General features: G+C 37.7%; 2 protein-coding genes and 1 long non-coding RNA gene across 3 annotated transcripts; 1 reads left to right on the plus strand and 2 right to left on the minus strand.

Annotated features, from left to right (window-relative positions):
- Positions 1 to 2,702: 2,702 nt before the first annotated feature.
- On the plus strand, positions 2,703 to 44,852 carry LOC134754411 (uncharacterized). The gene is made up of 8 exons (XM_063690728.1): positions 2,703 to 2,782; positions 2,879 to 2,954; positions 28,091 to 28,241; positions 29,022 to 29,167; positions 41,205 to 41,265; positions 41,347 to 41,449; positions 44,110 to 44,205; positions 44,694 to 44,852. The coding sequence occupies exons 2-8, from the start codon at positions 2,879 to 2,881 to the stop codon at positions 44,823 to 44,825; spliced, it is 765 nt and encodes a 254-aa protein (XP_063546798.1). The 5' UTR covers positions 2,703 to 2,782; the 3' UTR covers positions 44,826 to 44,852.
- Positions 6,212 to 6,726, minus strand: LOC134755087 (uncharacterized). The gene is made up of 2 exons (XR_010129007.1): positions 6,612 to 6,726; positions 6,212 to 6,574 (listed from the first exon to the last, which is right to left on the minus strand). It is a non-coding gene; the product is annotated as an uncharacterized LOC134755087 (long non-coding RNA).
- A 6,365-nt stretch (positions 44,853 to 51,217) lies between the features above and the next one.
- On the minus strand, positions 51,218 to 52,201 carry LOC134753747 (uncharacterized). The gene has a single exon (XM_063689684.1). It carries the CDS (start codon positions 52,199 to 52,201, stop codon positions 51,218 to 51,220), a length of 984 nt encoding a protein of 327 aa, XP_063545754.1.
- Between the last annotated feature and the right edge of the window lie 19,888 nt (positions 52,202 to 72,089).

Genomic DNA, 72,089 nt, shown 5'->3' on the forward strand with positions numbered 1-72,089 from the left:
TGAGAAGGCGAAGGATTTTTGCTGATGGAATTATTTCCCTAATCTTGTGTAAAAGGCCATCTGTCCAGACCGTGTCGTATGCCGCCCTCAGGTCCACGAACGCTGCGAGGGTTTAATTTTATTAATTATGAAAAATGCCCAATATAAAGAGGGGGCAAAAAATCAAAGTCTAGTTACTAGGTCGAGTGGGATATCATTTGAACGAGCTCGAATTGAACATTACAAAACAATTTTTTATTTGTTTTTCATATTAAATAAAAATTTACTAAATGAAGGAAAATGTGAAAAAAATACCACCCCCCCCCCCTTAGATGTTGACGGGAAATGGTGTCATATAAATTTATCGAGTTATCACCTGAAGTATCCACTTGTTTCATGTGTTCCTAAGATATTTTGGTCAAAATAAACGTCAGTATTTTGCTCTACGTGAACGTCGTTATCTTCCGCACAGTTGGTGTTTAAAGTTATCTTGGCCAGTGAATTTACGAGATTACGAGTTATCACCTGAAGTACCCACTTGTTTCTTGTGTTCCTAATATATTTTGGTCAAAATAAACGCCAGTATTTTGCTCTACGTGAACGTCGTTATCTTCCGCACAGTTGGTGTTTAAAGTTATCTTGGCCAGTGAATTTACGAGATTACTTAGAAAATTTCATCTTAACACAGTTGCACTCGGATTTCTATTCCAACATCCTTTAGATCGAAACACTGCGTACAAGTTTTCAATGTCGTCTTGATTAATTTTGTAAGTAAAAAAAAATCATTACTATTTCAGAATATTTAAAAATTCCATAAAACATTATTAGTACCATATCATTATAGCTAAGTAATAGTAAGTATTAAAAAAATAATTAAAGGTTCTTGGAGGTTTTTTCCGTCTATAATTGCCTGCCGAGCTAAAGTATTTTCCTTTGTGGGGGTACACCTGTTAACATTTGGTTCAAAAAAATTTCGGCTGTTTAGACCATCGAACATGTTATTAACATTTTCTATAAACTGCGAAGTGTTCTACGCGGTTTCGCTTTTAAGTTCACCTGTTTCTTTTGCTGTCTTGATTGCTGCCGCCATCGTGTGACTAAAAATTTGTGTTGCAAGCAAAATATTTATCTTCTGAAATGAATTTGGATTTAGATGTTTATCTATGATTTTTAATATACATCTACTTTTGTTCTACTTTTTGTTGATTTCAAAAGTCTGTTCAACATCTGTGAAGGACATTGTTGGACATTACTACAAAAATCGTTGTTATTAAAAAAAATGCCTATATTTTTGATAGCGTGGTATATGGTTTGATGTGGTATGTTAAAAATACCATAAATTTTGCTTCCACCACCAAAAAATAAGGTGTTTCAGAGGAAGTAAATAAACATTTGAATAATTTTTGGTTTGTAGTCACGTGATCACAAATAATGGCCTTTGTAATTAGACTGTGCGCAGATAATTTTGTAATGACTTTGATCATCCACTGTAAATCGTTTGTTATCATTGCTGTTACTCAAAAAATGCACTAAAGGTAACTTCCATTTAGAAAATAAGCAACGTACCAAAACACCAATGCATATTTTGCGACTTTAGGTGCACTACAATTACCACATATCTTCAAACACTTAATTTTTTTTTTATCTTTCCAAATTTTGCATTATGTACATAAAGCAGTTTTTTTGTTTTACTTGAAAAAGCCATTTCTTTTATCTGATAGAAAATTTCTGCTTGCAGACCTGGGAAGCAATTTGATTTATGTACTTAACCACTTTCTAATACATGATCGGCTCGGAAAGGCGAGACCTTAGTGTCTCAAAAACATCACTATATATTACGCCGCTGGCGACTTGTAGTAAAGTCAAGCAGGAGTTTTTTTCTTCTTTTGGCCACTTCATACCAAACATACGTTACATGCACTGATTCTGTACCTTTGTAAGGATTACTGTCAGTTGTATATTTATACGTGAAAAGTATAGGGACAAATAAATAAAAAACCGGCCAAGTGCGAGTCGGACTCGCGTTCCAAGGGTTCCGTACATTACACAATTTAAACAATGTATTTTTTATGTGAAACGTGAGTGAAATGTCTTTAAAAAATCTAGTTAATGGGCTCAGCATTGATCCCCTCCCCGTGCGATGGCCCCAACGGCGATCTTATCGTAAAATGATCTACAAACAGATTAGCAATTTTACTAGGCTCATTAATGCCCCCAATGCTCACCGGGACACCAGCTTTCAAATTTAATTTGTTTGTACTGGACCAGAAAGATCGAAAGTCGTTTCGGTAATGATGTGAGGCAAGTATGTGTATTTTTATTTGCTCCTCATGATTCTGGATCCACTTTAGCCGTAACTTAAAAATCTTTCTGGTCTCACACATCTCATCAAACAGACGGCCTGATCGCGGTCCACCATACGCAGACCAAATTAAGTATTTACGCCTGGCCTCCCTGTGCGCACTGGCTGCATGCACGGCCCTCCCTACCTAACAGCGCGGCATCACACAACGCGGACACAATATTGTTATACAAAGTATCTATAGCTTGTCGATGACTTATATCGATACAGGTACTATCACAACAGTGCCGAAGTGATTTTGGAACGTCAATTAGGCTCAATATCACATGACAATTTTCCGCATATCAAAGCAAAGCGTACAATGCTTTGTTATCGCATTGCATTAATCTTCCCACAAGTGTTCTTGATTACTAAACGAGCACTCGGATTTATCAAATACATGTCCACTACCTTTGCGACAACACCTGTGATTGATTGATCATTATAATTGTTAATTCAAAGGTGAAAATAAAATCTTCCATCCTACAAAACTGTGACAGTTTCTTTATATAACTTATTTTATTTCCTACACGTGCTTTATATTTTGTACTTTTTTAGATGAAAAAAATATGTTTAATTTTGTTGACGGCATTAATAGGCGTTTCAACAACATCCTTGGTGGATGATTTAGCGGGTAAGTAATCTTGATTCTAACTAAGTATGGAGATATTTCACGACAAGCCAATAACGAAAAAAGTTGACTTTCTAAAAACCGTTGTAATTTGTCTAAATATCTACGCGGCCGCAATTTGATTTGGTTAATCGAAATGAACCATTGTTTTCAACTTTCAAGTAATAGTAATGTTCATGTATATAAAATTTTGAATTTAAAAAATTACAATTAAAAAATCTATTTTTCACGAATGGTCTAAAACCAAGCTTGAAAGTAGGCAATAGCTGTAGCACCTGAACCACCACTACTACAACGTTTCATTGTTATCATCATCTGTCATTGGTGATGGTTCAGGTGCTACAGCAATAAGTATCATTTAAAACATAAAAATCAATAAAAAATGTATTTTCGCGCAATTTTTTCTTTCAAAAATAAAATTAGGTTATTTATAGGACCAATTACTTGTTAAAAAAAACCGGCCAAATGTGAGTCGGACTCGCGTTCCAAGGGTTCCGTACATTACACAATTTAAACAATGTATTTTTTATGTGAAATGTCTTTAAAAAACCCGTAGGGGTCGGATCAAAAACTAAGTAATTAAATCCGACTCACGCTTGACTGCACATTTCTAATAGGTTTTCCTGTAATCTATAGGTAAAGATCTATTTTGTGTATTTTTTTTTTAATTTTTGACCCAGTAGTTTTGTAAAATGGTTATTTTTTGCCTAATTTCTGGAATAACTTCTAAACTGTATCTTAAAATTATAAAAAAAATATATTTGAGATTATCACAATGAGCTATTTCATTTGATATGTAACACGAAAACTTTTTTTTCTCATTTAGCCCCCCCCCCCTAAAGTGGCCCCCGTGTTTATAATTCATTTGTTTACGTTACATGTCCGTCTTTGGGTCACAAACTTACATATGTATACCAAACTTCAACTTAATTGGTACACAAGTAGTTTACAAGTAGTTTCGGAGAAAATAGGCTGTGACCGAAGGACAGACAGACAGACAGACGCACGAGTGATCCTATAAGGGTTCCGTTTTTTCCTTTTGAGGGACGGAACCCTAAAAAAAGAAACGTCAAAACCATTCAGTTCACGCTTAAGGCATTTTTAATTTTGTAGCTGTTTGTGTTTGTTTTAGCAAAAACGCTTCTAAGTTTAGAGTCGGTTTGAAGCAAACAAGAGAAAAACGCCTCTTAAAGGTGATTAAAAAAAGTAATAAAGGCGGGATCGGAAAATACTTACTGAATTGGATAGTGTAAATTGTGCTTGACTAAAAAATACAAGAAACAAGTATCTACGCTATAAAAATAAGTTCTTCTAGTGAAGAAATATACATGTTCCTGGCAAAAATATGTACATCGCTTTCTTTCAACAATTGTCCTCACGCCAATATAAATATTAATTTTTATTAAAGTACTTATAGTTATGCAAATGTTTTCTTATTTCCTCGCAGTAGACGTGAAAAGCACTATGTAATGCCTCGGCCGGAAACGCTAAAGATGGACTCGTATTATTTGAGCAAACTCGCTCGTCCATCTTTGAGTGGTTTTCCGGCCTCTCCTACAATGTACTATACCAAAAAAATCTAAGTACTTCAAAAATGATAAAATCAAATAAATATTATCCCTTTTATATACGCTAGTAACAGATATGTTTGAACACTCTTAAAAATCTTAATCTTAAAAAAATAAACACAAAATACATCAATGTAATAGTAGGTACATTGTGATAGAAGTGTGCTACGTTGGTCATTCCACACGAGGCGCTATAGTGTAGTGTAAGCGACTAAGAAAGCCGATATGTGTAATGATCAATGTGTGCGTTTCATACGTCTCAATAGCAGTACACTTACGAGAAAGAAAAAAAAGAAACGTTTTCAACACACTAGCTCAAAACGACGTTTTTATTCCACCGATTTTTGGCTCATAATCCTAGATATTAAACGCGTGCTTTTTCAGTATATTATAACACTCTTGCTTTTTGATTATATTATCCGACTGAGTTAAGAAGGTAAGTGATCGCTTAATAATATGCATGGAAACGGAGCCTTCTTAATTTGGTCGAGTAATACATTTTTTTAACCAACTATTAGGTTTCAAATGTTAGTTCAAAGAGGTTTTATCTTACCAAACATAATTTATAGATTAAATGATCTCGTAAATTACATTAATGAATAAACATAACATTTTATCGATTTGATCTCCATCCGTCGGTTAGAAATACGAAAATATTATTAGCTTTTAAAAAAAATTGGCTGTTTGTCGATTTCGTTCGCGCCTTTGCCTTGCGCGCGCATTGGAATTTTTGCAATTACTCGATGTTAAAGATAAAGATAAAGATTCTTTATTTGCAAGAATACTTAATTCTAAAATACAGATGTTGTTTTGTTAAAATATGGTGTACAGTATTCAGTCGCATAACGACATGCAAAAAAAAAAAAAAAGTTATCTAATAGTATAATTAATAGATTAAAATTCCAATATTAAAATTCATAATAAGTAATTGATTGATTAATTAATAATAAGAACACTTAACTTAAATAAATACATTTTTCAATCATTAATTCTTAGGTACTACTGCAAATTACATTCCAAATATTCCTTAACGCTATAGAAACAGTGCTCTAACAGAAAACTAGTTAGTTTTTTCTTGTATTCCATAGCGTTTAGTTGTTTGTTGTATAGAACTATGCACATATTGTACGCATTCCTCTTATATATATCCAAGTTGCACCGGGGTTGATAAAGTAGATTTTGGTATTGAGCTCTCTGGCTTGAGAAGAATTCAGATCTCATTTTAGACAAATCTGGACGGTTTTTTACAAATAAACATGCATTTTTAATATACATGCATGGCAGCGGTAATATTTTTAATTTCTGAAATAGTGGACGGCAGCTATCAGTTACCCAGGCTCTCATTATTGCACGGACACATTTTTTCTGCAATAGAAATGCTCTTTCGACATCTACCGAATTTCCCCACAGTAATAGCCCATAATTTAGCACTGACGATACCACGCCGTGATAGGCTGTGATAGCTGCCTCAAAGTTGACAGTATATCTTGATTTTCTTAATGCAAAGACGAACCTATCTAATCTACTACACACCGCATTTACATGTTCTTTCCAGTTTAGATGCTGGTCAATTAATAATCCTAAAAATTTAATATTTTCACATTTTGATATAGATAAATTATTGTAATTGATATTTAATTGAATTGGAATACTATTATATGAGTAGAATTGAATAAAAATGTCTTTGCCATATTGATATTTAAATTATTTTTACATGTCCAATTGTTAATGTCAACCAATGCATTATTTACGATAGTCTCGTATGTATCAACTTTCTCACCCCATATTAATAAAGTTGTGTCATCTGCAAATAGTATACACTTATGCGAGATTGCCCGTGGTAGATCATTGATGTATACTAAAAACAATAGGGGACCTAAGTTGCTCCCTTGAGGAACACCTAGTTGTACCTCACGAAAATCTGAACGATATTTGGCTTTAACCAAAACTCTTACCTACTTTTTCTATTTTTACTACTTCAGTACATTGTTTTCTTTGTGACAAGTAGCTTTTTATCCAATCAAGTGCAACTCCTCTAATCCCATAGCATTCAAGCTTTGCAAGGAGTTTGTCGTGTTCAACACAGTCAAACGCCTTACTTAAGTCTAAAAATATTGACAATATTGGTATTTTGCTGTTCAGGCTTTCAGATACATATTTAACTAAATCAAAGCAAGCCAATTCAGTTGAATGTCCTCTTCTAAAGCCATGTTAAAACTGTAAGTCACCATTTAGAAAATTGAACTTTTACTGTTTTGACAAAAAAAAACTATTTAAAACTTTCGCGGTTTAAACACATATTAAATCACATTTAGAAACGGGTCTATCGCGAATTTATTTTGTTACCTTTATTTACCGACTCCATCCACTCAAGAGTGAAATTCACACATGAAATAGAATGTGACAGATCCTTACCTTTTCTGGATGTCAAACTGATGGTGAGATCGGACGGCACATTGGCACACTCTGTATACAGAAAACCTACGCATACCGACAGATACTTACAGGCATCCTCTCATCATCACCCAAGGCACCTACAATCCGTGATCACGTCCTTAGTGAACAGGGCACATGACTTATGTGACCCTGAGCACCTGGACGGTGAACTAGCGCATGTCAAAGCTGTACTGGAAAAGAATGGATACCGAGGGGGGATGAAACGCAAGCCGAAGAGAGCGGAAAGACATCCAGAGGTCAACAGACAACCAGCGTTCTTACCATATGTGAAAGGGATAACGGACAAAGTAGGAGCAGTACTTAAGAAATTCTCCATCAAGGCTGTACCTATATACAAGCCGTTATTCAAAGTAGCAGATCTTTTACGCAGTCCAAAATATGTCATTCCGTACCAAAATCCGGGCGTTTACAAAATAGAATGTAGTTGCGGAAGTGTGTACATTGGTCAAACCAAACGAAGTGTGCAAGAGAGAGTGAAAGAACACATAGCGGCAGTAAAAAATCGCCAAGTAAACAAGTCCGCGATCGCCGAACATCTACTTACATGCGGCGCAAATCACTGGATTGAGCTTCATAAACCAAAAGTTGTCTCCACTGAACGCCATTATTATCCTCGAGTTGTGCGAGAAGCGATTGAAATCAAGAAGCACCCCAGAAATTTTAATAGGGAAGATGGTTTTAACTTATCGGCAACTTGGGGACCAGTGATCCAGAAGTTAAAGCCGAGGGATCTATCTTCGGATGTGTGCGCGGATGTTGTGAGTGTTGTGTGTCGGACTATTGACAATAATTAACTTTTATGTGTAGTGGGTGGTTTGAAAATGTGATGTCTACCTCGAACTTTAAATGCACTTTTCGTGGGGTAGTCACACAAATCTCTGTTTTGACATTTTGCTGGGACGTCAGTTAGCCGCGACCACGACCAGTGAAACCTGTGTCGAAACGTCGGTAAATAAAGGTAACAAAATAAATTCGCGATAGACCCGTTTCTAAATGTGATTTAAAAAAAAACTAATTTATAAGTTTTGTTTTTTCCTCGCGAGTGTGTTGAAAAACGTCGTATGAAACGCGTGTGCATTGGTCATTACACACATCGGCTTTCTTATTGCGCGCTCGCTTGCAGCTCGCGCGCACAATATCGCCTCGTGTGTAATGACCAACTTAGCACACTTGTATCATAATGTACTATTACGACCAAACGACCAATTGAAGAAAGCTCCGTCTGCATGCATATTCTAAGCAATTAGCTGCAATCTTAACGATCGGATTATCATACATTACCGCACGAGTGCGATAATCTAGGATTAAAAGCGGTCCAATAAGTTCCACGTTACGAGCAAGTGTGTTAAAAAGTTAATTAAACGTACTTCAAATTAATAAAAATATCGATCAGATGGCGCACCTTTAAGAGGCATTACGCTAAGAGCTTGAATCACCTACCTCCGATTTTTTCCGACAGCGATTGTATGAGAATTGTAAAGAGTGATTCAAGGGGCCGGCTGGGCACCTTTATTCAGACTGACAACATCGGGTTTCTTGAAGCCTATACATACGTACACACCACTACAAGGATCTAAACTGCGGTCTGACAATATAATACATCCATATATAATATTGTTCCAATATCCATCCATATCTATATATAACTTGTTTGATAAAAAATAAATAAATAAAATATATTATATATGTATTAATATACGTCCTGACTGACTGAGTCACTGGCTGATTCATCAACGCAGAGCCGAAAGTACAAACGATAGAAGGTTGAAATTTGCACATCAGGTTGCATTTATAAAGTGTACAAGAGATAAGATGGTCTCGGGGTAGCCTCATTCCCTAGAGACCGCGTCCCCAGGCGGCGGATAGGGGAATGCCCTCCCGGGCGAGGCAACTCGCCCGGAAGGCAGGAGGGAAATAAAATACCTCCCGCGGACCACAAGGCCGGAGAAGGACACTCCGAAATAAAACCTCGACAGTAGGCTCCTCTGACATATTCGGAATCTAGGCTACTGGCGCACTGCGCGTCTAGGTTGGGGTGCGCAGAAGAGATGGCGGCGGAGGAACAAGTTGGTCAACGGCGGATCTCAGGTCTTCCAGGAAGGCTACAACCTTGGCGTCAGGTGGCAACCGGCCGTAAAACTCAAAGCCAACCTCAAAACTCCAAATATGGCAAGAACAAAAAAGAAAAGAGCGATAAATGCTAGGGCTTACCCCTTAGGCGACGATAAGGATCAAGGATGCAATAATAATGCTAGGGCGTTCCCCCAAAGCGACGGAGCCATCACTAGAGAGACCAGAAGACAGCCTAAAATGCTTTTGGCCAGCTGGAACGTGGGCTCTATGACGGGACGCAGCGCAGAACTGAGCGAAGTCTTGCACCGGAGACGCATCAACATTTGTTGCATCCAGGAGACGAAATGGAAAGGGTCGAAAGCGCGCAACATAGGCCATAATTATAAACTCATCTACCACGGAAATGGGCCACGGAACGGAGTAGGAATTGTGACCGATAAAGACCTCCAAGATCGCGTAGTGGATGTTACCCGGGTTAGCGATCGTATAATCGCTATCAAGTTTGCTCTGGATGATCAATCCTGTATGAACATCATAAGCGCATATGCGCCACAAGTTGGATGCTCAAATCATGAGAAACAAATATTCTGGGAAGAATTTAACGATCTTTTACAATCCATACCCCCGAACGAATCAAAATACATAGGAGGAGACCTGAATGGCCACGTTGGAAACACCTCAACTTCCTACCATAGAGTTCACGGCAACTTTGGGATAGGCCAGATGAATGCGGAAGGCGAGAGCATACTGCAATTTGCAATAACACATGACCTTGCTATTGTTAATACTTTTTTTGCCAAGCCACTTAAACATCTCATAACCTACAAAAGTGGAGGGGCTAGTACCCAAATAGATTACATCTTAGCAGACCGTCCCCGGCTGAAAACCTTCAAGGACTGCAAGGTGATCCCGGGCGAGCCACTAACCTCACAGCATCGTATTCTTGTTGCTGAGTTTACAATGCCAAAACCTGTTAAGGTTGTAAAAGATAAGGTCACTAATATACGTTGGCATAAACTGGACAGGCAGGAGGGTATTTATCTAACGGAAGACATAACTAACCATCTAAAAGAAGTGCAAAAGCTAGACTCGACGAATGCAAAGTGGGACCATTTTCAGAAGCTTTGCACGTCAAAAGCCATTCATCATCTAGGCATGTCAAAGGGACATCCGCGACAATAAAGACACTAAGTGGTGGCAAGGAGATGTCAACGAAAAAACCATCAAAAGAAAATCCTCTTCAAAACCTGGCAACATAGCAAGGACGATAAAGATCTTGACTTGTACAAAGTAGCAAAAAAGGAAGCAAAACGAGCAGTTGCGCAAGCCAGGGTATCATCAAGGGACGATTTCTATACCAAACTAGAAACCGCCATAACCGATAAAGAAATCTTCCAAATCGCTAAGCAAAGGCATAATAACTCAAAAGATACGAAAACCATCAAGTATATTAAAGACAAAAGTGGCCGACTACTAACTTCGAATAAGGAAATACAAGAGAGGTGGAAGGAGTATTACTCGAATTTACTCAACGAAACCTATCCCTGTAAAACACTATCTGAAATCCCTTGTGTACAAGGGCCGATACCGAACATCAGTAAAGAAGAAGTCGAGACCGCTATAAAAAAGATGGCCAATCACAAAGCTACTGGGCCTGACGAAATCCCAGCGGAACTGTTGAAAAGGCTTGGCGATGAAGGAGTTTCTTTTCTGACGGATTTGTTTAATGGTATTCTATTCGTATTCCGGACGAATGGAGACGTAGCTACTTGGTGCTTTTTTTCAAAAACAAAGGTGACCTGAGAGACTGTGGGAATTACAGAGCAATAAAGCTAATACCACACTCCTTCAAAATATGGGAACGCGTTATAAGCAAAAGACTCGGCCAGCTCACCAATATCAGTGAGAACCAATGTGGTTTTGTAGCCGAAAAATCCACTACTGATGCCCTCCACACACTCAAGACAAGAGATAAGAAGAGATTTTGGAAAATTCAAGTTAAAAAGGGGATGAAAGTTTGTATGGGGTTCAAGTTTTATTTTAAGCTAGTAATTTGAAACTCGGTAAAAAGATATATGTATTATTAGGATACGAGAAAACAAATTTCAGCGTTTTTGAAAATTCATCCCCTAAGGTGTTGAAATAAACATTTTTTTTAGTGCGGGACTTGAATCTTTGTATAAAGGCATATTATTAGAATACAAGAAAAGTAATTTCAACGTTTTTAAAAATTCATCCCCTAACACGGTTAATAAGGGGTTGAAAGTTTGAATCCATTACAAATGCTTTGAAACTTGTTAGAAAGGCATAATAGCCAATAACAAAAAAAAGTGATTTTGACGTTTTTGGAAATTAAACACCTAGGGGGGTTAAAAAGAGGTTTGAAAGTTTGTATGGAGGTCAAACATTGTTTTGAGTGCGGGACTTGAATCTTTGTATAAAGGCATAATAATATTATTAGATTACAAGAAAAGTAATTTCAGCGTTTTTAAAAATTCATCCCGTAAAGTGGTTAAAAAGGAATTGAAAATTTGTAGGGGTCCTAATTTGATTTTAAGCTAGGTACTTAAAACTTCGTAGAAAGATATTTAATTTAAAAAAAAAGAAAACTTATTTCAGCATTTTTGAATATTCATCCCCCAAGGTGATAAAAAAAGAGGTTGAAGGATGGATATCAAACCTTTTTTTTGAGAACGGGACTTCAGTCTTTGTATAAAGGCATATTATTAGAATACAAGAAAAGTAATTTAAGCGTTTTTAAATATTCATCCCCTAAAAGGCTTAAAAATGGGTTGAAAGTTTGAATCCATAACAAATGCTTTGAAACTTCTTAGAAAGGCATTGTATAATATTTAAAAAAAAGTTATTTCAACGTTCTTAATAATACAATCCCTAAGGGGGTTAAAAAGGGGTTGTAAGTTTATATGTGGGTACAAGGAAGCTAGGGACATGAAACTTGGTAAAAGGGCATTATATTAAAATAGACGAAAACTGATTGCATCTTGTTTGAAAAGTTTGCATTAATAAAGTTTCTATCGGGAGCGAACTTTTTTTTTTAATAGTGGACTTAAAAATCTTCTAAGAGGGTTGAGAACAATTTTTTTCAGTTAGGGGCTTGAAACTTCGTAGTTTGTGACAGACAAATTTCATGCGTTGTATAATTATTAACAAATGATTAACCGTCCCTACTGATATCTTTTGCTGCATAATGTTCTATATTATGCTCATGTAAAATATATAACCACCAACATACAAATCCACGCGTACGAAGGCGGGGGCAACAGCTATTATATTACATATATAAGTGCGTCCTGCCTCTGACTGACTAACTCATAAACGCAGAACTGAAACTACAAAAGCAAGGCATTACCAAGTTACATTTATAATGTATATTGTATACATACGAGAAATAAAAGAAGCGATTTTGAAAAAATCAACCTCTAAGGCCCACTTGCACCATTCCACTAACCCGGGTTAATCGGTTAAACCTGGAGTTACCATGGCTATCAGTTCAATTTGACACTGAGTTAACGGTTTAACCGCTTAACCCCGGGTTAGTGGGATGGTGCAAGTGGGCCTAAGCGCCACTTGCAACATGTTAACTCGGGATTAAACCCGTAATTCTTAGTTTACTTTAGTTATCTATAGATTTACCGATAATACTGTTTAACATACCTATAATTATTATCTAAAGATACGGTATGGTACGGTGGTGATCACTTGCTTTTTTAGGGTTCCGTACCCAAAGGGTAAAAACGGGACCCTATTACTAAGACTACGCTGTCCGTCTGTCCGTCTGTCACCAGGCTGTATCTCATGAACCGTGCGTGATAGCTAGAGAGTTGAAATTTTCACAGATGATGTATTTCTGTTGCCGCTATAACAACAAATACTAAAGTGCGGAACCCTCGGTGCGCGAGTCCGACTCGCACTTGGCCGGTTTTTTTTTTCAAGGTTAATTCAAATATACGAGTATCAGATTACGTAAATATTATTATTAAAATGATTACTGTTATCAGTGGTTAATGAATTGATTTGTGAATTTATTCCTATGTTACATTTGACCTATGCCTCTACAATGTAGAGGTATATCACTACATAGTATAAAATAAAACAAAGTCGCTTTCCGCTGTCTGTCTGTCCCTATGTATGCTTAGATCTTTAAAACTACGCAACGGATTTTGATGTGGTTTTCATGTATCAATAGAGTAATTCTTGAGGAAGGTTTTAGAGTCTAATTTGTAAAGGTTTTGTGTAACTCGTGCGAAGCCGAGGCGAGTCGCTAGTTAATACCCATCTAATTATTTAAAAGTCTACACTACATACATAGTAGAAATCAAAAGTCATAGTGATTAATTTATTATGGAATAATTTTTAAGAAAAAAAACCGACTTCAATGGGGGATGCCGCTGAAAGTTCACTTATTGTTGATGGTGCACTCTTAGATTCCAGACAATGAAATATAAAAGACAGCATCTTTTGCCTAATTATGTAGAAAAGGAGGTAAAACCACCCATTTTTCTAGCAGCATTTCGTTTTTGTAAGGGTCGCAGTTCTAACCAAACCTAACCTACTTTTCTGATAGCATTTCGTTTCTGTAATGGTCACAGCTCTAACCTAACCTACTTTTCTGATAGCAGTTCTGTTCTGTGAGAATCGCAGTTCAAAAACCACCCACCCACCTAACCCACTTTTCTAGTAGCATTTCCGGGTCCGTGTCCGGCTGTCCGGGTCCAAGTTTGGGTCAGAGTTCGGTCCGAGTCCGGGTCCGAGTTGGGGTCCATGTCCAGACCCCCGGGTCCGGGTCCGAGTCCGTGTCCAAGTTTGGGTCTGGGTCATAAGGAAGAGAACAAATCGCCAAACGTGAACTATGTGTCATTGAAGAGTTCCATTCTGATCATCATCAGCAGTTCCACTTCATCAAATGTCACTTTTTTTAATGTAAATGCTGGATTTGTTGATGAAAATACAAAAATCACTATATGTACGCCTTTCACATTTTATTTTATTTTATTTATTGGAGAAACAACAGAGGTATGCGACAGGATAATAGGTTACATTGTTAGGTACATATATGATTGAGATGACACTTACTTCCTTAAACGCTCTCACTAAAACATACTTAAAATAAACGGACTTAACTAAAAGGTATGTTTACATACAAGTTTACCAAGTGTTCCAGACCATGCGTACGTGTACTGTAATTAGGTACTCCAATTAAAATGAAAGAGAAAAGAAAAGAAAAATACCAAAAACTTGGACATACTGACAACCAATCAAATCAATATATGTAACATTAAGTACAATGACAGTAGCGATACTAATAAATAAGCGATGCTATAGCAATGATGACGACACATTACTGACGAACACTATGTTGGCCGTTGAGAATATTTGATTACGATATTTGGGCTTGGCGACATTGAATATATCGATGGAAGTAAATTCTTTATTGTAAGTGTTACAAATACGACGTAAGGGGGCTCGCAAACCGGCGTTACTAGAGGCGGTGGAAACCGAGAACAAAGCATTAGAGCGCGAGCCGCATCGAGCTGGGACTCTGAACCGTATGAGCTCCAGCAGGTCTATACTGTTAAAGTGACCTTTGCAGATATTAAAGAGAGTAATTGCGTCACAGCATTTGCGTCTGGTATACAATGACTGCAATTTATAATAGCGCAACAGATCAACGTACGGAAGACGTTTTCCTGTCAATCGTCTATGTAATGCCCGTAAGAACTTTTTTTGAACCATTTCTATAGCATTTGCATATTTCTTATACAGTGGATTCCAAATTACAGAACCATATTCTAAGTGGGGTCTAACCAGTGATTTATACAGCAGAAGATAACTTGAAGATTTTTTAAAAACCTTTGCAGTTCTCAGAACGAAACCTAGCATTTGATACGCTTTTGAAATGATACGCTCTATGTGCAATTGGAAGTCTAGTTTAACGTCGAATAGGATTCCTAGATCTCGTGCCGTTGACACTTTTTTGATATAATCATTAGCTATTTTATATTTCGAGTTGATAACTCTTTTTTATTTTTTGTAAAGGTCATCTGCAAGCATTTATCACTTGCCAATTGCAACTTATTTTTAGAACAGTATTCAAGAAAAGCATTTACATCATTTTGAAGCAAATTACTGTCGTCAATAGACTCCACGGTTTTAAATATTTTTAGATCGTCGGCGAACATAAGGAAATGGCTATTCGTGAAGCACTGTTTAATATCGTTAATGAACAGTGTATACAGGAGTGGGCCTAATATGGATCCCTGGATTACCCCTGATGTGACTAATTTGCGCTCTGAAGCAAAACCATTGACGACAACAATTTGAGACCTATTTGAGAGGTACGAGACGAACCATCGCAGAAAGTTACCGCGGATACCATTGAACGCGAGCTTTTTAAGAAGAAGCAGATGGTCGACCTTATCGAACGCTTTCCTAAAATCAGTAAATATTACATCTACCTTCTGTCTTTTATCCATAGACTCGAACAAAAAGTTAGTGTAGGGTAAAAGGTTTGTTATTGTTGATCTGTTTCTCATGAAACCGTGTTGCTCGGACAAGATGGACGTTTCAAGAGCAGCAAACATTTGATCATGAATAAGCGCCTCAAATATTTTTGGAATACATGACTGTACAGAAATCGGGCGGTAGTTGGTTATTTGGGAGCGCGAGCCAGATTTGTGAATCGGGGTGATATGTGATACTTTTCACTTCTCAGGAAAAGTTCCCGAATGCAAACATTTGTTATAGATAATATGTAGCGGAATCACTAGAGCGTTGGCAGTGTTTTTAATAAAAAATGGGCTCACCTTATCAGGACCAATTCCCTTATTAACATAAATATTTAAAATTTTCTTTAGAATATCTGATTTGCAAACGTATAAGTTAGAAATATTTGGAGCGCTTTCTGAAGTTGGAAGAGCTAAGAGGTCATTCAATTGTACATTCTCTTTATGGTCAAAAACTGAATAGAAAAACTTTGAGAAGGTATTGGCAATTTGTTCACCTCCAAAAAATGGCCTGTCTTCGTAGAACATTGTAGCTGGATAGCCCGAGGTCAAAAGAATTTTAACCTTTTGACCGCCAAAGACGGTAAATCACGTCGTCGACATTTTGTGCCACTCACGCCGCCGACGTCATTTGCCGTCCAAACTTAATTTATCAAAGACTCTTTAATAAATAACTATATTTCTTTGTTTGTATTAACATTATTTTATTTTGCCCTTCTACTTTATTGTATAACTTTATTACAATTCAACTATGAATAGAAGGTTAAAAAAAACAACATTATGTTATAATACGACTTACCCAGTAAATAGCATAGCTAGCCACGCCAAAAACGGCACTTGACGTCGCCTAGTGATGTGACCGAGTCATGGAGGAATAATATTATTATATAAAAGTAACAATCTCCTAATAGAAATCGTTTCGCGCAGTTCCGACAAACACGCTAGCGCCATCAATAATAGATATGGCTTAATCCCATACATTTTGTAATAGTTGTTTTTGCTAAAATAACTCTGCTATTTGTGCTGTTACGGTACTTGTTTTCGTGCTTAATTTAAACAACTTGGTTTGAAAGACGGTACTGACCTTTTGTGATAATGTAACCCCTTATGCATTTATTTTATTGTAACGATACTGCAGTTTGCTAATTAGTAGGTAATAATAATCGACAACGGGTTTGCACATCTCTGAGTAACGCGCGCTTATCAGTGTTCCGTGCGCCCATGACGGCACTTCACGTCCGATGCCTGACGTCACCACCAAGTAGTGATGTGGCATTATTGAGAGATTTGAGTGGAAGTTACAAGTACATTTTGATATTTAAATACGTTATTTAAAGGTTTTTAGTAGAGCTAAAAGTCAGAATTATCTAATATTATATTGTAAAACACCTGTGTAGTGGTTCTTCTAATCTAAGTATGTCAAAAACGAAACCAGTGAAAATATCGATATCCTGTTTTGTAATCACTATTGTTCTCTCAGGTTTTATTTTGCTTCATTGCGGTGTCACGTCGAGTTACGTCTATGCTTGGCGTTCAAAAGGTTAAGGGATGAGACGTATGACCAGAAAGATTTTATATTTTGTTTTAAGGATATCTCGGTATTATGAGTATAGTTGTTGAAACATTCTAAGAGGAGTACTTTGCAACGGGCGCGAAGAAATGCGAATTCACGATAGTCAGCTAAAGCTTTTTAGGTGTTCCACTTACGCCATACCTTCAATTTCCTTTTCAGGGTATTTATAAGCGCCGGGGAAAACCATTTGGGATATTTAGAAACTTTGACTTTTTTTAACGGTACTCCGTCATCAATATTAAAAATTAAGCAATAAAATCGTTCAACGGCCTCATTAGGTTGCAAGTTAATTAATTCTAATTCCCAGTTGATTTTATTTAACTCAGTGGAAATACGTGAGTAATCAGCTTTTCTGAAGTTATACGATTTGAGGAGTTCCCTCGGTTCCTCGTGGGTCTCATCATCAGAACTCGAGCTTGACGAAAATATGTCTTAAAAACTTAAGTTGCTTAACAAACATAAAGAAGAGGACAAATCGCCAAACGTAAACTATGGGTAATTAAAGAGTTCCATTCTGATCATCATCAGCAGTTCCACTTCATCAAATGTCACTTTTTAAAATGGAAATGCTGGATTTGTTGATAAAAATACAAAAATCACTATATGTATGCCTTTCACATTTGAGGAGTTCCCTCGATTCCTCATGGATCCCATCATTAGAACTCGAGCTTGACAAAAATGTTACTTGAAAACCTAACTTGCTTAACAAACATAACGAAGAGAACAAATCGCCAAACGTGAACTATGCGTCATTGAAGAGTTCCGTTCTGATCATCATCAGCAGTTCCACTTCATCAAATGTCACTTTTTTAAATGTAAGTGCTTGATTTGTTGATGAAAATACTAAAATCACTATATGTATGCCTTTAACATTTGAGGAGTTCCTTCGATTCCTCATGGATCCCATCATCATCAGAACTGCTTTTTGACAAAAACGGGACCAATCTGTATGTATATACTTACAATCAAAAAAAGAATTTTCAAAATCGGTCCAGAAATGACGGAGTTATAGAGTAAAAAAAAATTGCATTTTAATAGGGGCTCACGCAAAATTATAGGTTTGATATTGAGTTATTACACGAAGAAAATGCCACGAAAAACAATCACATGGAAACTAGACTAATCGTATAATCACAATGGCAGACTCCGACAGGTTAGTTAAGTTCGTATTCTTCTCTCACTGAGCGTAAGCGTGAGCGAGATGGAAGTGCGCACCCGGGGGCGCGGATATCATGTTTTTTGCCAAATTATAAAAATAGTAACAATTAATCTGCGCACAAACTACATTAAGAACATTATGATATTTATGATATTCCTTTACATTACAGCAATTCGATTACGTTAAGTACATTACACGAAACAACGGAAGGGTCGTCAGTCGTTTACAGTATTTACACAGACCACCACCCACTACCAGTTAGCCAACGAGTGAGGAAAAAAAATGTATAAAAACTGACTACCTCGTATTACAAATTACAAATAACTGCTGTGTCGAGTATCATTGTTACTCTTAAAATAAGTGCTTAACTATATGTGAACGTAAAAAAAGTGCTTAACTGTGGCCAACCCCACTGGTTCATACTGATGCACAGTTACCAAACTTCCATTTTTTTAAACTTCAATAATGCAAAAAATAGGTATATACGGTTATTTTCATTTCTAAGTCCCCGCCGCGAAAAGCGGGCTGTTATAAATTTGACCTCTATGTGTATGTGTGTGTGAACCGATATAAATGCGGTTTTTTTATTTGAAAGCAGTTTTTCTATCGAGTGATCTCAGACATGTTTTTTTTCTTATCAAAAGAATTTCAGCCGTTTCGGCAGTTTTCCTAAAATTTTAATTTATAATATTTTATAGACTTGACATGTAATGATGAATATTGAAACCTGGTTTTTGTAAAATAAATCAAATCTATGTAGTTAAAAAACTAGAAACTTTAAGAATAACATGAATATAAACAATTACGAATAGCTAAGTAATTTATCTCTCGGCTTGTGTTCGTATAGGTCGTAAATGTAGTAGTTACAAGATTATGCTAGTTTGAAAACGTCGAAAAAAGGGTTAAATCATGAACGGTCAGTCGGTCACCCTGCATGGTCCACTCACTTTATCCACTTCACCTTGTCTTGATGTCTATTCAATAGGCTATTTGACTAATTTTTGAAAATGGTTTTAATTTATTGTTTATGACTTAATAATTACACTACATTGATATTTCCGTGAAATTTCCTGTATTAAAAATAAAAAAACAATGTAAAAGTTTATTTATTTTGAACGCGCCTTAAACGCTGTTTTTGCAAAGGGGCTAATCACGTGACACGTGTGACGTCACGCGCAAGTAAACTCAGTCAATGACCTTAGTTAATCTTATGGTTTATGTGCATTGAATTAATTATTTTACTGTAAAATGGTATATAAATGGTGTATAGTGCCGCAATGTTCAAGTACGACTATAAAAAATCCAGACAAATCGTTTGCTTCCATTCCAACGAATCCCAAAAAAAGAAAAATGTGTTTAAAACTAGCGCGAAGAGACCCAAAGAGCATTTTAGCGCATATAAATGTTTTTATGTGTGAAGACCACTTCGATGTAAGTAATATTTAACTGTAAATAAATATGGTAATTAAAGCAGCGGATTTTGTTATTTACCGAAACAAGATCTAGGTATTTAATGTATTACTACATACATAACCTCATAACATAGCTCTTTCAGCATTAGTAGGTAGTTAGTAGAAGATTTATAAAAATACGATAAAATGTATTTAAATATGGATAAATGATTTTTTTTATTTGCATTAATTATTTTTATGATTTTGACCCATGTTCTTTCACTGATATGCGTTAAAATTATAAATAACAAATGAAACCATCAACGCCCTCTATACGAGAGTAGCCCAAAACTAGTGGCGCCATCTGATCGAGAATCAAATTTTTGTGATTTTCGAGGCACGTTTTTTCCTTAGACTGTATCCATCTATTACGGAGTTATATCTATCTTTGTTAGTAGCATACTTTTTCTTTCAAACTAAAGTGCAGTATATCATCATCATCGTCATGTCAGCCGATAGACGTCCACTGCTGGACATAGGCCTCCCCCAAGGCTCGCCAGCTCGCCACTCCGACTGATCCTGTGCCGCTCGCAACCACCGAATTCCCGCGACCTTCACCAGGTCGTCGCTCCATCTTGTTGGAGGCCTACCGGCAGTATATATGGAGATATTATTCTCGTCATCGTATTCTATATATATATATATATCGTCGTCGTATTCGTATCATCGAAATCGAAATGTTCGTAAATAAACAATTTCTACGTATACTCACACAGCTGTTTTTACATTTCTAAGTTCCGCAGCATAGTAATCCGGATTATCTTTAAAGAAAAGTGCAACCATTAATGCGTCTGTCTGGTAGGTTGCGCTATCAGCTTTCACATATTTCGGCTCCATTTTGAGATTCTTATGAATATTGTGCTACTAGATATACAGATAAATCGGAATATATAAGAAAACTTTGGAACAATAACTAAAATTAACTAAATACAAATAAAACAGTTAAAACACTCAAGGCAATCAAGAATTTTTACCCGCGTGTGACGTCATCCGAGCGTTGACCAATCACAGAGCGTTCACGTCCCTGATGAAATTTCAAAAAATATTAAATTTTCTTTCGTTTATTTTCCAAAAAATAAACATAATTTACATTCAAATATAGTGAAATATACTTTATTAGTTTATTATCTTTCAGGATGACAGCAATTCGTTATATATTTTTAATGTTGTCAAATACCCTATTCTATGTAACGTCGGCTGCGCGTATGTGGACTATATATACTATGTGTTTACTTTACTTTAGTAGTTGCTATGCAAGTGACTATAGCCTGCGGTGTCTGTTAGGCGGAAACACTTGCACATCCATACGTATCTTATGATAGTTATGCCAAAAATTAGCTGATATGGTTCCAAAAGTTATCAAAAACTTATATTAAACATTCAATCATCATCGTATTCTATGATCTCGAAGTCCGGAACTCCACCAAACCCATCAACATCATCAGTAGCATCTTCATAACATCAATATTATTAAAACCTGTAAAAAAGTTAAACCTCTTCAAGTTTACAAAATGACAAAGACTGATTTTTTTAGTTCAACTAAACTGGAAAAGAAGATTATCATTAGGAAGAAGTTTACAGACTCATCTAAAGTTAGTTGGCTACATACAAAAGAAATTAAGTTGGATAAAGATAAAATGTTTTCTATTTTTATGCGGTCTACGATGGATTTCATACATAAATACATACATACATACATATAATCACGCCTATTTCCCGGAGGGGTAGGCAGAGACCACGGATTTCCACTTGCTACGATCCTGACATACCTCTTTCGCTTCCTTCACTTTCATAACATTCCTCATGCACGCTCGCCGGTTTAGGGTGCTCTTGACCTGGCCTTTCTTCAGGATTTCCCCGATCTGATCAGAGAAAGTCCGCCGAGGTCTGCCCCTTCCAACTCCCATTTCTACCTCTCCCTTATACACTCTCTTTGTTAGCCTTCTTTCACTCATACTTTCCACGTGTCCAAACCATCTCAACATACCTTTCTCAATTTTTGTCACTACATCTTCGCTCATTCCACACTTTTCCCTTATCACACTGTTCCTAATTCTATCTTGTAATCTCACACCACACACACTTCTCAACGCTCTCATTTCCACTGCATTCACTTGGCTCTGATGCCTCTTCTGCCATACCCAACTTTCGCTACCATACATAAGTGTAGGCACCAGCACCCCTCTATGCACAGCCAACCGTGCCTTTTGCGACACCTTCGTTGTCGACCAATGAGTTGAAAATTAATAAAAGAATAAAGCGAGAACTGCAATACATAAAAGAATCTGATTTTTGTTTATTCTGGCCTAATGGTAAAACGCGCGATGGAAAGGAGCATGCTAAAGCTAAGGAAAATACATAAAGTCAGAAGTGAACGCATAAGAAACAAAACGAAAATCACAGATGCACTAAAATATGCACTTAAAATAAAATGGCGATGGGCCGGCCATGTAGCAAGATACACAGATGAACGATGGACAAAAGAAGCGACTCTATGGAAAGGTCCCGACGTAAAAAGAAAGGCAGGACGACCACGAAAGCGATGGAGCGACGACATAGTAGCCACGGCCGGTCTAAGATGGCTAAATAAGGCAAAAAACAGAGACGAGTCGAACAAATTGGAGGAGGCCTTTACCCAATAAAGTGGGGTTTCTATCAACTTTTAGTTTTAAATACATAAACATAAAAATAAGTAAAATAATTATACTAACCGAGTAAAATAAGTTTTAAAAAGCAAACATATATATATTAATTAAAATAAATTAACAATATTAAGTGTTACCAAGTTTGTAAGTAGTTGATAAGAAAATAAAAAGGCTTTTTATTATTATTATATAATGGCAAACCGATTGCTCCAGCGAAATTAGTGGACTTACAATCCATGTACCACTACATACCTGAGGATTGCCTTCAATTTTATAGAACGCTTCAAAGTTCTGAAGAAGCTACTGATGATGTTGATGGGTTTGGTGGAGTTCCGGACTTCGAGATCATAGAATACGATGATGATTGAATGTTTAATATAAGTTTTTGATAACTTTTGGAACCATATCAGCTAATTTTTGGCATAGGTTCTAAGCTCAAAAGATCACATCCTATTTTTTTTGTAATACATTTTAAATTTTTATTTGTTGTTTTTGTATGTTCCTCATTGTTATTTATTATTTTACATATTAAATTTATTTTAGATATATATTTATAAAATAATACACTTAAATTCGTTTTGGAACGTTTATGCATAATTGCTATTTAACAAGGTTCACACAAAATTAAATTTAGCGAAAACGTTTCAAACTCGTTTTACCTATTTATATGCCCCTTGTATTATGTATTTACAAAAAATATGCATATCATTCAATAACCAGTTTGGCATTCCACAGTAAAACCAATAGTATTTGCCTGAAATAATTACAGGGAAAAAGTGTACCGCTAAAACACAAAATTGCGTTTATCTCAAAATGGGGTCGCTGTGGGTTGGAACGTTTTCGCGTAACTACGTCCAATTACGTAAAAGTTGATTATAACTCTGCTATAGAAGAATTAAATCAAGTAGATTGGGACTCAGTGATAAGAGGGTTGGATGTGAACTGTGCTACAAATGTGTTTCTGTATCTTGTAAGTAAAGCTCTAAAAAAACACACAAAAATAATAAAAGTCTCACATAGAAAACGAAACATTAAACCCTGGATTACACCAGGTATCATACGTTGTCTCAAACACCGAGACAAACTTCACCAAAATCTAAAGCGTGACCCGAACAATAATATCATCAAAATAACCTATAAACGATACAGAAACACTTGCAACCGTATGCTCAATGAGGTTAAGCGAGCCTATCAAAGATCATCAATTAAGGAGCATCAAACTAATTTAAAAAAACAATGGTGCATGATAAAACAAATTTGTAATTTTACCAATAAAACTGATAAGGAGACACCTCTACTTACTTTAAAATCATCCCCGCGAGAATCCCTTAACCACGTAAACACATATTTTATCAATATTGGTAAACAATTGGCAGATAGTGTCATCAGTGACTCAAACCTATCCGAAGCAGATCGGGTTAAAAACGTTGACTCTGTTGTAACTCCCTTGAATTCTATGACTATATTACCGACAGATGAGCAAGAAGTAAGGGCCACAGTTCTATCACTTAAAACTAGTCATTCATCTGGCTGGGATGGTATTTCATCATATTTCCTAAAGCTTGCTCTTGATGTGGTAGCTCTCCCAATCACCAAGATTTGTAACCTTTGCATTAAGAATGGAAAATTTCCAGATCCTCTAAAAAAATCTGTCGTGACACCTATTTCTGGAGACAGAAATTCTATTGCTAATTACCGGCCAATATCACTATTACCTACACTAGCCAAGGTCATAGAAAAAATAATTAATAAAAGGCTTAAATGTTTTCTGGAAAAAAACCACCTTTTTAGTACTAATCAGCATGGATTTAGACAGCATAAATCGACTCAAGACGCAGTATTACAACTAACTGACTTCCTTGTTGATAAACTTGACAAAAGCAAAAAAACATTAGGTATATTCCTTGATTTAAAAAAAGCTTTTGATACTGTGTCTGTTCCAATATTGATAAAAAAGCTAGAAAATGCAGGAATAAGAGGTTTACCTTTACTCCTTCTACAGGATTACCTTACAAACAGAAAACAAGCAGTAAGGGTAGGAGATCACTACAGTGTAGAAGAAAATATTAATTACGGCGTGCCGCAAGGCAGCGTACTTGGGCCAACGCTTTTTTTAATCTATATAGATGATCTTTGTAGAATGGTACTCAAGAACGCTCAAGTGATAACGTTTGCTGATGACACTGTACTGCTTTTCCATGGAAATTCCTGGTCAGATGTTAATATTATTGCTCAGGAGGGATTTAACATGGTTGTAAAATGGTTAAGTGCTAATCTATTGACACTTAACTTATCTAAAACTAGATTCATAAACTTTAGTGTAAGAAGAAAAAACCGACCACCAGAAGGCACTATTACAATTAAAGCCCACACATGTGAAAATCGCACTAACTGTAATTGCCCTTTAATCACGGAAACGCCATCTATTAGGTACTTGGGAGTTCAGGTGGATAAACACCTCAACTGGCAGGAACACATTAGTAGTCTTACGGGAAGAGTACGAAAACTGACCTACATATTTAAAACTTTGCGGCATGTTTGTGACACAAAACTATTACTTTCAATCTACTACGCGTTGTGCCAATCAATTACAAGTTACTGCATAAATATTTGGGGCGGTGCGGCCAAAACGACATTGTTACAACTTGAAAGAGCGCAGAGAATTGTACTCAAAGTCATGACCTTTAAAAAATATACTTATTCAACTACAAGCCTGTACAGTGAAATTTCAGTCCTAACTGTCAGACAACTATTTATTAAGCAATTGATCCTTATACAGCACGTAACTCCACCGGACTTCCTTGATTCAAGACGAAGAAACGATATTGTATACTCCATTCCGAATCATAGTACCAAGTTTGCAAAACGGTTCACTAGGGTTCTGGGTCCCGCAGTCTATAATAAAATTAGTAAAACTACAACCCTAAGAACGCTTACATCATACTCTTGTAAGTTAAAATTAGAAGAATACTTAAAACTATTGAACTACGACAGCACTGAACGTTTAATAAAATAAGTAATTGGCATACACACACACTTACATATAACCCACATACATAAACACACACACACCTATAGAATTAAGTAAATATTATAGCTAAATATGTACAACTTAACATATTAATAAATGTATTACATACTTGTAAGTTTCACATGTGTCAGTTTTTTTTTTTTTTTTTTCACACACATACCTATAGATACTATGTAAATAATAACGTATTGATTATAGTTATTATATAAGTCTCATTTTTGACGTCGAACGTATGTAGGTACTTGGTATAAAACCTAATTAAAATTGTATAAAATATTCTTATCATCCCTATCTAAAAGTTGTAAACGTATAATAAATAAAATATAATAAAAATAATAACAAAAAAGTTATATCTGTACATACTATAACTGAAATAATTTCTTACAAAACACTATGGGCCTATAATAATTAAAAAAGATCCTAAAATGAAACCTTAAATATACTTAAATAAATTAAGAATAATGTGTTACTCTTGCATATACTACATGTTTACTCTTACTGCAACTAACCATCGGAATGCGGTTTTTTGTCAAACGACCCACGTGTACGGCTAATATTTAACTTAACTAATAAAATTAAATGATGTTGCTTATTGACTGTCAAGTGTCAACACATTGAAAATAGAGGATGGCGAATCCTGTTTCCACCGTGATACAGTTTAATACTAGTACGGGGAACAGATGTAGCTTACTTTATTCATAAAATGTTAAAGTACCTATATTATTTTGTTGTTATCTTTACTGGACAGTGCAGTTGACTGACCAATTGTAGACCTTATTCTAACGACTTAGGGACGTCGGTTGGTCACTTAACTGTGCTGCGCCTAGTGACCAAGGTCACTACACTATATAGTTGTATAAAAATGTAAGCATATATATGTCTTTTATAATACTGACTAAAGATAATTTTGAATTTTTGAATTTTGAATTTTTTGAATTTTTGAATTATACAATTACAATTTGAATAAAGGAATCGTCCAGTAATAGAAGCGTTCAATTGTATTTTAGAAAATTTTTTTTAAGTATTTTTTATGTAGGAATCTCAGGCTATATTAATATTAATATCCCCTATTAGGCAAACTTTGAATGATCAGGTGCGGCTGTAAATAATAACTTAATTTATTCTTTTTTTATAGTAACAATGTAAATATTATTGTATTGTAAATGCTATTTTATTGTATATTTGCATGTATACTTGTGTACGTATGGCAAATAAATGTTTTGACTTTGACTTGCACCATTCATTAACATTCATTCATTCATTCACCGGGGTTAACCGGTTAAACATGGAGTTTCCATCGTTACCAGTCCAACTTGACACTGGGTTAACTGTTTTACCGGTTAACCTCAGGTTAGTGGGATAGTGCAAGTAGCCCTTAGTCTGCCAGCGCACAACCTGTTACATATTTCCGTCAAACAAATTTAACATCGTAAAATTAAAACCTGTTTTTTCCGTCTGTACTTCTTTAGTCGAAATCTACAAAATAACAATGATAAGTCTGCCAGCGCACAACCTGTTACATATTTCCGTCAAACAATTTTAACATCGTAAAATTAAAACCTGTTTTTTCCGTCTGTACTTCTTTAGTCGAAATCTACAAAATAACAATGATAAAATTGCATAGGTTGGCTTTAACCCTTAAATGCATATTTTTGCCAAATGTATACAAAGCAATAATGATGCATAATTAATTATAATACGCTTAATTAATTATATTACATCAATTATGGAGTATTTAATCTACGCAGTATTTTTATTTATAAAAATTACATTCGTTTTAAGACAAAATGTCGGAAAATTTGTAAAAATCCTGAATTTGATGATTTTTAGTATGTGATTTTGGACGTTTTTTTCGGGGTTTGTAATTATTTTATGTTTAAAAAGTTTATCATAGGTGTTTTACAAATAGTGTACCTTTCTGATGTCAGTAAGATTTTTCATATATCACTTGCTGAAAATTATATATTTACATAAATATGATTTAGCCTGTGCAACTTCTAACACTAATTTTTCAGTGAAAATCGATGTTATAATTTTTTTACAATTTTTCCCATAATCAGCAAACAATTACGTGACACATATATTAATATCGGACAAAAGGAAAAAATCATGCATTTAAGGGTTAATAAATCGGAACAGATCAGCATAGCACTTAAAAAAAAATTGAGCCGCACTAAAAATTGAGTACCTAGCGAATATTCGGTTACACGAGTTACATCGTACCAGTTTTTACTTAAACGTGGATAGTTTGTTTGTGAATGTAGTAACAACTGTGTTTGACTTTGCACATAAAAATCAGTATCTTGGCTACATTAATTATGAAGATAAGAATTATAATAGAGACGAAATTTAAAAAAACGTATCTTTACATGAAACACACGGCACTTATGTATAAAGGCCTATTTACTTACTTTCAGCAATAACTCGGACACGGTTTTACCGGTTAAAATATCGGTTTTAATAAACTTTATTTTTACCTAATTGTTCTATGGACTTTTGTCTGAATTAAAGTGATTTTATTTATTTATTTATTTAATTTTGCTACTGTAGAGTACTTATAAGATACTGGCCGCCTGGACTATAATTTTCAAATCTTAATGTTCGCAGTAGCTTCCCAACTTGTATACTTATATTATATGTGTATGTGTGTCTTTACAGGTATAAGGAATAGCTTGCTCGAGCAGCAGGTTTTAAAATTACTGGAAACATTTAGGGAGACAATGTTAACTGGCTCTAGCGACATTCCGATATTAGACCCACTGCAAGTAGAAAATTTACACATAGATGAAAATTTAATTGATTTGCCAGGGTAAGTACTTTAATATAAATACTTGGAAAATGTACATACAGAGTCACAAGCTTGTCTTCAAAGTGCTGATGTGTACCTATAGACGTATTAGGTTTCTTCTGCTTTGTGAGTGTACGTGAAAACTCGTTTTTTTGCAGATACCTACTATGAAACATTCATGTCCTACCTAAATCTTTTTTTTTGTCTTCGCAAGTCCCATAATAATTTTCTTCAATTAATAGAAAATTCATCGAGATCGTCAGCATAACGGGCAATAGTCGAAAGTTTTATATTCAGTTTTATGTATTTTATGAAAGGTCGGTTCATTTCTGACTGTATGGATTTGCCACTGTTCTATTTTTATAGTTAAATAATTTACCTACCTAGTTGTAAGGGCTGATAAGCAACTTTTCCTCTGAGAGGTAAATAAAGATAGGTAACTTCTTTATTATAATACTAAGTAGTAGCAGTAGTAATATCAAACCGGTCAATTAACAGACAAGGTTTATGAGTGTTAAAGTAGTTATGATTTTAATAATACGAGTACAATTGAAATTAAAGGTTCCGATGAATTGAGAGTAGGTTCTCCTTTTTTTGAAGTCGGGGTATGAAACAGTTTTCTTTCATTTCTGGCCTTTTTAGTGCCATATCCTATGTTTCCAAAATCCGTGACTTATCGTAATTTATTTAGAAGTTACGGAAGGCCTCCTAAGATCAGTATCGTACAGGTGCCCACACTGACCCATTAAAATATATTGTACTTATTGCATTAAAAGTACTAAACTCTACATTTTATTTCAGGGCACACTTAACGGTTAAGGATTTGGTACTGCATTACCTTAGTACTTTTGTCGTGGATCATTTAAGAATTTCAATAAGTGGTTTAATTCCATTGCGATATTCGGTGCAGTTTGAAGGACACATTCCGATTATAATCGCCGACATTGGTAATTCACTATTTTCACTAATCGTGTAATCTGTGGGATAAAATAAAACGAAGGCATTACTCCCGGGCCTGGGGCCTATTTCATAGCAAATATTAGATGTTCACAGCCTTGTTCAAAAATAGTTATTTATTCGGTTAAATTATATCATCATCATCATCATGCCAGCCGATAGACGTCCACTGCTGGACATAGGCCTCCCCCAAGGCTAGCCACTCCGACCGATCCTGTGCCGCTCGCAACCACCGAATTCCCGCGACCTTCACCAGGTCGTCGCTCCATCTCGTTGTAGGCCTACCGGCAGTTCGTCTTCCGGTACGCGGACGCCACTCCAGAACCTTCCGGCCTCACCGGCCATCAGTTCTGCGAGCAATGTGCCCCGCCCACTATCTATCTGAACGAGTTGGTCTGAAAATGAACATGGACAAGACGAAGATCATGTCATTCATGTCTAACGTCCATGTTGTGCCAACTCCCGTATTAAATTATATATTGGAGACTAATATGTATTAATAATTAAATATTATTTACACCCCTTCGGCCGTTAAGGAAACCGAAGTTTGGAAACCAGTTTTCTAAAAGCCTTTTTTATACCTCTATGCAACTGGTTTCCTATAAATCTTTTTTTATACCTCTACGTAACTGGTTTCCTAAAAGTACTATGTTATTGTTGTTTGAGCCACCTACAAAACTAATAACCGGATTTCGGGAGAAATGTTTAGGGCCCTCTGCGACAGTTGTACTACCACGTATTTCAACTGGTAGTACAAATGATACACCCTAGGTCACTAGTACTACTAATTAAGATACAAGAATATAAATATAAAAAAATATCCCTCGGGTTTTGCCATTGACCGCAGTGTTAATTGTTCAACTGGTAGTGCAAATGATACACATACCAGATGTAAACAAAATATACAGTTATATGATTATGTCCCGTGTATGTTATTAACTTATTATCATGTGTGGAAATCGCGAAAGTTTAAATCTATATCCAGATGTTAACGTAAAAATTGTTTTTCTCGCCTCTTTGCTCTTTTCTTTCATAATTAGACTGGCCACTTACTCGTACAACAATATCTGTGATGTGAACAATTATTTCTCTGACAGATAGAATGCCATTCATGACATGCTATCAAAATACTGTGTGAGTATTCACTGAAGAAATGGAAATTTCAGAAAAAAATAAGTTAAGACGTGCAGTTGGGTGCACCGAATCAAGACTGTACAGGCCTACCGACTTCCACAAGGCAATGTGCCTGTGTAAATATGATTTATATTTACAGCCAAACACACGACTGTGCTCGGAACACAGACACGGAAGAGTGGATTAATATTACTAACGACCGAAGAGAGCTTTGAAAAGGAGCATACGGAAGACATTGTTGAAATATTTAAGAGCGTACTGCATTGCATTAAACTAACAGCTACATCCGCATTAGAGTAAAATGTAAAAGTTTATGTATTCGTACCTATTAAAAAAAAAAAGAAACGATCAATTTATTTTAATTCATTTACTTATTGCTAAATCTTAGAGCATACTCGTAAATAACAGGAGCCTTTCAGTAACTTACCCCTGCCGAAAATCTTGCACAATGTGCAAGAAATTATACAAGACTATATCAATGAGTTTAGAATTCATGTTACTTTATTTCGATACGGCATGCCACGATGCCACGACATGCCACGGAACGCCGCGGGATGCCGCAGCACAACCTGCCGTGCAATGCCGTGCCACGCCATCGCTGTGGTTTATTTCAGATATTTGGATTTAATTTTATTTATTTATTACATGTATTTTTTAATTATATTAATAATTACATTAATAACATAAAAACAATTAAATATTACAAATTTTAATTTTAATTTTTTTAATTTTATTAATAATTACATATTTTTTAATTATATTAATAATTACATTAATAACATAAAAAACAATTAAATATTACAATATATTTATTTATATTGTTAACAATACAAACATTGATATAACCTTAGTGCTTGTTCACACTGTTCGTTAACTTAAAACATAATAACTTTTCTTAAGATGAAATGAAAACAACTTCTTTAGTTTAGAAATAAAAATAAAAATGCGTATGGTGAAATTATTTCAATACAATGCCCTACAGTTATTAGTCCATTTTTCAAATCTTCTATTGCATTATCTATTTCTTGGTAGCGTTTACTTTTTTGCAGTTATTTTAAAAAATATTAGTAACTTTAGTCTCCTAAATCAAAATTTCTAGTAAATGGGCTACTGTAACATTTTTCTTGCCAATGTACCTGTTAATTTGGCTATGCCAACCTTCCAAGTTGTTAGTTGTTCTGACCTCTTCCTTACTACAGCAACAAGTTTTCTCAATTCTGTATTGTTATTAAATTTATTTATGTCATCACCGGAGGGCGATTTCTGCATCACATACTGAGTACCTACCACTTTGTGCGATTCCGGCACACCGTGATACATGACGTTTCTTGACAGAGGTTGTTATTTTTAGTTTTTTACTCTTTCTAATTAAGCATCTGTTGAAATGGAAATAACAACCTTTGACTTTGATTCCTCGATAAACTTTACGTACTGCTTTCATAGCAGCCTTTTCAAAGTCCATTGTTACTTTAGACGGCCTCCAATCTTGAAAGATAGATTTAATAAGTCGAAAAAGGGTTTCATAAGTTTTCTGTTTCTGATCTGGGAGTAAGCAATATATTAATGGATTTAAAGGTTTGTTGTTCATTATAATCATGTAATGTGTATACTTGTTTAAATAGTTTTGGACAGGACTTGAATGTCCCGTCGCACAATATGTGTTTGAAGTTTTTTACTAAGGGCCGGATATTTTTATTACTAAATATGAGAATACGTTTATCACCTTCTTCACTGTGGTAGTCAGCTAGAAGAAATTTTTCTTCAAACTTTTTAGGCACTACCACATCACTTGAAGTTGGAAATCGCATTTTAGGTACACCTAGGACTGTTGCGATTATTAAACAGTCCTGTTTTCTTACTTTCATATGGAGGAATGTTAGCCATCAAATGTAACACCACATTCCAATTTATATACAATTTCATCGTACTGTTTTTGAATAGACTCAAAATTAGATCCTGTTGCGTCTTTTAGCTTATCGATTTCTTTCAAAACTTTATTTTGTTCATTGTTTGGAGAACACTCAAAATGTAAATTGCATTTTACCACTTTATTTTTTTCATTCAATGTTATATCATGGCATCCTCGGCTATAATTGCTACAAAGCCAAAACGTGTTACCGTTTATATATATTTTCTTTCTGTGAATTTGCGACCCCCGTGTAGGGGGCAACTCCTCCTTTTTCGTTGATATGAATTCCAAACCTCTCAAATCCATTTTAAATAAATATTTATATTACATTAATTAGCCAGAGTAACAATAAATAAGTCGAGTCAAACAAGAAAATTATCTGTTCACATTTAATGAATGTCAAGTACATCATAATTATCTGATAGATGACGTCTTTCAAAACGATAACTAGCCAGATATACAAAAGAGATTAAGTTATTCAGTGACGTAGAATTATAAATCTTTTCGGAAACTAGTTACATAGAAGTGTAAAAAAAAGACTTATAGGAAACCAGTTACGTAGAGGTATAAAAAACTTATAGGAAATCAGTTACGTAGATGTATAAAAAAAACTGGTTTCCAAACTGCGGTTTCCTTAACGGCCGAAGGGATTTACACTTAGGAGACTATTAAGTAAACGAGTAAGTGTAACCATTTTTAAAATCGGTCAGCAAATATTCTTACAAAAACCACATGTACCTATATAGAGGGTCGCTTTATAGTCTAGAAATCTTCTAGAAATCGATTTTCGCTTATGTCGTCTCGGACATGGATATATTATATTTGGTATCAGTGCATTCAGTCAGTGTGATGTTCTGAACACAAATATATGAGACTAGCTGTTGCCCGCGACTTCGTACGCGTGGATTTGTATATTTTACATGAGCCTAGAATATTATGCAGCGAAACATATCTGTAGGGACGGTTAATCATCATCACTACATAGTATAAAACAAAGTCGCTTCCTACTGACTGTCTGACCCTATATATGCTTAGATCTTTAAAACTACGCAACGGATTTTGATGCAGGTTTTTTAAATAGATATTTATTCAAGGGGAAGGTTTATATGTATAATACATCAGCATTGCACACGTGCGAAGCCGGGGCGGGTCGCTAGGTTGTTAATAGTTATACAAAACATGAAGTTTACTTTCACAAAGTACGAAGTTACTAACTGAAAAAAAAAAGTGTTCTCGATATAATCCCTCTCACCCCACTAAGAAGATTTTAAGGTCCACTATTTAAAAAAAAACCGGCCAAGTGCGAGTCGGACTCGCGCACCGAGAGTTCCGTACATTACACAATTTAAGCAATGTATTTTTTATGTGAAACGCGAGTGAAAGGTACAGTCCGTTAACTCTGAGAACGACCTTCGGATTTTAGAAAGATACATCGGGTGTCGGCGATAATTACGTTGAGCTACGTATTGTTTTAATTGGGCCCATATATTCTCAATAGGATTAATTTCTGGGTGGTACGGAGGTAAACGCAGAATAGAATGACTATGTTCAGCCAGTATTTTATCTATGGAATATTGTATATTTTCGTGTTTGTGTTGCAAGATAATATCGTAAATTCGTGGTTTTGTTAAGCTGGGGTCTACTGGAATATCATGTGTTGTCAACCAATCTATCATATGTTGTTTCCGGGTATTAGAATTAGACAGTTTTTCGGTGTATTTATTGTGATTTGGGGCATTATCAACAACTAAGACTGAATTCGTCGGCAAATTTGGAATAAGCTGAATTTTAAGCCATTTTTCATAGTTCTCGCTATTCATCTCTTTGTGATAATCGCCTGTTGTGTCTGTAGATTTATACATAAGCAACGCACCAGGTATTATACCATTTTCACTGCCAGCGTGAGCTATTATGAGACCTTGTCCTTTGGAAAGTGGTTTTTTAATTCCTGCGTTGCTAGAGTCTGAACCACCTTTGCTACCAACGTGCGACGTGTGTATATACGACTCGTCCATTTACACTATATCCCTTCCTTCATTCCTTCTTATTTTAATTTTATCTAAATATTTGGTCCTTTTCAGTCGCACATCATGCTTTTCCATCAAAGTTTTTCGATTATCCCTTGTTTTACAGTGGAAGTCATATACCATCCTAATCATATATTACATCGTAATCAAAACTATCCAGATTTAACACAAAGTCCTTTCTTAGTCTCTTTTTCTTTGGCTTTTAAAAGGGCATGGATGGAGGTTTTTGGTCGGCTTCGCTTAATATTTTTCTTAATGTATGTTTTGAAATTCCTGTTGCTTCTATCACCCGGGCTTGAATTTTATTAAAATATTTACACGTATCACTATTCTTAAAAGTTTCCGCTTCTTTTGAAAAATATTTGTATACATTATATATGATTTCCCGTGATTGAACATTTACGGAAATACCCTTTTTGAGACGAGTCCCCATTTAGTTATGAAATTAAATATATTGTTTACCTACTAGTTATGGTGGTATTAACTACTCTATATATTTTAAGGCTGAAAAGACGACTGCACTCTTTGGGTGTTGGATTGCAACTAAATCAGTAAGAAACTGTCAGTCTGTCACTTTCTATTACGCGATTACGTCCGATTTTACCCGAAAAACGAATATCGTTCTAAGAGTTAATGGACTGTAAATTGCGGTTTACGATTTATGACGTACTAGCTGTTGCCCGCGACTTCGTACGCGTGGATTTGTATGTTGGTGATTATATATTTTATATGACCATAATATAGAACAGTATGCAGCAAAAGATATCAGTAGGGACGGTTAATCAATTGTTAATAATTATACAACGCATGAAATTGGTCTTTCAAAAAACTACGAAGTTTCAAGACCCTAACTGAAAAAAATATAATCCCTCTCGACCCTCTTAGAAAATTTACGTCCACTATTTAAAAAAAATATTCGCTCCCGAAACTATTATACAAACTTTTCAAAAACGGTGTAAGTAATCAGTTTTCGTCTATTTTAATATAATGCCCTTTTTACCAAGTTTCAAGTTCCTAGCTTAAAAGTGTACCACATATAAACTTACATTCCCTATAACTTTTTTGGAATCTTATACAATACATTTCTAAGAAGTTTCAAAGCATTTGTAATAGATTCAAACTTTCAACTCCTTTTTAATGAACATTTAAAAACGCTTAAATTACTTGTTTTGTATTCTAATAATATGCCTTTATGCAAAGATTCAAGTCGCGCACTTAAAAAAAATGTTTGACCTCCATACAAACTTTCTACCCCTTTTTCACCACCTTAAGGGATGAATTATCAAAAACGCTAAATTTTGCATTCTTCTCTTTTGTTGAAATACGTACCTGTTTACGAAGTTTTAAACTCTTAGCTTAAAATATAATTTGAACCCTATACAAACTATCAACCCCTTTTTAACCCTTTTAAGGAATGCATTTTTAAAAAACGCTGAAATGTTTTTTTGTAATATTCTAATAATATGTCTTTATAAGAAGTTTCAAGTCCCGCACTCAAAAAAATTTATGATCTCCATACAAATTTTCAACCCCTTTTTCACCACCTTAGGGGATGAATTTTCAAAAAAGCTGAAATTGGTTTTCTTCTCATTAAATTAAATATCTTTCTACGAAGTTTCAAAAAGTACCTGGCTTAAAATAAAATTAGGACCCCTACAAAAAGTTCCAACAAGGAGTTGAATTATCAAAAACGTCGAATTGCTTTTTTTTTGTAATCGGCTATTACCTATGGCTTTCTAATAAGTTTCAAAGCATTTGTAATGGATTCAAACTTTCGACCCCTTTTTAACTCTGTTAGGGGATGAATTTTTGAAAACGCTGAAATAACTTTTCCTGTATTTTAATAATATATCCATATACAAAGATTCAAGTCCTGCACTTAAAAAAAATTTAGATCTCCATACAAACTTTCAACCCCATTTTCACCACTTTAGGGGATGAATTTTCAAAAACGCTTATATATCTTATTACGAAGTTTCAAATTGCTAGCTTAAAATAAAACTTAAACCCCATAAAAACTTTGGACCCTCATTTCATCCCCTTAGGGGATGAATTTTGAAAAATCCCTTCTTAGTGGATACTAACGTTATAAAAACTACCTATTGTGAAAAATTCAGCTCTCTAGGTACAACGGTTTGGGCTGGGCGTTGATTTAAGTAATCAGTAATCAGTGTGTTTATTGCTGTCATAGGTATACAAGTTGGTACATTTTATTGGTTCAGCTATGAAACCCTGTAGGGCAATGCAATATAATTTAAATCTAACTTAATTACTATGGCTTAAAGCTATCCCTAATACATTGCTTATAATGACCATGCATCATATTATATTATATTATATACATCTTTCAAACGGTTACAAATATTTTTAACTTGCGATATCAAAACTACTATACTCTACATGTTTTGTCACAAAGAAATGCAAATATTTAAAATGTCATGTGTATTGCATGCTCAAATTACTTATACCTACTCTATTACAAATGTATATCATTGAGATATTCTTGAATAGTATAATATGCCTTAGACGCTAAAAAGGTATACAATGCAGTTTTAAATTCTTTAATGTTTTCTAGTTTTAGGATGCTTAATGGTAAGTTATTAAATATTCGGGGCGTCATACCAATTATGCTTTTAGACACAAAGGCGGTTCTGGATGACTTATAATTATTTTTTTCCTGATGACGCAGGCTATTGTATTTTGTAAATTTATTCATATTACATTTGACATAGGTTGCTATTTCATACACATATAAACAAGGGACTGTCAGTATTTTTAATTCTATAAAATGAGGTTTACATTAATCCATGGGTGTAATACCGCATACTGATCGTAGACATTTCTTTTGACTCATAAAAACCGCTTCACGATCAGTGGCATTTCCCCAAAACATTATCCCATACCTTAAAGTAGCCGTTACATGTGCATGATAGACTGTCAGTACAGCTGATTGATTAACTACTTTCCTTAAATTATACAATGCATAACTAAATTGATTAAGTTTTGTACATATAATGTCAATTTGATTTTTCCATGTCAGACTACTATCTGAGCTTAAACCTAAAAATTTTGTAGAGTCAGTTTCATTAATTATTTGGTCTTGGTAAGTAACAACTAGATTAGGTGTATTTTTGGTCCGCAAATTAAAGTTCATAAAATTAGTTTTTTCAAGATTTACATGTAGGTTATTCTTATTAAGCCAATCAATAATACTATGTAGGGCTTGATTGATATTGTCCCGATAGACCTGCATGTCTGTCTCCGTAAATATAATTGTGCTATTATCGGCAAACAATACCATTGGGTGGTTAACGGCTCTAGGCAGGTCATTAATGTATGCAAGTAATAGGAGTGGACCTAAAACACTGCCTTGTGGTACGCCGTATCTTATTTCTTTAAAGTTAGATGCTTGCTTTTTGGTCTTTGGACATATCCTATCGATTTGGGTGCATTGTTTACGTCCACTTAAATATGATTTAATAACTTCATAGACATTGCCCCGTACTCCGTATTTGTATAGCTTTGACAAAAGTATTTGGTGGTCAACAAAGTCAAAAGCTTTGGACATGTCCATGTACAGAGCGCAAACCTCCTTTTATCAACTTGAGCCATAACTGTTTCTAGTAGATTATAAATAGCCATATTTATGGATTTATTTTTCCTGAACCCTTTTTGTTCTGGCGCAAATAAATAATTTTTTTTTTCAAAGTATTGATATAAGCTATTAAAAATTACTTTTTCTATTATTTTAGAAAATATTGGTAGTAGGGCCACTGGTCTATAATTACCTACATTTTCTCTTGCACCCTTTTTGAATAATGGACGAACAACTGCTATTTTTAATCTTTCGGGAAATGTACCTTGTGCAATGCATAAGTTTATGATATAGCTTAAGAGGCCGGTGTCGATTTTAGTCGCAAAAATGTAAAATTGATAGATTTAGTCCGTGAAATTTTACACCTTTTGTTACCTAATTGAAATAACAAGTATTGGTTTCTATTAGCACGTCTTCTTATCTTACCTCTTATCAGATCAGTTTTTTGAAAACAGACTCACTAAATTAGTAATGTTTGCTTTTCTGATGGACGTTTAGGTAAACGCGCGTAAAGCACTGATTTTGTCGCTCTTATTTGTAAATTTCGTAAAGTTTGGACTGCTAAACATGGTAATTTTATATTACACATATCGTGTACTTGACGTTTATTAGACTACATTTTTATTATTATGACTTTGAAGTAGTGTAAATGAAAGTTAGACGAAATCAATTTTCTCCAGAAATTACTTCATAACAAGTGACAATTTCTCTGAAAATCGACTTAATTTCAACGTAATTTGATACTTAAACAATCTACAACATTTGCTGAAACTATTCTTATACATTAATTTGTATAATTTACCACCATGATTTTTTGATGAATTTTTAAAAACTGCCCCTTCTCTTCATGCATTACCGGTGACGCACGCTCGCGACCTCATTATTAAAAGGCAAGATGAGAAGACGTGCTAATAGAAATTAATACTTGTTATTTAGATATTACGTAACAAAACGTGTATAATTTCAACGACTAAATCTATCAATTTTACATTTTTGCTCCAAAATCGACTACGGCCTCTTAAAGGTGAGGCAATGGCAAATACAGCTTTTTTCACGACTTTTGTGGCTATCCCGTCGTAACCTGTACTATTAGAATTTTTTAGAGAGGTAATAATTAAATGAATGTCATAAGGATTGGTTGGACGCATAAATAATGAATTTCTCGAATTATATGTCAATGTGGAATTATTATTATTCAAATTGAAAGATTTGGAATTTATTTGATCAATGAAATAATTATTAAATACTTGCGCAATTTGGCTTGCATCGTTGATCATATTATCCCCACTTTTTATTTGTGTTATACAGCAATTAGGGTAACGTGTTTTGTTCTTGTTTACAATATGCCAAGTTGCTTTAGATTTATTTGTGGAGTTTTCAATGAAATAGTTATTTTGTGATTTTTTGGTTAAATTTATTATTTTCTTAAGCATTTTGGAGTACTCTTTGAAATAATTACGATCCGATTGGTTTGGATTTAATCGGCATTTCCATAATAATGCACGCTTTCTCTTACAGCAGTTTCGTATACCTTTAGTTATCCATTTAGGTTTACTTATAGATAAACATTTTATACGCTTGTAAGGGAAACAAAGGTTATAAAAGAGTTCAAAAAGCTCTGAAAAGTTATTAAAAGCTTCTTCAGCAGTGTTTGCCATGTATACGCTATTATAATTTATACTACTTAAACATTCGACAAATTTATTTATATTCTGGGCACTCAAGTCTCTTCTAGTAATGTACCAATGCGATAGAAGTGAGGTTTTCCTAATAGGACACTTAAATATCTGACCTGTATGATCCGATAGAGCCATTTCTATTACCGTTGCTTTACCATTTCTTACATTATGGACGATGTTATCAATGCAGGTATTGCTCTGCAATCGCGTTGGTTCCGTTATTCCTAGTTTGAGATTATAGCTACTAAGTAAATTTTTAAACTCGATTGAATGTTTGGTTCGTTTTAAGGAGTCTATATTAAAATCGCCACAAATGATAATTTTCTTCTGACTGCAACAAATGTCTATTAAAATGGTATTTAACGCGTCAAAAAAGATTCTTAGATCTGTGTTCGGTACCCTATAAATACATAAAATTACTATCTTATGTTCTATGAGCTCTATTGCCGAACATTCAAAAACATTTGCGATAGATTTACTGCAGATGCTAGCCAAGGTCTTAAATGCATGCGTATTTTTTACTAATATACAAGTAATGTACAAGTGCGTCAGTCAGTCAGGACTTTTACATATTAAACAAATGGTAATCTGATATAATAAGATGGGTTGCGTTTGATTTGAAAAATCGGCAGGGTTGCAGGCGGAGCGGAATCGTGCGCGTGCATTTCATTCGATGATTATTAGCAGTCACATTGCAGTTTTCTAACGTATTTGTTGGTGATATTTATCCGTTTTGGTACTTTGAGAGTATTATATGTGTAAAATGGAAGATATTAGCTACTAGAAAAGTGTGTTAGGTTAGGTTAGAACTGCGACCTTCACAGAAAACAACTGCTACTAGAAAAGTGGGTTAGGTTAGGTTAGAACTGCGACATTCACAGAAACAAACTGCTACTAGAAAAGTGGGTTAGGTTAGGTTAGAACTGCGACCTTTACAGAAACCAAGTGCTACTAGAAAAGTGGGTTAGGGAGGTTAGGTTAGAACAAATTTTTGCGGATCAGTTTGTAATCCAAAATGAAATAATCCGCTTACCCACTGAGTGCTTAACAAAATTTGATTAAGGGTGGATCGCTTACTGCCGATGAAATAATTAATTTGCCAACCAAATCAATTTAGAGCAGCTCATTATGACATTAATTGCGAACTGATTTTGAAATACTTGCTAACCTTAAGTTGCTGATCAAATACACATTTTGGCTGACCAAATATATATTTTTGTTCATCAAAATAGAAATATTTTGCAGATCGATTAAATAACACCCAAAAAATATTAACCCAATCTAATTAGGCAGTCAATCATTGGTTCAATTGGCGAGAAGGACGTTTTAGCGAAAATGAGATATATACAGTTTTGTGCAGAATTCCAAGCGCTTTCGTTCTGTATAATTAAAATCTCTTAAAAAGTTGCCTTTACGACCCAATGTTTACACTATGAGCTTGCAAAAACAGCTTAGCTCAAGGGACGTAAATGACCAGTTATAAATTAGAAGGGTTCCCCATCAATGGGATGTATGATACGCCGCAAGTGACACTTAGGTAGCCCCAAAATTGGAGCACTGAGATACTCTCAAAATGTCGCATAATTTTATATGTTTTGCATAGTTTTTAACGTTTTTATACACATATTATTTTTCGATTAAATACCTAATCATTATAAGCATAATCAAACTGGTAATTTTCAGATGAGTACGACCTTTATATTACAGCGATGGATTATGAAATATTTGGTAGAGGAAACGGCAAGTAAGTTATTAATCTGATGTAAGATGTAGGTAATTAAACGTTAACTATAACTATTACTTTCATCATATTTTACACTTTCAGAGTTGAGGTGATTGAACCGAAAATTTCGGGTTCCTTTACGATTGCGGTTTTGAGCACGACGGTAACAGATATGGTCGTTAACATTGGTCTAAGCAAGTTTGAGGTATTTTTTTTTAAATTTATTTAAAAGAACTCCGTGTGAGCACCTAGAAAAGTATAATAATAATAACAAGGATGTAAAAAGCAGTTAATCATAAGCGAGGTTTAGACTAGCAAGAACTTACATGCAATATAAGTTACATTGCCGACTACTAAAGTAAACTGTATTCAAAAGGTTGACCAGATACCGCAATCTAAGGAAAATTGCATGCAAGTTGTTGCTAGTCTAAACCTCGCTATAGATTCAGTAGCAATGAAACAGGCAATGAGAAGAAAACGGAGCATTCACACCATGTACGTTGATTATAGGAAGGCCTTTGATTCGGTACCCCACACCTGGTTTGTTTACATTTTGCACGTTATAAAATCCACCCGTTTATTATAGATTTTCTACAAACTGCCATGAATAGCTGGCAGACAACCCTTACCTTGAAACAAGAAGGTAAAGCATTGTTCACTGATCCGATTAGTATTAAAAGAGGAATTTTTCAAGGGGACGCTCTTAGCCCATTATGGTTCTGCATGGCATTAAACCCTCTATCCGAACTACTAAACAGGGCTGACGCAGGTTTTAAACTTAAACACGACTATACATATTACAACCTTTCTCACCTTATGTATGTAGACGACATAAAACTTTTCGCGGATAATATCACAGAATTGTTCCGACTTGCAGACATAACACAAGAGTTTTCTACAGACATAGGTATGCAGTTTGGCATAGGTAAGTGCAAAATACATTCTATTCATAGAGGACAAATCCAAAATAACATTTACACTTAAAGATACAGGAGAGCGGATCGATTATATGACTAGACAAGACACATATACATATTTAGGCTTTTAACAGTCCAGACAGATACATCAAAAGCAGACGAAACTCGAACTCACCCGAAAATTCCGACATAGACTAACCGTAATTCTCAAATCACACCTAAACTCACGCAATACAATCAAAGCTATAAACACTTTCGCAATTCCTGTCTTAACATACTCATTCGGTATCATAAACTGGTCGCAATCCGACGTAAAGAAACTACAGCGCACAATAAATACAACTTTAACTAAATATAGAAAACATCATCCAAAATCTTGCACGCAAAGATTAACTTTATCACGGCAAGAAGGAGGAAGAGGTTTAATAGATTTAATGAATTTACATAACAAGCAAATAGCTACCCTCAGGAACTATTTCCACACCAGCGAGAGTCACCACTACACTCCTACACAGCCAAAATAGACGAACGCTACACCCCTCTCAATCTACACGACAAAAACACGCAACATAACGAACAAATTGTGACCTCACAACAAAAATCTTCCGAATGGGCTCAGAAAGCGCTTCATGGAAGACATCACGCTGATCTCGCGCAATCGTATGTAGAAAAGGACTTGTCAAACGCGTGGTTAAAAAGAGGTGTACTCTTTCCAGAAACTGAAGCTTTTATGCTGTCAATACAGGATTGATCCTAGATTACTTGAAGTAATAGCCACCCGCAACTATAGGAAACACATTACTAAAGATTTAGACCGACCGACTGACTCATGCAGATATTGCAATAGTGCTTCAGAAACCATTCAACATATAACAGGCGCATGTAAAGCCATAGTACAAAACTACAAACAGACTACAAACACGTCATGATCAGGTTGCATCTATAGTTCATCAGTACCTAGCCCATAAACACAAATTCATTCATGCACAAAAATCGTATTATAAATATATTCCATCCACAGTACATGAAAATCGACAACACAAACTGTACTAGGATAGAACAATAATAACAGACAAAAAAAAACATTTTAATAGACCTGATATCACATTTTTTGACAAAGATAATAAGACCATTCATTTAATAGATATAGCAATACCTAACACACACAATCTGCAATCAACAGCTAATGATAAATTAACTAAGTACAAGGACTTGGTCATAGAGCTTAAACGCCAATAGCATGCAAAGACAGTCCATATAGTCCCAATCATAATTTCCACAACGGGAGTAGTCCCCAAAACCTTAACCAATAGCCTAAAAACACTACAGATCCCCTCTTACATTATACATTCACTACAAAAAGCCACAATCTTAAATACTTGCCGTATAACTAGAAAGTTTTTAACCTCATCGACCATAACTGATACATAGCAGACATGTAATTAAAAATGTTTTTCTCAAAAATGGACGGCAAAGTCGACGTTGCCAGTTAAAAAGTAGGTCGCGAAGTGCGTAGTTTATGGTCAGTCAAAAAATTAAAAAGTTAAAAACATTGCAGTCTCGATTTCGGGACTGCAATGTTGCATACAAATTCCATTATTTGTCGAGTTCCAAACTTTTTAAAAGTTGAAGTGGCCATATCAAATGAAGGCATAGGTCCATTAAACAGCCAAACATATGATCAGTACTTATTATTATAATGTTGGTACCGCGACTATTTAGGTGTCTCAAATAGGTTGGCGTATTTTCAGCAGAAAAATACACTTCCATTTTTTATTAAAACTTTCAGTAGAGTACTGTGTTTAAGCAAAGAAGCTTTCTGAGTTGCTTAAGTAAGGTACAAGATTGAAAAGCTTGATTATATCACTATAATTGTATACAACACTTTTTCTACGTGACAAAAAAAAACTTTCAACTAATAGAATCATATAGGTATAGTACATTTCAGCCTCAACTGACTGGACTATTCTACCACGATGGCGCTAACAACTTCGCTAACGCTTTTCTCGCCAACTTGGTTCCGGAAATCGTTGTCTTCTACAAAGTAAGTATAACGAGGCATTTATTATTAAACTGAAAATAGGGACACAAAACACAAAAGTTAGGGGGTTAGGTGAAACAAACACTTGTGGACTTATTTCCATTCGCATTTTTTTCATGCGTGGAGAATTAGCATGCCAAGATTTAGGTTTTCTGCCGGATGGCCCCATATTTTGAGCTATGTAACAACCCGAATTAAGGATTGAAATACATATTAAAATAAGTTGCATCGGGTTACGCTTGTATTAGTCGATAAAAACGCTGGACATGTTTCGATCCAGTGCAGTAGGTACACCGCGCGCTCGACCAATAAAGGCGGTGCAATCGGTGCTCCGTGAAGAAGGTCCTCGAAAATTTGATCTAAACACGTCAAGCGTTTTTTCGACCTAATACCTAGTACTTGAGTAACCGTTGAAAATAATTTTAATGTGTTCGAGTCTCACGGGAGTTTCATAGTTAGGATTCAAATATTGACTAATTTGTTTATTACAGGATGAAATTAGAGAATTCATTAGTCCTTTAATACAAGACATTGCAAATCAAATACTGGAAAACGTAAGCATAGGAGATCTATTTCCACAATTCCAAAACATTAAGAAGGTGAATCTAGACGGGAGATTGTAAAACTTTGATGGTCTCGGTGATTGTTGTGATTGTAAGTGTTCATACAGTACATGAATATACTAAATTAAAACTGCTGAGAATAATAGTTGTTTTATTACGTTAATAATTACTTAACCTTCCAATGTATATGGAACTTGAGGTGTAAGTTCAGATAGTTTTTCTTAGGTTATCACTAATCTGTCGCTAGTGGAAACTTTCATACGCGTATTTATTTAAAACTGTTTTTAACAAAATTATTATTTAATTTTATAAGCCCAGTTGCAAAAAAACTGTTAATTGCCGCCTTAAGACGAAAGTGAACGACCACCGCCCATAAACCCCCTATTCATACAAACGTAACTACGCGTAGGTAGTCCCCATTTTCTTTTCTGGAAAATAATCAAAAATCTAAAAAAGTCAAACGAACAATAATAGGAAGGTTAATATACATTTTTGTGTAAAATTATTTTTTATAATGTCAATAGTCAATACTCAATATTGACATGAGAGAGAGTAATCGGGATTTCTGTAGCAGTCGTCTCCTTTCCTCTTAATTTCCATGCCACTTTTCATCTCGACATTCTTGACGAACCAAAAAGCAGCAGCAAAATTAAATAGCATAATACTTATAATGAAAAATTTGTAGTAATGAATGTTTGCACGACTCAGTCATTACTCGGAGCTATAGTCGGATTTTTAATTACCTATATATATTGCGAAAGTTTTGAGTAGTAAAATAACAATAATATTATAAAGAGATATTTTGTGAAAAAAACTCAATTTACGCCAGCTACTTAAAAATCCGCCTTTATAGTTCGTTTTTTAGCATTACAAAAAGGGTAAATAATCTTGACGTCTTTTTTTATTATTGAAAAACGGTTAAAAAAAAATAGTTTATATTACTTATGAAAGCAAAATAATGTAAAAGGTCGTATATGATTTATAATTGTTACATATTTGCTGTGACTTATTTTTTAAGTGTTTGTTAATACCTACAGATAAATCAGCTTGATGAGTCATGCACTTAAGATACTCCTTAAAATAATACATGGCAGAATATATAACAGGATCGACAGTAACATCAGCCCGACATAGTTTGGCTTCCGCAATGGTCTCGGGACTAGAGAGGCGTTAGTTTCCATCCAAGTACTTATAGGTATACAGAAATGTCTGGAACGTCAGAAGAACGTCTACGTCTGTTTCATTGATTAAAAAAAAGCGTTTGACAATGTTAAACATGACAAGCTGCTACTACTTTTACAACGCACGGATATTGATGATAAGGACAAGAGACTGTTACAGAATTTGTATTAGAACCAAACGGCCCATATAAAAGTAGGTCAAGAAAATCCTAAAGCCTTAAAAATACGTAAAGGAGTAAGGCAAGGGTGTATACTGTCTCCATCTCTTTTTAGTCTTTATTCGGAATTCATATTTCAGGAAGCATTCGACATTGGAATTAAAAGTAAAGGTATGATAATAAATAATTTAAGATATGCAGATGATACAGCAATACTAGCAAATAACATTAATGAGCTGAATATCCTACTAAATCGATTAAACTCAGTTTGAAAAGTATGGCCTGAAATATATATATCTAAAACCAAGGATATGATAATAAGCAAAAAACATGTAGATAGTGAACACCTAAGCATAAATGGGAACACAGTGGAGAGAGTAAACAAGTACAAATACCTCGGATACTGGCTCAACGAGAGATGGGACCCAGAAATGGAGATACTTACAAGAATAGACGTGGCTAGAAGTGCCTTTATGAAAATGAATAAACTATACATAAACAAAGACATAAGAATGAAATTGAGATGGTTAGTCAAATGTTATGTACTGCCGGTCGGAAGCGTGGACTCTAAATAAGGCTACATCAAAAAACTAGATGCTTTTGAAATGTGGCTGTAAAGCCCAAGATATTTTTAACATTCTTCTGTAAAGAAGAATGTTAAAAATATCTTGGGTACATACAATCCCATCCAATCCAATAAAGAGATCTTTATCCAATAAAGAGATATTAAACAAAATGAAAAAGAAAATGGAAGTAGTAGTGCTAACAATAAAAAGAAGAAAAACAGCTTACTTCGGACATATCTATAGAAATAGTGTATACCAAATATTGAGAAGAATAATAGAAGGTAAAAGAGGTAAAGGAAGTCCTAGAACAACATGGAGTAACAATATTATTATTCTAGAATGGCAGAGAGTAGAGATAACTTTCGCATGATGATCTCCGACATCCGATAGGATATGGCACGATAAGAAGAAAAATAATAATAAAAAGACACGTCAAGATCGCTTACCTCCTTTCTAATGCTAAAAAAAACCGGCCAAGTGCGAGTCGGACTCGAGTTCCAAGGGTTCCGTTACATTACATAATTTTTTAACAATGTATTTTTTTATGTGAAACGTGACCAACAATCGCATGTTTGATTCAAACTGCGATTAGATTTATACAGAAATTAACTTTTATTGAAAGCTAAACATTTATGCTACTACATTCGGTTATGGCACAGAATGAAGAGAGCGCTGACAGCGCGCCATAGACAAACTTATCCTAAAATGTTGCAAGCAACAAATATTAGCACTAAAGGTGAACATACAATATTTATAAGCTATGTTCAGACTTGTCCTGAACATAATTGGGCTTGAGAGTTGTGTTTAACTCAGCTTGACAGATCATACAACACTTCATTTAGCGAGATAGACAATATTTAGTCAAGAGGTAAAGGACATAGCTTCGTAATAGGTCTGACATACAATTTGTCCCCCATGATTGTGATTGAGAAATGTCTTTAAAAAACCGTAGGGGTCGGATCAAAAACTAAATAATTAAGTCCGACTCACGCTTGACTCCACATTTCTGAAACACGCAAGATGTCTTCTTTATGCGGATGATCTATAGCTTATCTGCGGTATAGAAGGAGTGGCAGATTGCGAAGCAATGCAGGCGGACATAGAGGCTGTATTTAATTGGAGCACAGTAAACAAGCTGTTTTTTAATGTTTCCAAATGCTGTGTTTTGTCCTATACTCGCTCATTGAAACCACTTCACGCCCAGCGTATTTACTTGGATCTGAAGTAATAACTCGTGTAACTACAATAAAAGACCTCGGGTGTTATCTTTGATACCAGACTTACTTTTCGCTATCATATTGAGGCTCTGGCTACCGATTGTTTTAAAATGCTGGGATTCATCACCAGGAATGCGCGCGACTTTAACAACCCAAAGGCAATTAAATTACTTTATACAGCCCTTGTTCGGAGTAAGCTTGAAGCCGCCAGCATAGTGTGGAGTCCCGCTGAGAGTAAGTATGCCTTGCTTCTAGAAAAGGTACAGAAGGCATTCCTGAGGTTCCTGTGTGTGTTTACAAGTACTATCCATTTTTATACCCTACAAAATTTTTGTTAGGATCCCTGGCTTTCAACTCCCTGCAAGTGAGGCGTAACTATAATCTTCTGGTAGTGGCTTGTAGAACTTTGCGCGGAGATTCCGACTGCCCCGACCTAGTGTCACAGATAGTGTTAGTGAGGCTGTCTGTACCTTTCCTATCCAAGCAGGAACTTAGGCCCAGACACCATAACCTTTTTGTAGTTCCAGCAACGCGCACTGTAGCACACCAAAAATCTCCTCTCATTCGCGCTATAAAATTTCTGAACGCGCTTCTGTCATGGGCTCCTGAAAGTGATTTGTTTGCAAGTCGATGGGCAAGTGTTTGTAATATCTGTCTGAAGTATTACGAGGCGATGGATGGTAGTGGTATTTTATAAAACTGTTATTGTAAAGTGTTGTGTACCTTAGCTAATAAGTTAAAATATCTCTAGATTGTACAGTGATTTGGTCTATACTGTCAGACTGTATAAGTTTTGTTTGAATAAATAAATAAATAATAATTTCTAATAGGTGTATTTTGTGGACAACAGTTTCCACAGCCGTTCCACACCTATAGTTTTTATGAAATTCTGTATAGATGGTACAGCTGCGTCCACTAAGTTTCATTTCCTTTCTTCACTTAAAAAAAATTGTTTGTTTTTAAAACATCATTGGCTTTTTGCCACAATTCATGGTACTGTGAGGTCTTTTTTACGGGGCCTTTGAATTCTTTACCGTTTGGTATGGAGAGACTGCTGCCATTCAATGTATTAAATAAATTATCGAGCAAAAGAGTTATTTTTATGACATTTGCAAAAATGTGGTAAAGAATTCCTCGCTGTCAAATGTTCAGCCGCAACAGCAACACTATGGCAGAATAGTTGTGTGGCAGATTTGACGCACATTTTATTAATTTTTTCAGGAGTCACATGTTCCTCCGTTATTTTATCTAAGTCGCAGCTCTCCATACGATTTGTCGGCGTTATATATCATTTGATAATAGTCCCACTTTACGATATTTTCCTCACCATCAATTGTAGGATAAGTTCTTCGTTACAGTGCCCCCGCCAAGTCGATTGCTAATGCTAAAACGGTAAAGCAGTATCCGAGCAAGCAGGAAAGAGCGTGCGGTCTCGTGCGATTCCGTAAGTCATTGCCGCGAATTTGTAGTTCGCAAATCGACGCGGCCTAAAACTGCCAAACCTATCCAAGTTTACCGCCAAATCGATCTCTCAAGCTCATTCGAAATTGAACCTTCCTACTCAAATAATAAGTTTCATTTTACTTTACTTGTAGATACGAAGTTTCGACGACTCAATAATGGCGGCAATGTGCATGGCAACAGTTTTCGTGGTTTGAAATCGATTCGCGTACATCTTATTCCTCAATATGTCAAACGAAACTAACGAAAGTGACGCAGCAACAAATCGAAAAGGTTGCGTTTAGAGCGGGTGAGGTAAATGTATCTTAAGTCGATTTACAGAATACTCACGTCGATTTAGTCGACTTCAGGCCTAAATCGGTTTGAACCGACTTTTGAAGTCGAATCGTAACATCGCTATTCAGTGTCAACAGTGATCCGAGGGGATTGTTCATGGCTAATGTAAGTGAAGTTCAATCATAATTATACGAAGGGTTTCGTCCCAAGATATTAGTAATTTAGAATTATAGAACACATTGTAGTTACGAGAAAGTGTAACTACTCATCATATGAACTTAAGGTAAACTTAGTGTGCGGAAAGGGGTCGCTATAAGGGGAGGTTGGAGGCGACTATGAAGCTCAAGTAACCAGATATAATCAGGTGTAACTCATGTTATACGTAGGTAACAAAGTAGGACACCAGCAATGAATTATCGTCATCTCACTAACGTCCAGGCCTCGTATAGGTATGTAGTATGTTTACATATCGTTTTTCCAGTATCAGTAGGCATCAGCTCATTCAGTAAAGGTATCAGCTCATTCGATAGGTTAATAAGTATAGTGAGCTTGACGACATCGTGGAGATGCTGGGATCTTTTATGCACTCACTGTTATCATCATCAAATGTAACGTATGTTTCTCTCTAACAGATGAAAAGTCAATTTTCTTACGCATGTACAGTCAACAATACTATTAGCTTAGCACCTTTGCATACAAATTTCTATGCAGGGGGTAGTTTTTCTCTGCAGCTGACTGTACAATTAAAGTGCAACATTTTTTGGCTTGTTCAGTTCAATTTAATGTTTTATTTGAGGCATGAAGCCCTTTCCTGCAAAAAGGCGTTAAGCAGGCGAATATGTTAGTAGTTAACCGGAACACATAGGCAATAAGGTACCTACATTTTATTGAACATTCTGGCTCTTTGATCTTTGATATACAAGAGATTGCAAATGTCAGTAGGTATAAAAAAAATAGTTTATAAAAAGTAGGTACCTAACAAAATACAAACACTTTCTTGGTATATTATTTAAATGCAAAATACAGTGAAACCTGGATAACTGAGATTTCAAGGGATCTGCGAATTAGTCTCACTTAAACAGGTATTCCACTTACACAGTTTTCTCAGATATCGAGGTTGAAAAAAAAAATTTCATTTAAAGAGGGTCTCAAAAATACAGTTCAGTTATACCTAGAGGTGATATAATTAAATCAAACAACCGTTTTTTGTAAATATTAAACAAACAGTTGTAATCTTTAGATATAGGTAATCACAAAAAGGTAACAAATTGTCCACGCATGTAGGGGTGGACGAGAAGATCTTGGGGTCGTGGATGAGGTGAGTTGAAATGACACTCGTAGTCCAGTACATGCACGTATAATAAACTTTGTGATACAGAGGTGTTAAGTTATCACTGTAAGCGGACGGGCTTGACCGTCCGTCGCAAGATTGCTGAGAGAATGGCCGATGCCGGCCCCGCTGCCCCGCGCCCCGCACCATGCATTGCGTCGGCGACGGCTCCCGAAGATGCCCGAACAAAGACGAGGCGTTAACATCCTCCGCGGCGTTGAAAGCATACTGCTTTCAAGGGATCAGATGCTGAAGACTGATTTTTAGGGATCGGTCTGATCATTCCTTGACTTGTTGCCCTCATCGGGTTCAGGATCAGTTGGCAGAAGACACATCTTGTTTACGGCCCTTTTGATTGGACCTTTCTCCGTCAATATATCAGCGACCCGACAAACGCCGTCAGGGCCATTGTAGAGATGAATGACGCGCCCCATGCGCCATTGTAACGGCATCAGATTGTCTTCCTTTAGCAGAACGAGGTCTCCCATCTGGATTCCTCTCTGATTAGTTTTCCATTTTACTCGCTGTTGAAGCTCAGCCATAAATTCGCGACGCCATCTTTCCCAAAACTGCTGCCGGAGAAGCTCGATGCGCTTGTATCTGGTTACTGGGTTGCCCGTGACGGGTAGAGATGGCACAGATGAAGTCAGTGGCCGAGTTATCAAAAAATGCCCTGGGGTAAGGGGATTCATGTCGTTGGGGTCTGATGAAAGAGGAGTGATTGGACGGGAATTCAGAATAGCCTCTGATTGCACAAAAAGAGTAGTCAACTCCTCAAACGTCAGGTTTGCGTTACCAGCAATACGTTTTAAATGAAACTTGGCTGCTCGGACGCCAGCCTCCCATATTCCGCCGAAGTTAGGCGCGTACGCGGGAATAAATTTAAAGTTAATCGACTCGTTAGCTGCGTAATCCGAAACTGGATGACGGCTGGACCGTAAAACTCTACCTAGCTCATTGTGCGCGCCTACAAAGTTCCTCCCGTTATCGCAATAAATTACCTCGGGCTTGCCACGACGCGATACGAACCTGCGTAGACACAATATGAAAGCTTCGGTGGATAAATCGCTAACCACCTCAAGGTGAATCGCCTTTGAGGCGAGGCACACAAAGACACATAGGTAGGCTTTAGTATTACGACTGCCACGTCCCTTCTTATTAGCTATCATGAAAGGACCGGCGAAGTCAATCCCAGTAGAATGGAAAGCGGAACTTGTTTCTACTCTTACGCTCGGTAGATCACCCATTATAGGCTGAACTGTTTTGCCTCGTTGCCTAACACAGTCAACACATCTTTGAGACATACTTCGAGCTAAATTCCTACCACCTACTGGCCAGAACTCTTCACGTAGTGATGATAAAATCAACTGAGCACCTGCGTGATACAAACGTAAGTGCTCGTATCTCATAATAAGTTTCGTAAAGTGATGCTTAGCATCTAACAAAATTGGGTGTTTTTTATTAAAATGATAGTTAGAATTACTTATTCTCCCTCCTACACGTAAAATACCACTGGGATCCACGAAAGGGTTGAGAGACAAAAGTCTACTTCGGTTATGAAGCGGTTTACCTTGGCTTAAATTTTGGATGTCTTTTTGAAACGACTGCGCTTGACATTTTTTAACTAAAAACGCTAACGAATCCTTGAGCTCCTGAACTGATAAAAGTCCCTTAAGTTTGGCATTTGATTTTCTACAGTTATGTATAAACCGGAACACGTAAGCATAAATTCTTTTCAAACGTACGTAACTCGAATGTCGATCGAATGTTACGACGGGATCACCAGAGCTTAAGGTTTCGTCCTTAACTGTTAATAACGCCTTAACCTCAGGTAAGGCTATAGGCGTTTGAGGCTGAGAGGGCCATTCGCTGAAATCCTTCTTCAGGAACAAAGGACCTTCCCACCAGAAAGACAAAGAAGGCAGATGCTGCGGGTCAACGCCCCGCGACGCTAGGTCTGCTGGATTTAAGTCCGTAGGTACGTGTTTCCACTCGTGACCTTGAGTCAACTCATTTATTTTATTAACTCGATTGCGCACGAAAGCTTGCAGCGTTTTAGACTGCGATTTTAGCCAACCGAGAACGACCATACTATCGGTCCACATTACATATTTGACAATTTCTGTTTTTATAGACTGAGCTACTTTCGTGCACAATTGAGCTCCTAACAAACTGGCGCACAGTTCAAGCCTTGGGATACTTAAAAGTTTAATAGGGGCCACTCGGGCCTTTGCGCAAAGCAGTCGAACTGTCACCTGATCATTGCTATCAACTGACCGCAAATAAACACAAGCTCCATACGCCTCTTGGGACGCATCAACAAAACAATGAATCTCTGTGCGCTCAGTATTAGGTAAATCACAAAGAACATGTCTACTTAGCTTGATATTTGACAAATGATCCAAATTGTTGACAAATTTAAACCATCTTTTTTCAAAATCCGACGGTACTGGAGTATCCCAGTCCAATTTGGCAGACCATAAATTCTGGAGAAGAATCTTAGGTTTTACTATACAGCAACATAGAAGCCCTAATGGGTCAAACAATTTGCAAGTTGTAGATATGATAGTTCGTTTTGTTATTTTATTTGGCGGTGCAAAGTCTATCGGAAAATGCAAGGTATCCGCCTGAGGAGACCATTTTAGGCCTAAAACTGAAGCATCATTATTAAAGTCAAGGCAATTCGTAGACCCTGACTGGTCTTCTAAAATTTGTGGACAATTCGTGCGAAACTTGCGCAGGGGAAAGCATGCAGAATTTAGAACATTAACAACATTTTCGTAAATATATTTTAACTCTTCTACTGTTGACGACCCTGTATTAAGATCGTCAATGTAAAAATCATTTTTAATGACGTTAGAAGTGAGTTCATCTTGACATTCGAGTGCTAACTGCTTGAGGCACCTTGTTGTGATAAAAGGTGCCGAAGCCATTCCATACGTAACAGTGTTGAGCTGAAAAATCTTGACAGGCTGATCAGCCTGGTCTCTCCACAGAATGAGCTGAAGATGGCGCTGTTGTTCGCTAAGAGAGACCTGCCTATACATCTTTTCGATGTCACCTGTTAGAACGAACCTATTAGTACGGAAACGCAAAAGTATTGAAAGTAGGTCACTTTGCACGACTGGACCTACTGCCTGAATGTCATTCAGAGACTTGCCTGAGCTCGTCGGAGCTGACGCATCATATACGACTCTAAGCTTTGTAGTTTCTTTTTGCTCACGAATAACACAGTGGTAGGGCAAGTAACACCCGAAACTTGGCCGTTTAACTTCAGCCATGTGTCCTAAATCAGCATATTCCCGCAAAAAATTACGATACTGTTCTTTAACGTTGGGATTTTTATCTAACCTTTTTTCCAAGTTAAGAAAACGTCTCATAGCTATAGGATATGAGTTTCCGAGAGTTTCCTCGGGTTTTTCCTTGAATGGCATCTGTACAGAGAATCGACCATCAGGTAAACGAGTAGTATTTTCAACATAATGAGTTTCACAAAACTCTTCATCAACAGACAAAGACTTACAATCGGAAGGCAAATCTTCCACCTCCCAAAAACGCTTTAGAGAATCATCGACATCTTGTAGTGACGTCTTGTGCCTTGTAGTGGCTAAATGACAATGAACATTAAATTGGTTGTAGCTTTCGCCCGTGCGACCAACTACTAACCATCCTAACTTAGTATCTTGTAGCATAGGTTTTCCTTCTCCTAGATCTATTTGATCTGGCTTAAGAACTCTAAAGAATTTGTCCCCTGACAACAGAATATCAACCTGATCCGGTTTATAGAACAGCGGATCAGCTAATTCAACATGCGGGAAATCTAATTTTTCAACATCGATTGCCACATTTGGCACGTCATCCGTTATTGTGGGGACCACCCAAAAATCAGCAGCTAATTCGTAAGATTTAAAGCGAGACCTAACTTTTAGTTGGATACTTTCCGATATCTCCGTTTTCTGTTTATTGATCCCACTAATATCAAACGGTTCAATTTTATTTGTAGGTAGCTTCAACTTTTGCTTAAAATTTTCTGACATTAAACACGATTGACTACCATTGTCCAAGAGTGCACGAGCGAGATAAGTAGTGTTATTCTTAGGACAATATACTTCGACTTGAGCCGTGCACAACATAACCTGACCCGATGCGTCAGCGTCAGTCGACATGTAAACAACAGAGTTTACATTTTTTACAGTGTCGGTAGGTGCAACATTCTTATTATTACTGACGCTGTCGCAATGCAAGAGAGAATTGTGTTTATTCTTGCAACTACGACAGGAACCTTTTAAAGTGCATTGAGAACCATCATGTCCCGCGCGTAGACAATTGTTACAAAGTTTATGTTTTGAAACCTCAACAAGCCTATCTTCTAGACTCAAAGACTTAAACTTGGTGCACTGATAAACATGATGGTTCTGGCCGCATACTAAACACGGTTTACTACGCGGTCCCTCGCCAGAAGAAACAAAAAACTTATTATTTTTGTTTTCCTTAAAAACAGGTTTACTCTCATTTGACCGACTGCAAAACATCGTTTCTAATACATTAGCACGATTACGTAAAAACTCTTTAAAATGCTCTAACGTGGGTACTTCAGAAGAATTTTTATTTAAATCACCTGGGGGTAGGCGTGAAAAACTGCCTTTATACTCTTCCCACTTTCCATTTGTTTTGGGATCTAACTTCGCCGAGACCAAAAATATCACTAACGGGTCCCAACCCTGAGTTGAAATACCTAACGTATCCAATGAACTTAAATTTTTTGACACAGTATCAATTAAGTACCTTAATGCCTTGAACGACTCCTTTTGTGCAGGATTAATATTTACGATCGCACTTAAATGATTATTTATTAATATATTTTTATTGTCGTATCTTTCACACAATGTTTTCCACGCAAGCTCGTATCCGCTGGCAGAAAAATCAATTGACCTTATTGCTAAACTAGCACTTCCTTGTAACGAATTCCTTAAATAGTGAAATTTATTTACTGGCGCGATTGACTCGTTGTTGTTGATCAATGACTCAAATAAATCTTTAAATTCTAACCAACGCGTGTAATTTCCATCAAACGTCGGCAAATTTATTACTGGTAGACGAACTGACGAATGTTTTTCATGACAAGAACTTGACTTAGTTGAGCCACTGTCCACACTATTTTTGGCCGAAAACGAATCAATTATATCTTGCGCTAACGCAATTTGCGAATAGAAAACACTTTCGGTTTGAGTCCGTTCCGCTATTTGTTCATCTAAATTAGAGGAAATATCTTCAAGTTGAACTTGCACGGCGTCATAATCAACCATTAATTTGCGAAGTCCATCTAATCGCAAACTGAGTTCCTTTATTAATAATGACGTTTGCTCAGACTCTTGTACAGTCTTTACAAAGTCTTTAAACACGGTCAACTGACTTTTAAGTCCACCGCGCCTTCTATTTAATTTTTTAACCAATTCCTCACCCATTTTAAACAATAAACAATGAGCTAGGTAAATAAAATGGTGCAATCAAACCGGTAACACGATCCAGCCGCCTGGTCCAGCAACGCTGCCGCCGAGCCCGCCAGCAGCACCGACCGCGTCAGGCGAACCCGTCTCCACAGCGCTCGTACTCGCGAATAGCCCGGAAACCGCGTATCAACAGGGCCCCGGTAACAGCGCGCAGCGAAGTACACTGGAATTTACCACAACGGACTTTGAACCATAGGAATTCACCTCAATGGACTTTGAACCCTATCTCGTAATTACCTACTAAATGCAAATAGACACGAAAATGCACCTTTAATAAGTCGACGCAAATAAAATGTATTAATCTTTATGCATAAGAAAGAAGGCAAAACTAAATTATTGCATAGAAGTAGCAAGCGTGGCATAGAACAAAATTAACGGTAGGTATTTATAATGGTACCTACAATGTACACTTTTTAAACATTAACTTAATTTGTCTTATTTTAAACTAATAATTACTAGCGTATTGTTATTCCATAAAACTTAAAAGACGAGCTACTTATTGATTTATATAGAAATCATTTATGACGAAGCGATAAGATTGAAATAACGGTGCATAAAAAAAAACCGGCAAGCATTATCGAGCTAATTACCGAATTTAAACAACTTCTTTTGCAATTTTAAATGCATTGATCTATACGGAAACCAAGCAAAATATAACTTAGTGCTCAAAATAGTGCAAATTGGCTAGTACGCATAAAGCTAGATACATAACCTGACGTTTGCAAGCAGGCTAACACTAATTGTAGCAAACAGAAGTTTTTTAAAAATTAGGGAACAAAAGGAACGGGCTTACTTCACATCGGCATTGACTTTCGACGATCTCAACTTGTAGTGTTGCAGAATCCAAAGCGCCTCGGCAGTAATTCCAGTTTCTTTGTTCTTGCGTAGATGCGTAGTCCGTTATTTCTCGACAGTCGCCATTACAGTCGCTCGAACTTCAACGGTCGCCTTATGACCGTTTTATTTCAAGAAGTCACGGTCGCCAAATGTCCACGCATGTAGGGGTGGACGAGAAGATCTTGGGGTCGTGGATGAGGTGAGTTAAAATGACACTCGTAGTCCAGTACATGCACGTATAATAAACTTCGTACTGTCACGGTCGCCAAATGTCCACGCATGTAGGGGTGGACGAGAAGATCTTGGGGTCGTGGATGAGGTGAGTTAAAATGACACTCGTAGTCCAGTACATGCACGTATAATAAACTTTGTGATACAGAGGTGTTAAGTTATCACTAAGCGGACGGGCTTGACCGTCCGTCGCAAGATTGCTGAGAGAATGGCCGATGCCGGCCCCGCTGCCCCGCGCCCCGCACCATGCATTGCGTCGGCGACGGCTCCCGAAGATGCCCGAACAAAGACGAGGCGTTAACACAAATCAACAAAAATAATCAAGTTTCCGTTTGTTGTACACAGAAGCGAATCACTCAAAGAAATCTGTCATTTTAGTTTGTCTTTGGGTACCAGCACTAAGATTTTTTCAATGCAATAAATTATATCAAATATATACTTATTTCATCGCGTGTCTAGCCACTCAAAATCGGATATTGACTGTTGTATTTCACGTATTGATGAAGGCTTAAGGCTTTGTTTGGCCATATTTCAAATATGTACTCATCTCATTATGCACAATAAGCCAAAGTCCGAAATTTGCGAGTAGACTAAGAACGAAACGGAAATTTGTTTTCGTCCTACATATTAAGTCTTAGTTAAAGAGCTTCAAAGTTGACAGCATCTCAGTAACAGAGGTTAATACAATATAAAATTCAAGAAAGACAAGATAACAGAAAGTCTTTAAAACATAGTCTCAGTAAAAGAGGTTAAAACCACTCACTGTCTCAGTTATAGAGGTAATTTTAACGACAAAATCGACAGGACCACCCAGGTCCCACTTATTCCGGTTTCACGTAGTCTCAAAAATTATATTTAAAATACAAAATACTAAAATGTTATCTTTAATCTTTGAAAACAATATTAATCAATCAGTTCTATAGAGTGCAAATTTGGAGTTGATTCCAGTAAGCAGTAGGATAGAATTTCAATGATGGTTTTGAAGTTATAAACTTTTAAAAGCATTAATTTATATTTTTAACGTTTTACAGCCAGTATTTGTTACTGGTTGATTTGATAAAAATGTTTGTTTCACCAGGGCAGCAGTTTGTTCTTAACTCACGTGCCTTGAAGCCCTAGCAGCGCTCAGGATTCCACTTTTTTAACCACTTTTTACGCTCGTGGTCATGTGCGACATTACTATGCAGATTCAACATTTCTATGTTATAAGAATGAGAGAGTGGCAAAGATTATCACATCAGAAAAGATCATCTACATACCTACTAAAAGGTATCAGGAAGCATTCGTAATTAGACATGGTGAACGCGCCTGTTATGGGCGTGGCATCAGTTTTGGTATGTTTACCAAGAATTCTGTAAGACATCAGTTTTTAAGCAATAACTTGGTAATATTTCACCTTCAACACGAGCCATGGAACAGCTCAAATCTCACATTTCATTATGTTGAAAACCAATTACCTACTTGTTTCATTAAAGCAGTAGAAACTTTACACTTAATCAGCAACTCCCCTAACTTCCCCTTAAGGAGTGTTCTGGGATAAAAAGTATCCTATGTCCTTCCCCGGTACTCACTATCTGTATACCAAATTTCCACTCCCCTTTTCACCCCCTTTAGGGTTGATTTCTAGGGTAAAACCTATCCTATGTTCCTCACGCAAAATAGGCGCAATAGTAAGACGTCGAGTTGCGGAAACCAAGCTCGCGAATATCTATCCTATGTCCTTCCCCAGGACTCAAATTATCTCCATACCAAACTTCATCTTAATCGGTTCAGCGGTTATTGATTCCCCATACAAATGTCAACTCCCCTAACTTCCCCTTAAGTAGTGTTCTGGGATAAAAAGTATCCTATGTCCTTCCCCGGTACTCACTATCTGTATACCAAATTTATAAAATTGATCCCATAGCTCTTATGTCAGCGAATTAAGAACTATGGGACATATTTATGAGTAAGTTGTACTAAAAAAATAAGTTTAGAACCTTATTTTATCTCATATAAGTCATCACTATCATCAGTTTCGTATGTTACCGGCTTTTGGGAATGTTACTGGTAACATTGGTAACTTACTAGTAACATTCCCAAATGGAAACTTACTGGTAGCGGGAATGTTACCGCTGCCCATCACTAATTGTAGGCGTGGTCCGTGCAAGTCGTGTTCATTACGTCATAGCTCACTTATACACGTAGATAGGTTACCGTCGAAGGCTCCAGTAGCTATGCCGGCGATAGAAGTGACTCCTAGCAGTCCGAGCGAGCACGACGAGCCTGCACCTGACCCCGGCTGCAGTGCCAACGGCGGTTTCTTGTTGCCGGCCCATCCTCAAGTCAGGCGTCAAGTCATACTGTCTACTGCGCTAGTAGAAGTATATGATCGCGACGGTAAACCACACATGGCACGCGCATTTTTGGACAATGGGTCTTTACCTAATTTTATTAGAGCTGACTTTTGCAAAAAACTGAACTTACCTATTAGGGAGATAAATGTGTCTTTAACTGGTATTCAAAATATTAAGTCGACCCTACATAAATTATGTGACGCAAGGTTTTGTTTTGTTTGTTTGACAAAAGTTTTAGCATGAAAAGATCATTTTACGTAGTTCCACAAGCTACATGCGACTTAACTTTGGAGAAGGTAAATGTATCATTGCTAGTCATACCTAAACATTTAGTCTTGGCTGATCCTCAGTTCCACTCGCCGGCAGCTATCGATCTTCTTCTTGGCGCCGAGGTCTTTTGGGAATTAGTAGGTAACGATAAATTTAAATTGGGACGAAACAAGCCCATAGTTTATGAGACCAAGCTAGGTTGGGTAGTGTCGGGTCATAATGCTGGTAATCTTAACTCTAAAAGCATTTGTTGCAATTTTGTTCAGATGAATAATCAAGATGACGAATTGACGCGTTTTTGGAAGTTAGACGAAGCAACAATAAAACCCGCGACGGCTTATTATACCAACGATGAACGGGCTTGCGAGGAACACTTTGTTAAAAATACCTCTCGGTTACCGGACGGTAGGTTTATGGTTAGGTATCCTTTAAAGCAGCCTGCATCTTCGTTGGGCGATTCTTACGAGCGAGCAAAACAATGTTTCCTGTCGTTAGAGCGCAGACTAGAACGGCAGCCGCAATTAAAGCCGATGTACAAAGATTTTATGAACGAATACGAGACTGGGAGACATGTCCAAGGTTACTTCCAATGAGATAGTAGGAAACTTTTTGCCTTTTCACGGCGTGTTACGGCTATCTAGCCTCACGACAAAGCTCCGGGTCGTATTCAACGTTAGTGCGCGCACGTCTACCGGAGTAACGCTGAACGACATTCAGTATGTAGGACCTACTATTCAGGACGATCTCATAGCTATCTTGTTACGGTTTAGGCAATACCGCTTTGTGTACACGGCTGACGTGGAAAAAATGTATAGGAGGATAGTCGTGCACCCTGACGATAGGTATTTGCAACAAATCATTTGGCGAAAGGATCCATCTGAACCTCTGTGCGCATACAAATTAAATACGGTCACTTACCCTCTAGGTCTTTTATCGCCGGTTGTCATTCAGGGTAAAATCCTGCTACAGCTTTTATGGCTTTCACGAGTTTCTTGGGATGATGAAGTGCCTCAAGAGATTTCTCAAAAATGGCATAGTATAACAATGTCTTTACCGGAATTAAACCACTTATGCATTCCTCGTAGTGTCGTAGGAATTCACGCGTCGCAAGTGGAATTCCACATTTTTACGGATGCATCTCAATCTGCGTACGGAGCTTGTTTGTACGTACGTACTATCACTAACACAGGAGTAGTTACTCGGTTACTCATGGCAAAGAGTAGGGTAGCTTCACTTCGGCCGGTAACTATTCCGCGTATGGAATTATGCGGAGCTTTGATTGGAGCACAGCTTTACCAAAAAGCGCTAATATCACTTCGCTTGAAAGCAGACAGTTGTACATTTTGGACCGATTCCATGATCGTGTTAGGATGGCTTAGAATGCTACCAAACCAACTCAAAGTATTCGTACGAAATCGCGTAGCTGATATACTCGAAATCACTGGCGGTTGGCCTTGGCGACACGTACCTACTAAGGACAATCCAGCGGATCTGGTCTCACGCGGCCTTGATGCGGGTTCAATTGCTGCGTCTGATATTTGGTCCAGCATTCCTACGTAATGACGAAGAGGACTGGCCCAAAAATCACCACGCGAGCAGGGATAGCGATGAAGTTAGGGCTGAGGTAATCACTGCTAATGTAGCGAGCGAAGCTGTACTAGATAGTTCCCGCTACCGACCGCTATCAGAATCGAATCTTACGAAGTTTTCCAATTTTACCAAACTCAAACGAGTCACCGCTTACGTTCTACGGTTTATCAATAACGCACGACCGGGTAGTGTTAGAAATTCGGGATTCCTTAACACTAAAGAACTTCATGCGGCTATGAATATTTTAGTAAAATTAGCGCAGATAGAATCATATTGCTCATATGATGATGTTAAAAATAAAACTGTACTTAAAGCCAAAGATCCGCTTACAAAGCTGAATCCTTTTGTGGATTCTGAAGGACTTATGCGTGTAGGCGGAAGACTTAGAAACGGGCCTTTTAGCTTTGATAAAAAGAACCCAGCTATCTTGCCGAAAAGGCATTTTATAACGGTGACATATTTCAATGCCGTTCACATCATTTTGTTACACGCGGGACCTCAAGCCATGCTAGCATACGTAAAGTCTACCTATTGGCCAATCGGTGGTCGTACACAAGCTAGGTCAACATATTACAAATGCATCCTGTGCACTCGTATGCGTGGTGCAACTATAGCGCCACTTATGGGCAACTTACCCTCACCGCGAGTAACGCCAGGCTTTCCTTTCGAGGTTGTTGGCGTAGATTATGCCGGTCCTATACTGGCTGCGTCTCGAAAGGGTCGTGGTAGTCAAACCATAAAGGTATACATCGTGATCTTTGTGTGTTTTAAAACTAAATGTGTACACCTTGAGCTATGTAGTGACTTGTCTGCGGAAGGTTACATGGCGGCGTTGAAGCGATTCGTTAGTCGCCGCGGTTTACCTTCTGACATATACTCCGACAATGGAACCCAGTTTGTCGGGGCGTACAATGATTTAAAGAGATTCCTTACCAGCCATGCGAAGACGTTATCTGAGTCTGCAGTCAATGACGGCATTAGGTTTCACTTTGTTCCACCATATTCACCACACTTTGGCGGTTTGTGGGAAGCCGGGGTGAAATCCACTAAACACCATTTAGTTAGAGTCTTAGGTAACTGTCATTTAACCTTTGAAGAGATTTATTGCGCACTGTGTCAAATAGAGGCAATTTTAAATTCAAGGCCTCTTACTCCTTTAACCAGCGATCCTTCTGATCTGCTACCACTTACTCCAGGCCATTTTTTAATTGGACGACCACTCACAGCTCTTCCGACTCCCTGTCTGACAGAGATTCCTCCGTTGAGACTGACACGGTACCAGAGGATCGAACAATTGAGGCAACACTACTGGGTTCGCTGGTATAAAGAATATGTTTCTGAACTTCAGGAGCGAACCAAATGGAGGCAAGCCAAGGGTCAACTTGCTGCCGATACCATGGTCGTCGTCAAAGAAGACAACCTGCCTCCAATGAAATGGAAGCTCGGCAGAATAGTTAGCGTCATCCCTGGATCTGATGGCATCAATCGCGTGGCCGACATCAGGACGTCGTCTGGGATCATCCGTCGTGCGTTCAGCAAAATATGTCCACTGCCAGTCGAAAATTAACTCTTAAGCTTTCAACGTGGGCGGGCATGTTGTAACGAAACGCAAGGCTTCACCGGAGACTGCGGCGAGACGGGGGCGACCTCTGTTGATGATATTCTCTCTAGCTAACGTTGTGACAATGCAACTTCGAACTTGAAACAAGCAACATATTTTTCTAATTTTTATATATGTACTTGTGTGGCAGAATACAGTACATTTCTATTTTTAAACAATTTTTTATTCTGCCTGGTCCTTCTACAATCCTCAACAGCACGTGTATGGTAATTTCGGTGTTTTCTGCATTTCCTCCCCAAAACCACCAATTTGATGTAGTGCAACTGTAGCCTAACCACGAGTTTGACACTAAATATTCTTCGTAACTTACTTTGTACACTAATATGCCAGTACGAGCGAGATGCATAAACAATAAGTTACGCACATGATAGCGAATATATCAATGTAAAACTCGTGGTAAGGCTACTGATAACTTCCTTCGTATGTGTATTATGATTTTTGATGTAGGTAGTGTTGGAAACAACCAAAGAGGGTTTGAGGTTGGGGGTTGAGGGGAGGTGAGTTGATGGGTCGGGGACTGAGGGGTTGGGAGTTAAGGGATTGGGGGTTAGGGTTAGGAGTTAAGGGGTCTGGGGTTAGGGGTCGGGGAATGGCGGTTGAAGGGTTGGTGGTTTAGGGTCGAGGGGTTCAGTGATCAGGGGTTGATGTGCTGTGAGGTTGAGTGATCGGGGGGTTTGAGGAATTGGGTCAGGGCGGGGCGGAGAATGGATTTAGTGACAGGAATGATTTCCCAGACGGACTCGAGGAAAATTCTGATTATTTAATAAAGTTTACGAATTTACAGTTAAACATGATTATGTTTTTCATTCATCCGTCACGCTCTTAACAATGTCTTAAAACTAATAATGGAAAAATAAAAACTTTTATAAAAAAAAGATAAACCGACTTCAAAAAGGATGAAATAAAATATTATCCTTTTTAGGGTTCCGTGTTTAAGTATATGCGTTACCAACTCATATGTTTGAAGTCGGTGCCAAGCCAAGTACTCCAAGTAGTAACAATACCAGTCAAAAATAATCAGCTTTATGTCTATAAATCCCATTACAACTGTACAAATATTTTCGTGAAAGCAATTATGTCTGCCTCTTTGTTACCTTTTCATGGCTAAACAACTGAACCGCTTTAGCTGAAATTTTGCATGAAGGTTCCTTGAATTGTTTTATATTTTGAAATGTAGTCCTCTGGATAAGCGACAGAAAATAACTCAGTCCCAATCCCACACTTGCGTGCTATGACTGTTCAAGAATTAGTAAGAAATGCTCTTTAAAAAAATACGACGACAAAACGTATTAGATTTACACTAACGTGCCGACAAGCATGGTACGAACTGCGCCAAGAAGGTTCAACCATGTGTTCTGTTCTGAGGTATACAGAAAGTTCGTTTATTGTCGTCGTGTAACGTCTTACATAGGCGAACACTCGCGAACGCGAAGCGAAGCGACGCGGCACGGCGCGGCCGGCCCAAGGCGTTCGCGTTCGCAACGAGATCGTCCACGTAAGACACTTCTATATAGGTATCAAAGGATTAATTAAGGCGCCGTGCCGCGCCGCTTCGCATTCGCGTGTTGTTCGCCTATGTAGTACGCTGCGTTAGGTAATCCAACGTACATACTTATATAGCCGCATCTTTATCGAATTGCACCAAAATCACTATGAATATATGGTTTAAAATTTGGTTTGGCACCGACTTCAAACATATCAGTTGGTAACGCATATACTTAAACACGCAACCCTAAAAAGGATAATATTTTATTTCATCCTTTTTGAAGTCGGTTTATAATAATAATAATAATAATAACGGCAGACATCATCAAGACTTATGCCAACCTAATGTCGACAAGGAGGCGTCGAACGCGTGGCTGAGTCGTGGCGAGCTGTTCCCGGAGACTGAAGGCTTCATGATGGCGATACAAGACCAGGTAATAGAGACAAGAAACTACCAACGACACATAACAAAAACTCTAAACAACGACAGATGTAGAAAATGCAATAGCTGCCCGGAAACCATACAACATATAACAAGTGCATGTAAAACAATAGCCCAGACCGACTACAAACATAGACATGACCAAGTTGCAAATATTATCCACCAAAGACTTGCCTATCAACAACATTTCATTACTGAAATAGAGCCATATTACAAATATAAACCTGAAAGTGTATTAGACAACTCAACAGCCAAACTGTATTATGACCGAACCATCCTTACTGACCGAACTACCCATCATAACAGACCTGACATCACACTAATAGACAAAACTTGCAAAACTGGATACCTCATAGATATAGCCGTTCCTAATACACATAACTTACAAAGTACCATAGCCGAAAAACTTAGCAAATACATTGAACTGAAAGATGAAATAATCCGGATATGGCATCTGCAGAAAGTGACAATAGTACCGATTGTTTTATCCACTACAGGTGTAATACCTAAACAGCTACATCAATCTCTAAGGACCTTAAAATTACCGCCCAAAACATTCCATCTCCTTCAGAAGGCCGTTATCCTCAATACATGCCGCATTGTAAGAAAATTCTTACAAACTGAGCAAGAAACTCTTGCTGCTTCAACCTGACCAACCTCACTATCAGCTACCCATGCAACCTTAAACTTTTCCATAGCGTCAACTACTGAACCACTTACCGCAAACTCGGAGACTCACACGACGGACAGGAACCGCTCATCCTGATGTACCGTAAATTAAGGAGATAATACATATTTACACTTACCTGAGATGCACTTGGCCTAGGCCCGTGCATAGCAGTATTCCGGTGAAAGCCGAGAAAATACGAAAAACAAGAGTGACGACCCCATGGACCCGAGTGCTCCAGAGAGTCGGTCAGGGTCTCCGTCTCCGGCGTGTCTTCGTCGGTCGGAGTGGACCCCAAGGGGACCCGCAGGACTCTCAGCTCTGGCTTGCCTTCATTGGCCGTCCAGAGGGGAGTCGTAAGAGCTATATGCTCCAGGGGTGGAAGTGAAAGATGCATAAGACGCGAGTTGGCACAGTGGCTGTTAACAGTCACTGGGTAGAAAGCGGCGCACACCTCTCGACACCCCTGAGCCGCTCACACCGGTGTTGCTCCTGGTCGTCTTCACGACGGCAGTTTCAGGGGCCCATCTAGTCAGCGGCAAGTCACCACCTGCCGCGATAACGTGTATTAACATTGTTATGGCAGGTGTCCGGAGTTCTTTACAATAGCCCAGTCTCATTGCCCACCCAAACTTCAATCCATAGACCGGTATACTGTTCACTTTTTCTGCAATAGTCCCAATGCCTGCTGCGACCGGTTCATGGGTGTCTATTGTTGCGCCTGTGAACGGGTTCCAGCAGGCGTTCTACATGACATTAAAGCTCTCCAAGGGGCCTCTACGTGTTGGATCTATATCCCCACGCAAGCCTATCAAAAGACCGGGATTTATAGGCCCGTGATATCCAAGGAGATACAAATAATAATAATAATAATAATAATAAAAACACCGCTCTGACAATGACAGACGTCTCGTAAATTTTTTATTGCTATAAATATATTTTTATACGTTTTTATTGCAAACTTATTGTGTATTTTACTATCAAGTGCATGTGGAATCTACGTCATATGTGGAATAGTGAAATAAATGCGACTGAAATGCATAGAACGCAAATCAATACTCACGCCAGTGACGTGACATTTACATGACATAAAACATAATGTAGCACGATAAAGAAACGTATAAACAGTAAATAACGTAATATAATGATTACGAGGAGTCGAACACGTGCAGCGGATTCGACAAGCGCACGACCACCACCCCCGCCCGCCTCGTCCAGTTCCTCGTCCACATCGTCGTCAGGCGACGAGTTTGCAACGGCACCTGACACAGACGGGTCCAGTGACGAGAGCGGGCCGCCGCCGCCGCCGCCGCCACGACCACCTGCGCGACGAGGGCGGCCACCGCTGCCGGCACGCTTGGGGCCTGCGGGACATCCTGCCCCGCCCACGGCTCCCGCTGCCGGTGGTATAGTGCGTCGCATGAGATGGTCTCAATCCATTAATGAGAATGTCATGCGCGCCTATTATGGGGCTACAGAGGGGGGAACACAGCTATCCGCGTATCGTTCAAGAATACTGCCACTGTTTCAGGTTCTTGAACCCACCATCACCGTGTCGGAGCAACGATTATCGGATCAGGTGCGCGTCATTCAGCGGCTAAAGCGTTTGGATGATGCGACACTTGATCGGCTTCGCCTGGAGGCTCTCTCTGCTCGCGCAGCCTCCGCCTCGGTGCGAGATCTGCCCGCCACGTCGCCGGATCCGGTGCCCGCACCCGACCTGGCACCGGGGGCGCCGCGGGTTGATTTTAGTACCGACGAGGGGGATTTTGCGAGTCAGAGCGTGAGTACATCTGCCAATGAGCAACTGAGGAGGACTTTGGAAGAGGCGATTACGCAGTATCGCGCCACAACCAACTCTAGGCCACGATTACCACGTCTGCCTTTAAATAGACGCAATCTAGCGCTAGTGGGAGCCCTAAACGCTTTACTAGAGCCACATTTACGGACTAGTAAAGATTTAGATGATACGCACTCGATCATGTACTGCGGAGCCATCGCGGCGTGCCGTGTTGCTCGAGTCAAGTTTCCGGACGCTGAACGTGCACCTAGGACCGCCGGAGGTGTCCCTGCATGGCAAGCGCGGATCGAGCGACGTATCAGCTCGTTTAGGACTCTCATTGCAAAGCTGATCTGCTTTAGGGGGGGCAACAACCGCCCCCGAGTAATGCGCTTTGTGAACCAGGCGTTCGCGGGGACGGATGTCAGGCCCCGCGACTACATGGCCAATGTCACAAAGCGCATCGACTTTCTAAAGCAGAAAGTCTATGCATGGGCAAACCGTATTCGCCGCTACAGAAAGCGTGTGGATCGATTCCAGCAGAATCGTCTTTTTCAAAGTGACCAAAGGAAGGTGTACCGAAGGTGGGAGGAAGCCGACTCTCGTGTGTCCGACGTGCGGCTACCGGATGCTACTGCCATGACTGATTTCTGGCGTAGCATCTGGTCAGTGCCTGTGGAACACACGGAGGGCGGTTGGATAGACGTTGTCGAACGTGAGTGCGAGAACATCGAACCTATGGGGGCTATCACCATCAGCCCCGATGACGTAAGTTGTGCCATCCGTACGACCCAGAACTGGAAAAGTCCTGGACCGGACGGATTGCACAACTTCTGGCTAAAATGGTTTCGATGCTCGCACGCACGGTTGGCAACGCAGTTCCAACAAGCCCTAGAGCTCGGTTCCCTCCCACCTTCCCTAACAACTGGTGTAACCTTCCTGCTCCACAAGTCCGGTAGTACCACGGAAGTAAAGAACTACAGACCCATCACGTGCTTGCCTACACTTTACAAGCTCCTTACATCCATTTTGAGAGCAAAAATTAACGCGCACATTGTCGCTAACAATATTTTGGCCTCCGCTCAAAATGGATGTAGGGTTGGGTCCCGTGGTACTAAAGAGCTCCTCCTCATAGACATGACCATATGCCAGCAAGTTCGGCGGAACAAGGGGGCCCTCTCGGCCGCCTGGATTGACTATAAGAAGGCCTATGATTCGGTGCCTCACTCATGGCTGAGAAGGGTATTGGAGCTGTATAAACTTGATGCAGCTTTAATATCCTTCCTAAGTGCGTGTATGAGGCAGTGGACCACAGTCCTTCGTCAACCAGGAGGTGGAGATGACCGCCCTGGCCCGCAGGACTTTATAAGGATCGAGCGAGGAATATTTCAGGGTGACAGTCTGAGTCCCCTGTGGTTCTGCCTAGCTCTGAATCCCCTCAGCACCCTGCTGAAGGATTCAGGGTTAGGTTGCCAGCTTCGGAGAGAGGGTGAAGTCATTTCTCACCTTCTGTACATGGATGACCTCAAGCTATTTGCGCCAAATAACCAAGACTTGATGGTGCTATTGAAAACCACAGAGGTTTTCAATACCGCCATCAGAATGGAGTTTGGTGTCGATAAGTGTGCGGTTATGCATGTACAGCTGGGGGAGGTTGCAAATTCAACAAATTTACAACTTTCTGAGACAATGTCTTTCAGATCTATCTCTGAATCAGAAACCTATAAATACCTTGGTATGTCACAGTCGTTGGGTATTGAGGGCGAGGGTATTAGACGGTCGGTGAAGGAGCGCTTTTTCAGTCGGCTCACAAAAGTCCTTAACAGTCTTTTGTCAGGAGGCAATAAAGTGCGCGCCTTCAACGCCTGGGTAATGCCCATACTCATATACTCCTTTGGCATACTAAGGTGGACTCAGACCGAGCTGGACGCCCTGGATCGGAGGGTCCGTCTACTACTCACCACACACCGTATGCTACACCCACGCTCGTCAGTTATGAGATTGTACATCTCACGGAAGTGTGGAGGTCGAGGCTTCCTTAACGCCAAAGATCTCCACAACCGCGAGGTGTGCAATCTCAGGAATTATTTCCTTAACAACGAGTGTGGGATGCATCGTGATGTGGTGGCAGTGGACAGGCACTTCACGCCGCTCTCCTTGGCAAACGAGAACTGGCACAAACCTGTGGTACAAAGTGCTGCGGACCGCAAGGCGGTATGGGAGAGTAAGGTGCTACACGGGCGGTTCTACAAGGCCCTCACGGGACCCGATGTAGACCTGCTCGCGTCGGTGAACTGGTTACGATTCGGGGACCTCTTCGGAGAAACCGAGGGTTTTGCCTGTGCAATTGCGGACGAAGTTATGATGACGAACAACTATCGGAAATATATCCTGAAGGACGGTACGGTCGACATTTGTCGGGCATGCCGCCGTCCCGGAGGTCACTCAGGCATATCATTTCCGGTTGTTCTCATCTTGCTAACGGCGAGTACTTGCACAGACATAATCTCGTAGCCAGGATTATTCACCAGCAGCTTGCTCTTCTATACGGCCTTGTGGACCGCGAAGTACCGTACTACAAGTATTTACCTGTGCCAGTTCTCGAGAATGGTCGTGCCACGCTCTATTGGGATCGATCTATCATCACTGACAGGACTATTGTAGCCAATAAGCCTGACATTGTGATAATAGATCGATCGCAGCGCCGGGCCGTGTTCGTCGACATCACCATCCCCCATGATGAGAATCTCGTGAAAGCCGAGAAGGACAAGTCCAGTAAGTACCTAGACTTGGCTCACGAGATAACCGCCATGTGGGATGTTGATTCGACGATCATTGTCCCGATAGTCGTTTCAGCGAACGGTCTCATAGCGAAGAGTCTCGACCAACACCTTGAGAGACTCTCGCTAGGTGGTTGGATCAAGGGTCAGATGCAGAAGGCGGTGATCTTGGACACGGCGCGGATAGTCCGCCGGTTCCTCTCTCTGCGGCCCTGACCACCGGCAGCTTGGGCCCTGCCCCGCTGCTGGCGGCACCCTAGGTTAGGTTTTTTATAATTTGTTTATATGTATTTTGTATTGTTTTGTAAGTGTTTTTATATTTTACTTTTATATGCATATTATAAAAAACCTAGCATGAGAAAAATAATAAATAAAGAGAATAATAATAATAAAATACTTTATTGTGCACTACAAAGAAAAATACATGTTACAAACAATGACAGGACATAAGTGAGTAGGTAACAACAGGCGGACTTATCGCTAAAAAGCGATCTCTTCCAGACAACCTTCAGATAGCGATTCAGTGGCTAGAAATAAGTTAATGGACAGTGCAAAATAACAAAGGTGTAAAGTTTACAAATCAAATACCTAAGTATAAATAACAAACAATGAAAAATAATCTACATAAACTACATATATTATTTAAGCAACAATAATACACTACATAAACCTACACAAAATACATAAATACATAATGAGAATTCAAGCAAGAGAAGAATAACGACCAGGTAGCGTGAACAAAAAGAAAAATATATATGTGTAAGTGAAAGGACCAAGACTAAGAATAGTACATTACTACAGAGGCCGGGAAGTAAGGGGTTGCCGGCCGAATGCATATATACGGCCGAACGTAGTGAGGCCGGATAGTTATGAGGCCGACAACCCCTTTTCACGCCGATGTATGTATAGTGCTTTTCTCAAACATGCAATGAAATAAATAAAGAAATCTCCACGAAATCAAAGTTTTAATTCTAAAGAAACTAAAAGTAAACTAGGCACAAAATATAACTACCACTTGTACCTATCTTTATCACACGTGTCGTATATTTTACACATGTAGTTAATCAATTTATTACACAAATGTTCAAAGGTATATTTATGTATCTTTGATTTTTCGCCTTGTATCCTTCTGACTGTAGTTTTAGCCACATAACTAAGATTACATCGTTTTTTATGTTGATATTATGCTTCACATACATCGTTGCCTTAAACATGGAGTATAATTAACAGGTATTCATTTAATATTTTCGTCGGAACTCATATTAAATAACACAATAAACAACGCACAATAAATCCAATAAAATATAATTACAGATACACAATGAAAAATGTTCAACTTTACCTCCAAAACGATTAAAAAACCACCAACGCGTGTTTGAGTAGACATTTTTACCGCTAATATTTAAATGAAATATGTTTGTCAAAGGACTGTCTCATTTCAAACATAGACAGAGATAATCATACTATCTTTGTCTTACACTGGTACTAGCACCCAAAAGAAAAGGATGAGTATAGTTTTTTTGTTCTTATTTACTGACAAACTGGTTTGACCAACTATATTTTAAATCTGTATTTGTAGGTAAATT

This window comes from Cydia strobilella, chromosome Z (genome assembly GCF_947568885.1).
Source record: "Cydia strobilella chromosome Z, ilCydStro3.1, whole genome shotgun sequence".
Lineage (NCBI taxonomy): Eukaryota > Metazoa > Arthropoda > Insecta > Lepidoptera > Tortricidae > Cydia > Cydia strobilella.

Coding starts and splice junctions, on each gene's coding strand:
- LOC134754411 (XM_063690728.1), top strand. CDS start 2,879: ATGAAAAAAATATGTTTAATTTTGTTGACGGCATTAATAGGCGTTTCA. Junction 41,450..44,109: donor TTGGTCTAAGCAAGTTTGAG/GTATTTTTTTTT, acceptor AGTACATTTCAG/CCTCAACTGACTGGACTATT. Junction 44,206..44,693: donor AAATCGTTGTCTTCTACAAA/GTAAGTATAACG, acceptor TGTTTATTACAG/GATGAAATTAGAGAATTCAT.
- LOC134753747 (XM_063689684.1), bottom strand. CDS start 52,201: ATGGGTGATCTACCGAGCGTAAGAGTAGAAACAAGTTCCGCTTTCCAT.